Here is a 71,394-nt window from a genome sequence, read left to right as displayed (position 1 = left end):
CGGGGTGAATTGAATAAAGGGTGGCATGGGCTTCTTGCAGAATGATTTGTTTCAAGTCAGAGTCCGATGGTACGCAGAGACGTTCTTTGTACCAAAGAACTCCGGCTTCGTCTATGGTGAATCCTGGTGCTTTTCCTGCAGCTATCTGACTCTTTATTCCCTCAATGCTGGCATTTCCCTTCTGGGCTTCCTTTATCTGGCTTATCAAAGTGGGTTGGAGCTCAATGCTGGAGAGGAATCCTTCGCTCACTAGCTCTAGTCTGAACTGTTCAAACTCTTGGTACAGGCTTGGTTGCTCTATTGAGATCATGGAGTTCAACTGACACGGCAGTCTGCTCAAGGCATCCGCTACCACATTGGCCTTGCCGGGGTGGTAGTGAATTTCCATGTCGTAATCCTTGATTAATTCTATCCATCTGCGTTGTCTCATGTTCAGCTCCTTCTGGGTGAAAATGTACTTCAGGCTCTTGTGATCTGAATATATCTCGCATCGATGACCCATGAGGTAATGACGCCAGACTTCCAGGGCTAACACTACGGCTGCTAACTCCAGGTCATGAGTTGGATAGTTCTGTTCATGTTGCTTCAGTTGCCTTGATAGGTAAGATATCACTTTCCCTTCTTGCATCAACACACATCCAAGACCAGTTTTGGATGCATCACAATAGACATCAAATGGCTTGGTGACATCGGGCATGATCAGAATTGGGGCTGTTGTTAATCTGAGTTTGAGTAGCTGAAAGCTTTCTTCACATTTGTCATTCCAGTCAAATTTCCGGTCCTTCTTCAGCAGTTGAGTCATTGGTCTTGCGATGCTTGAAAATCCTTCAACGAATCGGCGGTAATATCCCGCCAATCCTAGAAATGCTCGAACTTCAGTCTGGGTGGTTGGGGCTTTCCATTCCTCAACGGTTTTGATTTTTGCGGGATCTACCGCAATTCCTCCTGCAGACAAGATGTGTCCCAGGAATCCTACTTCTTTCAACCAAAACTCACATTTGCTGAACTTGGCGTACAACTGATGATGTCTAAGGGTTTCTAGAACCACTTCCAAATGTTGCTCATGTTCTTCTTCTGATTTGGAGTAGATAAGGATGTCGTCGATGAAGACAACGACAAACTTATCCAGGAATTCCATAAAGATCTTATTCATGAGGTTCATGAAATAAGCGGGGGCATTGGTTAGTCCAAAGGACATGACATTGTACTCATACGAGTCCATATCCGGTGGTAAAGGCAGTCTTTGGAATATCCGTTGCTCGGATCTTCGGTTGATGGTAACTCTGTCCTCGGATCAATCTTTGAGAAAACTTGGGCACCGGTTAGCTGGTCAAACGGATCTTCTATCTTTGGCAAGGGATATTTGTTCTTGATGGTGACATCGTTAAGCTTACGATAATCCGTAACCAAACGAGTGGCACCGTCCTTTTTATCCACAAACAAAACAGGTGATCTCCAAGGCGACGCACTTGGTCGAATCAGACCTTTGTATAGCATATCATCCAGTTGCTTCTTCAGTTCCACCAGTTCCGCGGGGTTCATGCTGTAGGCTCTCTGGGCTATAGGTCCTGTTCCAGGGATTAACTCGATGATGAACTCGATATCCCGATCTGGGGGCATACCGGGTAGATCATCCGGAAACACATCAGGGTATCGACAGACGACCCTGATTTGATCCAGAGTTGGCTTGGCTACACTTTGGTTGCAGGTAAATTTTCTGGGTAGTTTTTCAGATAAGTGTTCTATTATTATTCCGGTGCTACTTGTCATGGTGATGGCCTTCTTGGCGCAGTCTATCAATCCATGATGTTTCGCCATCCAGTCCATACCCAGGACTACTTCCAATCCTTTGGTTCCCAGAACAATCAAGTTTGCATAAAAGTCTATTTCATGGATTCTCGATGGGTACATCTTTGCAGAATTTTCTAGCTTTAGTGGTTGATCCAGGTATTTGAACTACCATGACATGTTTCAAGCTGATTGGTTGAATCTTACTAGTGCACACAAAATCTTCTTGTAACGAACGAATGCGATGCTCCAGAATCAAACAGTACTCTTGCTGGTATTGAGTTAACAGAGAACATACCCAGCACCACGTCAGGTGCTTCCTGGGCTTCCTCAGCATTCATGTGGTAGAGGCGACCTCCGCGGTTGTGCGGGTTGTTGGGGGCGAACTTCTTGCCGGTGGAGACACGGCGTTGCTGCTGAGATGGTGGTGCGGGGTTGCCTGCGAGCTTGGCGAGCCTCTTGGGACACTCATTGGAGTAATGCCCCACTACACCACACTCATAGCAAGTGATGGTGGTCTTGTCCTGCTTGTTCGCGACGGGGATTGCATTGCTCCCGGTCCTTGGTGCGGTGTTGGTGTTGTTGTTGCTGTTGTTGTTGTTGGGGGCTCTCGGCGGAGCGCGGTTGAAGTTGTTGTTGGTGTTGTTGTTGTAGTGGCCTCCTGGCCTGGGGTTTCCTCCACTCCGGTTCTGATATACCGGACGTGACATCTGTGCATTGGGCTTGTTGGTCCCGAAGCCTCCGCCCGAGTTGGGGCGATACCTTGGGGCATTGCTAGGCCCATTCCGATTCATCATGCGGCGCTTGCGGTTCTCGCCGGCTTGGTGCAGCTTGCCCTCCATTTGGATGGCGGAGTCAACAAGGGCTTCGAGGTCGGCAAAGGGAATGTTGATCAACACGATCTGCATCTCATCATGCAGTCCGTTCAGGAACCTTTCCTTCCTCTTCTCAGTAGTATCAGTCTCATCCGGGGCGTACCTTGACAGTGTGAGAAACTTGTCGCGGTATTCCACCACGGACATCCGGCCTTGCTTCAGTTCACGGAACTCATCTCTCATCTTCTTTATCAGACCCGGGGGCACATGGTACTTGCTGAATTTGAGTTTGAAATCTGCCCAAGTCATGAACTGTCCCGCGTTCATGGCACGGGTGCTTGTCCACCAAGCTCTTGCTGGTCCTGCTAAGTAGTGTGTGGCAAATAACACTTTCTCATTTTCTTCAACTCCAGCTACTTCTAGATTGTTCTCCATAGTTTGGAGCCAATCATCTGCATCAAGTGGTTCTTCAGTCTTGCTAAAAACTGGCGGGTTGGTATTCTGGAAGTTCTTGAGCTTAGATCCTGGATGATCATGGTGGCCTTGATTGTTGTTGACAAGTTGTTGAAGTGCTGCAATGTTGGCTTGTCTTTCAGCTCTTTCTGCCTCCCTACCTTCCAGCATAACTTGCAACATCTGCATCATCGCGTCTTGATTCATGTTGCGGTTTGGAGGGGCCATCTGAGTATTGAGATAGATCATGAGATAAGAGGGAAATTTTCTATGGTTTGTTTGTGTTTAAGTTTAAAAGCTTAAAACTCGAAGTCTTTTCATGATGACACAAACAAACATTCATTCATAACAAACAACACACATTACAAGCTAACACACTAAGGGTTTTAAGAACCCTTCTTCTCCAAGCTACGATACATTGGGGCGAGATACAACTTACACCTACGATAGTGCACAAGTGAACTACTCCTAATCCTCATCAACATCGATGGGGGTGTGGACATCATCTCCGTCGTCCAGGAAGTCGTAGTCTTCCCCCTCGGTGTTCTCATCATCCTCGAAATCGTTGTCGTCACTCAGGTAGTCGCTTCCTCCCTGAATGTCTTCTCCATCTTCCTCCATCTTCTTCATCTGTTCCTCCTGGGCCTTGACAGTGGCCTCGAGTGCGGCTATCTTCGCGCGGAGGCGAGTGATGGTAGCATCCTTCTTCGCCCGCTGCTGACGGAGGGTCCTGCGGTCGTTGGCGAGCATCTTGATGCAGCCGCCCTGCTCGATGATGCGGGCGTGAGTCTGGTTGGCGTACTCATGGGAGTGGTCGAGATCCTGCTGAGTGTGGTACAGCATGAAATCGAGATGCTCCACATGGTGCTTCAGCTCCGGGTGGGATGGCATGTCCATGGGCTCTCCAGCAGAGTTACGCCTCGCGAGGTGGGAAAAGCGAGGGACCCTGAGTGCCTCCCCGCTCATCCCGCACAGGCGTGCGAGTCCCTCCTGAAGGGCGCGAGCAAGTCCGTCCAGCCAGTTGCTCTCCATGAAGGAGAAGAGGATCCTCTCAGATGTGGGAGGCTCCATCTTGCCCCTCAAGTCAGCGGTGATGATCCACTGCAGCTCGCCTCCTGGCTGGTCCGAGATCTGCGATCCATGGAACTCTGGGTGCGGGCGACCAAGGTGGTCGGACAGGGCGTTGAGGTCGTTCTCGAAGATCAAGCTTCCCCCATTCCCAAGCTGGTAAAACTTCGTGTTCACGGGCTCCATCTGAAAGTGCGATGAAGGATTAAGTTAGAGACGTGAACAAGTGTGGCAAAATTTTAGTTATATTTCTAAGGAAGAGCATGACTTCTTGTTTTTCCAAAGAACTCAAGGAGAAGACAACGACTTAAATTTTCAGAAATACTTCATTCTTCTTTGAAACTAAATTTTTCAGAACGTCCATTTCTAACTAGGGTCTCCTAAGGTCAAACAATGGCTCTGATACCAACTTGTCAACACCCGGATTTTTAAGTCCTGATGCCTATTATGTCATACATCGCAATCCCAGGAAATTGTTGTTGCGAGGCATAATAGTTAAGTATCACAATCATCATTCATTACAAACCATAATGTCTTACAACTTGGAATCACATGATCCATATTACACAAATAGTTGATCTAATGATCAACGAACAAACACAAGTTCATAGCGGAAGCGTAAGATACAAGGACTCTCTAGTCCACAGGCCAACGCTTGACGTTAGAAGCTCCTAGTTGTGGTAGACGTCCTGCTGGTCGTCATCCTCGTACTGCTGCTCGGCTTCATAGTCTGGCCATTTGAATAGCCAGGGACAAAGCCGTGAGTACTTTAAGTACTCGCAATCTAATACTAATGTAAGTACTAAACTTGCGAAAGAAGTGTTCTAAGCTCTAAGGTTATTTGCATAAGCCAATTTTATTTGAATAGACATTTTCGTAAACAACTCCTCCTGTGCTAACTAACTCAAGTGGGAACATTAGTGTCATTCCCACAACTCTGTTGTGATTCAAAAACAAAGTCACCGTTCAAGTTCAAAAACCACCAGTCACATGGATATAAATTCTGATGACGGAAACAGAATGGCCTTTCCAATTGTCCATATCCGCGGACGCGGCTATTCGAATAGTTCTACACTCGCGAGAGGTCGCACACTTGTGCCACAACATTTGATTACATCCGTCAGGGATAAAACCCCGAATAATCGTAACTCAGTACGCGGATCATCAACCATAACCTTTCGTTTACACACCCTAGTATAGGCACCTCTCCCCATGAGCTTGGCCTCCCGGTGAAAACCAACTGTTAACCCGGGAACTGCACAGGGCTTGGGCCGGACATTCACCTCATTCCACGTCATTTCTCATCATTTCTTTTGTTGTAGAGGCAGCCTTCAGCCTAACCCCGATGACGCTTGTTTAGAGGGAACCCATACTAAGATACATAAATTTCCAGCTAAGCCTTACCCATAATCAGGTATGGTGGGGGTACTCAAAAATTGGAATGGTATCGCATCCAACTCAATCATCAGTTTTTAGCCCACATTACCAAGTCAAATTCAGGTCATATTCACCTTCAAAATCTTTCAATGGAAATGACTCATCATTCCAAGGTTTTCACCATCATCATTTCATAAACACATGTTCCCATCTAGAGTAGTCATCTTTAATTTAGCACTAGCATCTAAGGATGAGGGGTGCTAAGTACTTGGCTTTGCTTCTAGGCTAAACTTGATACTCTTGTACTAATCCAATACTAACCAAGTGAATCATAAATCAAAAAGTACTTTGATAAAACAAAAGTAAATAAAGCTTGTAAAGTAAAACTGGGAAATAGGATCATAAGCATAAAGTAAAATGGGGTAATGCTTTGCTCATGGTGAGCTTTGCACTTTGCAAGAGTATTATCTTGCCTTGGTTGGGAAACTGGTCAAAGTGGTCTTCTTCTCCTTGGAAGTAGACCTCCTCCTCCTCCTGGTACTCCTCGGTACTAGCGTCTAAAATACGAATACGGAGTACACAATCATCACACCAAACTAAGTTACTAAACTAGGCACAAACATGGTTCACACACTTAAACTAGCATCACATATTACTATTAAGTTGGTGGATGTGTTTTTTTTTCTTATTATTTAAGAAAAATAATTTCCTCTCATACTAAACTTAAATGTTACTTTGAATTATTCAGGGAAATAATTTCCTCTCATTATCTTATTAAGATTTAATTTCTCTTATACATAATATGTGACCTAGGTTGACCCAAGTCAACCTCTTCACACTTATGATTTGGAGAAAATGATTTAAATGAGGTGAGCACCTCATACCATTTAATTCTAGCATATCAAAGATTTAATATCACCAACAAATCCTATGGGACCTAGCTAACCAGAGTCTCCACTTCATTTGGACTTGGTGGTGACAAGATTTAAATGAGAGAAACTCTCTCATGATATTTCTTAATAGTTTTGGACAATATCTTTTACTAGAAAATAGCCATAAAGTCATTTAAATCAACTAAGCCATGATCATTCAAAGTAAGCAGGTCATATTTTTGTATAAACCATTAGTATAAGTGAAAAGTGAATTATTGGAGGTGGAATTAACTGAAAAGCATTTATGGTTGATTTTTAAGAATTATTATAAGACAGAAAAGTCCCTGCTTTGTTTATTTTGTCACTTTAATTCTACAACAGATCTAGGGTTCTATCCAGTGGCATTGGGTAGACAAAATCCTAAGGATTCCAAAAATATAAAGTTTGTAAAATTTGGCCCGAGTAGATTTGTCCCTATTGAATTTCAAAGTTTGCATCAGATTGGGTTATTTCTCTATTTTCCAAATTTGAATTCAAATGGTGGGCTGGCGGGAGAAGTAACGGGCTGTGCAGGGCGGGAAGGAAATGGGCCGGCCCAGTTTGGCAGCGGGCCAGCTGACAGTGGGTCCCACGCGTCAGTGTGTTTTAAAACACCGAAACGGTATGAGTGAGGTGGACCGTAGGATTAGAACAGATCGGACGAACGAGAGGGGCCTTCGTCTCCGGCGAGAGAGGACTCACTGCGACGGCGGCAGGGGGTCGGCGAGCTCGTCGGAGCTCCGGCGGTCGAGGGCGATGTGCGCAGCGACGTTGGAGTGGATGAGGAAGCGTCTGGAAGTGGTGGCGTCTCCAATGGTGGCCTCCTGCTCCGGCGACTCCGTGTATCGGCGGCGGCGGCGATCTTGCGATTGAGACGGTGTGGTAGCTAATAGATGAAATTGAGAGGTCGAGGGAGCTGTGAGGACGAGTGGAAGCGAGTGGTGTGCTCGGATTGAGAGGAGGAGTCCTCCTTTTATAGCGACGAGAGGTGGCCGTGGGGCGGAGCTAGGGTCGCCGTTGTCGTCGTCGGTCCAGGGCTGCGAAAGGGCAAGGCGTGGGCGCGTACGGTGGCTGGCGTTCTGGCGAGGGTGACGAGCGTGATCGTGGCTCCGCAGAGGCTCTGTGGCGCTGGCGCGCTTGATGGGAGGGCTCAGCACCGTGGCGGGTGGTCGTGGATGCGGTCGTCGTCTGCGGCGTTCCCGCGGGCTCGTGCGCGTGTCCAGGCGATGCAGGGAGCCGTTGTGCGTCTACTGGCGTTGAGAGTGAGTGTGGAGGGGACGCAGGGCCGTGGGCGTCGTCACGCCCTGGCGCGTCCAGGACGCTCGCCATGCGCGCACTGGCGCGTGCGTGTGCACGCCTGGGCGTGTCTGGCCACGTCGATGCTGGCGTGTGTACACACTGTCTCGGTCAAGGGAGGGCACGGGCGTGTCCAGGGAGGTGAGAGGAAGAGAAGGGACATGGCGGTGCAGGCCAGAGGTGACCAGAGAGAGGAGTGGCATGGTGAGCTCATGCCATGCCACGGCATGACATGTTTTAGTTGTTTTAAGCAAACCCTGGCCAGTGCAAGTGGTGGTGATGGTGTGGTGAGGTGAGAGGAAGGCTCCAGGGTGCAGAGAGGGCAAAGTTGGACCAAGTCCAAAGTAGAAAATGAGGTATGGGCTCAGATTTTTACCCTGCCAGCAAGGTGTTCGACAGAATGCCCGCAAGAAAAAGATTTTTGAATTTTGAATTTCTTTTTGGTGGGTTGTAAATAAATAATAAATGGAGTATTTTGGTGGTGGTGGTGGTCAAAATGGAATTGAGATGCAAAATCACATTTTGCATATGATCTTACATATGTGACAAAGTTCCAACTTTGCTTGCTTCCCATTTGAGATTGGTGATGAATTTGAGGGGGTGGCTTTGGGCAAAGTTGAAGTACTTGATGTTGTCTTGGATGAGGTGAAAAGATTTCACCAAGTGTAGAAGTGAAAAGTGAAAATACAGGGGCTCAAAGTGAGTACCAGATTATAAATGTCACATATGACCATATCACATGTGAGCTCATATTTATCTCAATTTTGATTTGAAAGTTGTTTGATGGTTTCCAAAATTGTTAATAAAGGTTTAGTATCTATTTACACCCAATGGTGCAAACCAAAATGGTCTCTAACCAAGATTTGTAGAAATGGCCTAAGCCTTATGTGTGTGTGAAGTTGATTTTAAAATTTCATTCTTAATTTCTATTTACTTGACTTTGGGTGATCAAGTGATCATTGCTAGGGTTTTGGAAAGAGAGTAACACAACAAACAAGCATCATGGCAATTGCACAATCAAAATAATTAAATAGGTGATCTATATGCATAGCCTATATGAGGAGAAAAAGTTTTTGTTAACTCTGATTTTTGGATTGTTGAAATCTCTCTCTTGTTTATTTTATGGAAACTTGGGATGTTACAGGCCTATCTTCTACTTTATTGTTGAGTCAGTTTACCCATTCTTTCTATCTTAGAAGCAAACACTTGTATCAACTGTGTGCATTGATTCTTACATGTTCACCTGTTGCACTTGTTATATCACTTTGTGTTGACAATTATCCATGAGATATACATGTTGAAGTTGAAAGCAACCGCTGAAACTTTTATCTCCTTTGTGTTGCTTCAATGCTTTTACTTTGAATTTATTGCTTTATGAGTTAACTCTTATGCAAGTCTTATTGATGCTTGTCTTGAAAGTACTATTCATGAAAAGTCTTTGCTATATGGTTCAATTGTTTACTCATTGCATTAACATTGCTTTGAATCGCTGCATTCATCTCATATGCTTTACAATAGTATGATTAAGATTATGTTGGTAGCATGTCACTTCAGAAATTATCTTTTATCGTTTTACCTACTCGAGGACGAGTAGGAACTAAGCTTGGGGATGCTGATACGTCTCCAACGTATCTATAATTTCTGATGTTCCATGCTTGTTTTATGACAATACCTACATGTTTTGTTCACACTTTATATCGTTTTTATGCGTTTTCCGGAACTAACCTATTGACGAGATGCCACAAGTGCGGTCTCGTTTTCTGCTATTTTTGGTTCCGCAAAGGCTGTTCGGGCAATATTCTCGGAATTGGACGAAAGCAACGCCAAACTTCCTATTTTTCCCGAAGCATCCGTAACACCGAAGGAGAGTCGGAGGAGAGCCGAGGGCCACCACACATGTGGGCCGCGCGGCCCGCACCCCGGCCGCGCCGGCCCGGTGTGGGGCCACCCTGTCGCCCCTCCCGCGCCGCCTCTTCGCCTATTTAAGCCCTTTCGACCTAAAAACGCGATACCACCGGACGAAACCCGAAAAGACTCCGGGGCGCCGCCACATCGCGAAACTCCAATTCGGGGGACAGAAGTCTCTGTTCCGGCACCCTGCCGGGACGGGGAATTGCCCCCGGAGCCATCTCCACCGCCGTCTCCACCGCCATCTTCACCGTCATCGCTGCCTCCACGATGAGGAGGGAGTAATCCACCCCCGAGGCTGAGGGCTCCGTTGTAGCTTTGTGGTTAATCTCTCTCCCATGTACCTCAATACAATAATCTCATGAGCTGCTTTACATGATTGAGATTCATATGAGCTTTGTATCGCTACTAGTTGTGTGCTACTCATGTGATGTTATTAAAGTAGTCTATTCCTCCTGCATGGTGTAAAGGTGACTAGTGTGTGCACCGTGTGGTTCTTGTCGTAGGCTATGATCATGATCTCTTGTAGATTGTGGATTTAATTATCATTATGATAGTATTGATGTGATCTATTCCTCCTTCATAGTGTAATGTGGACAGTGTGTGCGCTATGTTAGTTCTTGGTTTATTTTGCAATGATCTATTATGCTCTAAGGTTATTTAAATATGAACATCGAATGTTGTGGAGCTTGTTAACTCCGGCATTGAGGTGCTCTTGTAGCCCTACACAACGACTGGTGTTTGTCATCCAACAAAAGAGTGTATGTAGCACATATGAGAAAGAGTTATTTATTATGCGATCAATGTTGAGAGTGTCCACTAGTGAAAGTGTAATCCCTAGGCCTTGTTCCTAAATACTGCTATCGCTGTTTGTTTACTGTTTTGTTACATGTTTGATCGCTGCCATATTTTATTCAGATTGCTATTACCACTCATACTCATCCATATTACTTGCATCTCACTATCTCTTCGCCGAACTAGTGCACCTATACATCTGACAAGTGTATTAGGTGTGTTGGGGACACAAGAGACTTCTTGCTTTGTGGTTGCAGGGTTGCTTGAGAGGGATATCTTTGACCTCTTCCTCCCTGAGATCGATAAACCTTGGGTGATCCACTTAAGGGAAACTTGCTTCTGTTCTACAAACCTCTGCTCTTGGAGGCCCAACACTGTCTACAAGAATAGAAGCTCCCGTAGACATCAGTGGGAAAGAGAAGAAAATGAAAAACTAGCTAAAGAGAATAATGTAGCTAAAGTTTGGACTATTACCACCACTAGTAATGTTAATGATTCACATGTTGCTGCACCTCCTACTATCAATGGTAAAATAATTGGTGTTGGCAATGTTTCTACTCCTAATGCAAAGCCTCGCAAAACCGCAAAAACCGTTATAACCGCCGAAACCGCTCGTGATAAAACCGCTGAAATTTTTTCCAACATTGGGGATGATGATCCCATTGCTTTAGATTATAATGGTTTGGATTTTGATGATTGCCACATCTCTGAAGTTATAAAGTTCTTGCAAAAACTTGCTAAGAGTCCTAATGCTAGTGCTATAAACTTGGCTTTCACAAAACATATTACAAATGCTCTCATAAAAGCTAGAGAAGAGAAACTAGAACGTGAAGCTTCTATTCCTAGAAAGTTAGAAGATGGTTGGGATCCCATCATTAAGATGAAGGTCAATGACTTTGTTTGTAATGCTTTATGTGATCTTGGTGCAAGTATTTCCGTTATGCCTAAGAAAATTTATGATATGCTTGACTTGCCACCATTGAAAAATTGTTATTTGGATGTTAATCTTGTTGATAATGCTATAAAGAAACCTTTGGGGAGAGTTGATAATGTTCGCATTACCGTTAACAATAACCTTGTCCCCGTTGATTTTGTTGTCTTGGATATTGAATGCAATGCATCTTGTCCCATTATATTGGGAAGACCTTTTTTTCGAACTGTTGGAGCTATCATTGATATGAAGGAAGGTAATATCAAATATCAATTTACTCTCAAGAAAGGTATGGAACACTTCCCTAGAAAGAGAATGAAGTTACCTTTTGATTCTTTTATTAGAACAAGTTATGATGTTGATGCTTCATCTCTTGATAATACTTGATACACACTTTCTGCGCCTAGCTGAAAGGCGTTAAAGAAAAGCGCTTATGGGAGACAACCCATGTTTTTACTACAGTACTTTTATTTTATATTTGAGTCTTGAAGTTGTTTACTACTGTAGCAACCTCTCCATATCTTAGTTTTATGCATTGTTGTGCCAAGTAAAGTCTTTGATAGTAAGGTTCATACTAGATTTGGATTACTGCGCAGAAACAGATTTGTTTTCTGTCACGAATTTCGACCTGCCTCTCTGTAGGTAGCTCAGAAAAATATGCCAATTTACGTGCGTGATCCTAAGATATGTACGCAACTTTCATTAAATTTGGGCATTTTCATTTGAGCAAGTCTGGTGCCATTTTAAAATTCATCTTTACGAACTGTTCTGTTTTGACAGATTCTGCCTTTTATTTCGCATTGCCTCTTTTGCTATGATAGATGAATTTCTTTGATCCATTAATGTCCAGTAGCTTTATGCAATGTCCAGAAGTGTTAAGAATGATTATGTCACCTCTGAACATATAAATTTTTATTGTGCACTAACCCTCTAATGAGTTGTTTCGAGTTTGGTGTGGAGGAAGTTTTCAAGGATCAAGAGAGGGAAATGATGCAATATGATCAAGGAGAGTTAAAGCTCTAAGCTTGGGGATGCCCCGGTGGTTCACCCCTGCATATTTTAAGAAGACTCAAGCTGTCTAAGCTTGGGGATGCCCAAGGCATCCCCTTCTTCATCGACAACATTATCGGGTTCCTCCCCGAAACTATATTTTTATTCCATCACATCTTATGTGCTTTACTTGGAGCGTCGGTTTGTTTTTGTTTTTGTTTTTGTTTGAATAAAATGGATCCTAGCATTCATTGTGTGGGAGAGAGACACGCTCCGCTGTTTCATATGGACAAATATGTCCTTAGGCTTTACTCATAGTATTCATGGCGAAGGTTGAATCTTCTTCGTTAAATTGTTATATGGTTGGAATTGGGAAATGCTACATGTAGTAATTCTAAAATGTCTTGAATAATTTGATACTTGGCAATTGTTGTGCTCATGTTTAAGCTCTTGCATCATATAATTTGCACTCATTAATGAAGAAATACATAGAGCTTGCTAAAATTTGGTTTGCATATTTGGTCTCTCTAAAGTCTAGATAATTTCTAGTATTGAGTTTTGAACAAAAAGGAAGACGGTGTAGAGTCTTATAATGTTTACAATATGTCTTTTATGTGAGTTTTGCTGCACCGGTTCATCCTTGTGTTTGTTTCAAATAACCTTGCTAGCCTAAACCTTGTATCGAGAGGGAATACTTCTCATGCATCCAAAATCCTTGAGCCAACCACTATGCCATTTGTGTCCACCATACCTACCTACTACATGGTATTTCTCCGCCATTCCAAATAAATTGCTTGAGTGCTATCTTTAAAATTTCCATCATTCGCCTTTGCAATATATAGCTCATGGGACAAAATAGCCTTAAAACTATTGTGGTATTGAATATGTACTTATGCACTTTATCTCTTATTAAGTTGTTTGTTGTGCGATAACCATGTTTCTGGGGACGCCATCAACTACTGTTGAATATCATGTGAGTTGCTATGCATGTCCGTCTTGTCTGAAGTAAGGGAGATTTACCACTCATTTAATGGTTAGAGCATGCATATTGTTAGATAAGAACATTGGGCCGCTAACTTAAGCCATGAATCATGGTGGAAGTTTCAGTTTTGGACATATATCCTCAATCTCATATGAGAACATTAATTGTTGCTACATGCTTATGCATAAAAGAGGAGTTCATTATCTGTTGTCTATGTTGTCCCGGTATGGATGTCTAAGTTGAGAATAATCAAAAGCGAGAAATCCAAATGCGAGCTTTCTCCTTAGACCTTTGTACAAAGCGGCATAGAGGTACCCCTTTGTGACACTTGGTAAAAACATGTGTATTGCAATGATAATCCTGGTGATCCAAGCTAATTAGGACAAGGTGCGGGCACTATTAGTATGCTATGCATGAGGCTTGCAACTTGTAAGATATAATTTACATGATACATATGCTTTATTACTACCGTTGAAAAAACTGTTTCATGTTTTCAAAACCAAAGCTCTCGCACAAATATAACAATCGATGCTTTCCTCTTTGAAGGACCATTCTTTTACTTTTATGTTGAGTCAGTTCACCTATCTCTCTCCACCTCAAGAAGCAAACACTTGTGTGAACTGTGCATTGATTCTTACATACTTGCATATTGCATTTGTTATATTACTCTATGTTGACAATTATCCATGAGATATACATGTTATAAGTTGAAAGCAACCGCTGAAACTTAATCTTCCTTTGTGTTGCTTCAATACCTTTACTTTGATTTATTGCTTTATGAGTTAACTCTTATGAAAGACTTATTGATGCTTGTCTTGAAGTACTATTCATGAAAAGTCTTTGCTTTATGATTCATTTGTTTACTCATGTCATTACCATTGTTTTGATCGCTGCATTCATTACATATGCTTACAATAGTATGATCAAGGTTATGATGGCATGTCACTCCGTAAATTATCTTTGTTATCGTTTACTCGCTCGGGACGAGCAGGAACTAAGCTTGGGGATGCTGATACGTCTCCGATGTATCGATAATTTCTTATGTTCCATGCCACATTATTGATGATATCTACATGTTTTATACACATTATATGTCGTATTTATGCATTTTCCGGCACTAACCTATTAATGAGATGCCGAAGAGCCAGTTGTTGTTTTCTGTTGTTTTTGGTTTCAGACATCCTAGTAAGGAAATATTCTTGGAATTGGACGAAATCAACGCCCAGGGTCCTATTTTTGCACGAAGCTTCCAGAAGACCGAGGGATAGACGAAGTGGGGCCACGAGGTGGCCAGACGCCAAGGCGGCACGGCCCAGGCCCTGGCCGCGCCGGCCTGTGGTGTGGGCCCCTCGTGACGCCCCTTTACCTACCCTTCCGCCTACAAATAGTCTTCGTCGCGAAACCCCCGCATCGAGAGCCACGATACGGAAAACCCATCGAGACGCCGCCGCCGCCAATCCCATCTCGGGGATTCAGAGATCGCCTCGGCACCCCGCCGGAGAGGGGAATCATCTCCCTGAGGACTCCTCACCGCCATGGTCGCCTCCGGAGTGATGAGTGAGTAGTTCACCCCTGGACTATGGGTCCATAGCAGTAGCTAGATGGTTGTCTTCTCCTCATTGTGCTTCATTGTCTGGATCTTGTGAGCTGCCTAACATGATCAAGATCATCTATCCGTAATGCTATATGTTGTGTTTGTCTGAGATCCGATGGATAGAGAATACTATGTTATGTTGATTATCAATCTATTACCTATGTGTTGTTTATGATCTTGCATGCTCTCCGTTATTAGTAGAGGCTCGGCCAAGTTTTTGCTCTTAACTCCAAGAGGGAGTATTTATGCTCGATAGTGGGTTCATGCCTCCATTAAATCTGGGACAGTGACAGAAAGTTCTAAGGTTGTGGATGTGATGTTGCCACTAGGGATAAAACATTGATGATATGTCTAAGGATGTAGTTATTGATTACATTACGCACCATACTTAATGCAATTATCTGTTGTTTACAACTTAATACTGGAAGGGGTTCGGATGATAACCTGAAGGTGGACTTTTTAGGCATAGATGCTTGCTGGATAGCGGTCTATGTAGTTTGTCGTAATGCCCAATTAAATCTCACAATACTCATCATATCATGTATGTGCATGGTCATGCCCTCTCTATTTGTCAATTGCCCGACCGTAATTTGTTCACCCAACATGCTATTTATCTTATGGGAGAGACACCTCTAGTGAACTCGTGGACCCCGGTCCATTCTTTTACATTGAATACAATCTATCGCAATACTTGTTTTAATCGTTTTCTCGCAAACAATCATCATCCACACTATACATCTAATCCTTTGTTACGAGAAGCCGGTGAGATTGACAACCTCGCTGTTTCGTTGGGGCAAAGTACTTTGGTTGTGTTGTGCAGGTTCCACGTTGGCGCCGGAATCTCTGGTGTTGCGCCGCACTACATCCCGCCGCCATCAACCTTCAACGTGCTTCTTGACTCCTACTGGTTCGATTAAACCTTGGTTTCTTATTGAGGGAAACTTGCTACTGTGCGCATCACACCTTCCTCTTGGGGTTCCCAACGGACGTGTCAACTACACGCATCAGGGGGGCGTGCTCGAAGACTAACTGAGCGAATTTTGCAGTTCCGGTATCTTCTCCCTGGATTTGGATCACTCCAAGAAATCCATTGCGGTATCTTCTTGCCACAGTCACAGACGTCGGCGGGCTCATAATCGAATGGCCGCTGCCGATACGGGATGGGCGTGCCCGGCCGCCGGCGGCGACTCGACGACGCTCCTGACCTAGAAGAACTGCCCGAGCAGGTTGGGAACCGTAGATGCGCCGCCATGCGAGCTGTCAGAGGATGAACCCTAGATGCACCTGGTCGGAGGGATTTTGGTCGAGGAGGAGCGGTTCGACCGCACCTGTTTTGAAGAAAACTGATTAGTCTATCATGTGTATATACATGGACAACCCTACTTGTGTCAACAACACTATTGTAGCAAAGCGGTAGGGAGTGGTAGTGAGGCAGTGCCAGGTCGAGGGTTCGAGTCCCCGCAAGCTCAATTTTTTGCCAGTTATTTCCAACCCCGGATGGGCCGTCGGGCCAGCAATTCAACCACCGGATGGGCCGTCGTGCCAGCAATTCAACCACCATATATAATATGGTAGGCCAGCAGCCTAGTAGAGGACAGCCCAAAAGAGGATGATATCACCAGCAGCCCATTAAAATGGTGGACGCAACAGAGAAAAAAAATTACAAGATGCCTTGGTCCCACAAGTATCAGTTGGTCCTACATGTCAGTTAGTTCAAGCCAGTTGCTTCTAGTGACACGTGTGAGGCGCGTGGGACCCGAAAAGGGACACATAGGCAAAATGGATGACATGGCAGCCAAACACATACCATTGTATTGAGCCAAATGCCAATGACGTTATTGATTTGTCGCAATCGGCAAAGTGGAAAAACGTCGTAGGCCACTTAATTTTGCTAATGACGTTTTGACCTAAATTGCCAATGACGTTTTTCCCCAATAACGTCACGATTTTCTAGGGTTTCGCCCCCCGGAGTGGCCAAGGACGGTCAAAGCTAGGAACGTCATAAAGTTATGACATTTTGATTTCCAGTCATAAAAAAACGTCATATTATGGCAGATTCCTTGTAGTGATATCAAAAACACACAAAAAATAGTTACTAGTTTTACTTTATTTACCGTCTTGTTCTCCATATTAAAAACACAAAAAAATTAGTTACTTGCATTTACTTTATTTACTTTTTTTATTTCATCATGTTTCCTCCTAAGTTCACTCTGAAAGACATACCAGTAGGACGAGGGTCTATCATTGGAAGAGATAATATAGAAGAATTTTTCACCCTTGTTAGTATGGATGAAGATTTTGAAGATACACCCTTGGTAAATGTTGCTCCTACTTATGAGAGTGCTACTGCTTGTTTAATACACATGTTGGAAACTAGATTTGTTAATCTCAATCCTATAATTCAACATATGTTTCTTACACTCTCTGATATGGAAAGGGGAGAAAAGAGAAATTTTGTTTTAAAAGTCCTTCTTAGAGAATTTGAAGATATAGCTAAAGAAGCTAGAAAAGTTTTTATTAAGCATAAGAGGCTAGGTTTGTTCACCGATTTTGTAAAAACACTTGAAAAGATGGACATGGATAGAATAAAGTACACTAATAATGTCAATGATGGAGGGGAGATTAAAGTACCGATACCTAGTAAGCTCCTAGGAATGCATGAAGCTCTAGAAAGTAACTACTGTTGGCTTGTTCCTGAAAATTTGTTTGATGAGAATAGCAAGCCTAAGAGTAGTGAAAAAGGGGCCTCTGAAACTTACATAGATAAGATACAATGCATAGTTGAGAAAACTCCAAACCCCTCTGTTAATGCTTCATCTATAGATAATACTTGATTCACACTTTCTGCGCCTAGTCGAAAGGCGTTAAAGAAAAGCGCTTATGGGAGACAACCCATTATTTTACTTCTGCACTTTTGTTTTATATATGAGTCTTGGAAGTTGTTAATAGTGTAGCAACCTCTCCTTATCTTTATTTTATTGCATTGTTGTGCCAAGTAAAGTCTTTGATAGTAAAGTCAATACTAGATTTGGATTACTGCGCAGAAACAGATTTCTTACTGTCACGAAATTGAGCAGCCCCTTCTGTAGAAAATTTAGAAAAATCTACCAATTTACGTGCGTGATCCTCAGATATTCAGATATGTACGCAACTTTCATTCAATTTGATCATTTTCATCTGAGCAAGTTAAGTGCCCCAGAAAAATTTGTCTTTACGGACTGTTCTGTTTTGACAGATTCTGCATTTTATTTCGCATTGCTTGTTTTGCTATGTTTGATGGATTTCTTTGTTCCATTAACTTTCAGTAGCTTTGTGCAATGTCCGAAGTGTTAAGAATGATTATGTCACCTCTGAATATATGAATTTTCAATTATGCACTAACCCTCTAATGAGTTTGTTTTGAGTTTGGTGTGGAGGAAGTTTTCAAGGGTCAAGAGAGGAGGATGATACAATATGATCAAGAAGAGTGAAAAGTCTAAGCTTGGGGATGCATCCGTGGTTCATCCCTGCATATTTTAAGAAGACTCAAGCATCTAAGCTTGGGGATGCCCAAGGCATCCCTTCTTCATCGACAACTTATCAGGTCCCCTCTAGTGAAACTATATTTTTATTATGTCACATCTTATGTGCTTTACTTGGAGCATCTGTTTGACGCTCCGCTGTTTCGTATGAACACATATGTTCTTAGCTATACTTTTAATGTTCATGGCGAAGGTCGAAACTGCTTCGTTCATTGTTATATGGTTGGAAACAGAAAATGCTGCATGTGGTCATTGGTATAATGTCTTGAATAATTTGATACTTGGCAATTGTTGTGCTCAAATAGATCATTTTTAAGCTCTTGCATCATGTACTTTGCACCTATTAATGAAGAACTACATAGAGCTTGTTAAAATTTGGTTTGCATGATTGGTCTCTAGAGTCTCGATATTTTCTAGTTAAGGTGTTTGAACAACAAGGGAGACGATGTAAAGTCTTATAATGCTTGCAATATGTTCATATGTAAGTTTTGCTGTACCGTTTTATACTTGAGTTTGCTTCAAACAACCTTGCTAGCCTAGCCTTGTATTGAGAGGAATTCTTCTCGTGCATCCAAATCCTTGAGCCAAAAACTATGCCATTTGTGTCCACCATACCTACCTACTACATGGTATTTCTCTGCCATTCCAAAGTAAATTACTTGAGTGCTACCTTTAAAATTCTATTCTTTGTCTTTGCAATATATAGCTCTTGGGCAAAATAGCCTTAAAAACTATTGTGGTGAAGAATATGTAGCTATGTATCTTATTTCTTATAAGTTGCCTGTTGAGCAGTAACCATGTTTCTGGGGACGCCATGAACTATTACACCTTTGTTGAATATCATGTGAGTTGCTATGCATGTTCGTCTTGTCTGAAGCAAGGGCGATTTTCATGATCAAATGGTTTGAGTATGCATATTGTTAGAGAAGAACATTGGGCCGCTAACTAAAGCCATGAATCATGGTGGAAGTTTCAGCTTGGACAATTAATCCTCAATCTCTTATGAGAATATTATCTCGTTGTTGAATGCTTATGCATTAAAGAGGAGTCCATTATCTCGTTGTCTATGTTGTCCCGGTATGGATGTCTAAGTTGAGAATAATCAAAACGAGAAATCAAATGCGATCTTTCTCCTTAGACCTTTGTACAAAGCGGCATAGAGGTACCCATTTGTGACACTTGGTTGAAACATATGTTATGCAATGATAATCCGTGTTAATCCAAGCTAATTAGGACAAGGTGCGGGCACTATTGGTAATCTATGCATGAGGCTTGCAACTTATAAGATATCTTATGCATAACACATATGATTTATTACTACCATTGACAAAATTGTTTCTATGTTATCAAAATGAAAAGCTCTAGCACAAAAATAGTAATCCATGCTTCCTCTCGCGAAGGGCCATTCTTTTACTTTATTGTTGAGTCAGTTTACCTACTTCTTTCTATCTTAGAAGCAAACACTTGTGTGAACTCTGTGCATTTATTCTTACATGTTTACCTATTGCACTTGTTATATTACTTTGTGTTAACAATTATTCATGAGATATACATGTTGAAGTTGAAAGCAACTGCTGAAACTTATATCTTCCTTTGTGTTGCTTCAAAGCTTTCTACTAAGAATTTATTGCTTTATGAGTTAACTCTTATGCAAGTCTTATTGATGCTTGTCTTGAAAGTACTATTCATGAAAAGTCTTTGCTATATGATTCAGTTGTTTATTCATTGTCTTCACCATTGCTTCGAATCGCTGCATTCATCTCATATGCTTTACAATAGTATTGATCAGAATTATGATAGCATGTCACTTCAGAAACTAAGCTTGGGGATGCTTGATACGTCTCAAACGTATATATAATTTCCTATGTTCTATGCTACTTTTATGATGATACTCACATGTTTTATACACACTTTATGTCATTATTATGCATTTTCCGGGACTAACCTATTGACGAGATGCCGAAGAGCCAGTTGTTGTTTTCTGCTGTTTTTGGTTTCAGAAATCCTACAAAGGAAATATTCTCGGAATTGGACGAAATCAACGCCCGTGGTCTTATTTTTCCACGAAGCTTCCGGAAGACCGAAAGGGAAACGAAGTGGGGCGACGAGGCGCCGCCACCATAGGGCCGCGCGGCCCGGGTGGGGCCCGTGCCGCCCTATGGGGTGGGCCCCTCGTCAGCCCTCCGACTCCGCCCTTCCGCCTACTTAAAGCCTTCGTCGCGAAAACCCCAGTACCGAGAGCCACGATACGGAAAACCTTCCAGAGACGCCGCCGCCGCCAATCCCATCTCGGGGTATTCAGGAGATCGCCTCCGGCACCCTGCCGGAGAGGGGAATCATCTCTCGGAGGACTCTTCATCACCATGATCGCCTCCGGATTGATGTGTGAGTAGTTCACCCCTGGACTATGGGTCCATAGCAGTAGTTAGATGGTTGTCTTCTCCTCATTGTGCTATCATGTTAGATCTTGTGAGCTGCCTATCATGATCAAGATCATCTATTTATAATGCTACATGTTGTGTTTGTTGGGATCCGATCAATATGGAATACTATGTCAAGTTGATTATCAATCTATCATATGTGTTGTTTATGTTCTTGCATGCTCTCCGTTGCTAGTAGAGGCTCTGGCCAAGTTGATACTTGTGACTCCAAGAGGGAGTATTTATGCTCGATAGTGGGTTCATGCCCCCATTGAATCTGGGACAATGACAGAAAGTTCTAAGGTTGTGGATGTGCTGTTGCCACTAGGGATAAAACATCAATGCTTTGTCTAAGGATATTTGTGTTGATTACATTACGCACCATACTTAATGCAATTGTCTCGTTGTTTGCAACTTAATACCTGGAAGGGGTTCGGATGATAACCTGAAGGTGGACTTTTTAGGCATAGATGCATGCTCGGATAGCGGTCTATGTACTTTGTCGTAATGCCCCGATTAAATCTCATAGTAGTCATTGTGATATATGTATGTGCATTGTTATGCCTTCTTTATTTGTCAATTGCCCAACTGTAATTTGTTCACCCAACATGCCATTTATCTTATGGGAGAGACACCACTAGTGAACTGTGGACCCCGGTCCATTCTTTACATCTGAAATACAATCTACTGCAATACTTGTTCTTTACTGTTCTTTGCAAACAAACATTTAATCCTTTGTTTAGAGCAAGCCGGTGAGATTGACAACCTCACTGTTACGTTGGGGCAAAGTACTTTGATTGTGTTGTGCAGGTTCCACGTTGGCGCCGGAATCCCTGGTGTTGCGCCGCACTACACTCCGCCACAAACGACCTTCACGTGTTCCTTGACTCCTACTGGTTCGATAACCTTGGTTTCTTACTGAGGGAAAACTTGCTGTTGTACGCATCACACCTTCCTCTTGGGGTTCCCAACGGACGTGTGTCTTGCACGCCATCAAGGGACTATCCCCAAACTAAGTCTAGTGTGCCAGTAATATGGCACACATGACTAAGTTTGACGGCAGCACCATGCCTGTCGTTGTGCCATAATTGAATCATTGGCCAATGCAGAACTGAAGAAGCAGGAACATGCAAAGCAGGGTATCAGAGGCCTCATACAATGAGGACATATGTAGGAGATGTTTTAACAAAACCAATGGCTTGGTCATGTTAAGTCATGCCATAGGTTCTGATCAATCATCTCCTCATACTATGATCCCAGGTTATAATCATTGTCCTAGTTCAATCAAGAAACAACACAATTGGCACTTCAAATTGAGTACATTACGAGTGGTACTTAGGGTACATTACAAATTGTACTTAGGCCACATTACAAATTCTCATACAATACATCTACATCACATTCATCACTCGTCACAAGTAGCCCTGATCTTCTTGAGCTTATCCTTGATTGCAAAGTTCACTTGAAGCAGATCGTATCATACTCTAACTTTCTCTTCTTAGCCTCCAAAGCCTGTTTTTCTGCCTCTCATTTCTGTTTCTTAGCCCTCATAACTTGTGCTTGTGTTAGCTGCATATTCTTGAGCATTGCAACTTCCTTCTTCAAGTCCTCCCACTCCTCTTACGTCTGAACAAACTAGCGCGATTCAGCTCAACTTTTCGCAGAACAATAACAACATGGTAAAGTCGAACACAAAAAAACCTTCACCTCTATGCATGCCATTCTCGTTACACCTTGCAAAACGTCAATCCGACCGCTATCATAACGGAAACCCTAGCATATTGTGGTGACCCGGCATACCACTTCATGGTGTAGTATGCAAGTCTGATATAACACCAATGAAACACCGTTCCACTATTATTATATCGCTCAGAGTGGTACAACAGAAACATATGCGGGTCCAAGGCATGTCTATAGAATTACACACGACTACGTTACATAAAATCATCATAGCCTCCTACTTTACAATGAGGTAAAACTGCAAATAAACTCCAGAAGATCGACTCGTAGTCTAATCCTAACACAAACTCTATTTGTAGAGTATTTAACTAGCTACAAAGGCTATGAATAGATTCTAGCTAAATAGGAGCTAAGTTTAGGAAGCTAGTTCCCTTCTCCTGCTAATCTAGGTTTTCTCCTTGTCGGATGTGGTATCTGACTCTTCTGACATGGTCCTGTCTCTTGAAGTAGTTGTTGACTCCTCGGCCATTGAGTGGCACGGTAGATCCTCCTTCGATGCCTCCATATCTAAGCAGGGGATTTAAGAGTTGGATGAGTAAGAGCGTACTCAACAAGTTCATTATAGGGAAGAGGTGTTTAATGCACTAGCTACGGCATTAGACCAAAAAGTCTAATACCAATGCAGGTTTTCATAACCATTTCTTCAAAAGGTTACTTTTATTCAGAAGAACTATGTCCGTCAGCCTTCACCGGTTTACTAGAACTTCGTGGAGTTCCTTTCCGGCAGCGTTCGCAGTTCCATATCCCGGAACAGGGAGTGACAGGTCACGATTCATTACACTCTGAGAGGTGTGTTGCTTTACCCATAAGAGATCTTAACCTTGGTGCCAACCGAGTCTAGTTCTCGTCCACACTTCCTTTGGTGTGAGGCCCGGTATACGGTCTAGCCAATCATGTTCCTCCGCTACCTCGAACACCCACCCTTTGTTGCAATTCCAACCTTGGGTCCTCGCCGGCCAGCGTATCCAAAGGATACCATCCGACCTCGACTAATATCAGGCATCACGGCCTGATAACTTCGCCGGTCGTTGCAACCCATCATAGACCGCATTACCGTGGGGACTTTAATGGGACCCCCACCCTACCGCTTGTCCCTCGGGATTCAAGTGTCTACGGTAAGCGCATCCGTTGATGAACGAGAGGTGGAAACACTTTTGACTACTTTGTCCCACTCCAGATCTTATGGTTAACACGGGTATTGCGGCACAAGAATCACTGGACGACATTTGTTGTTTAATCCTAGATGGATATAAGCCCATTGGAATGGAACCTCCACCATATCAACACATTCCATGGTTCCATTGCCAACCACATAGTTATATTCATAGTTATGAAAATAGTGGTTTTGCTTTTTATGCAAGAGTGATAAATATAGTACTTTGTAAGTAATTTGGTAAAAATACTCAAATGACATGAGCAAGCGATGAACTTGCCTTTCTTGACTGCAAGATTATGCAGACAACGTCTTCGATACGCAATAACTTCAAATTCTGAAATAGCATCATCGTCCGGTAAGGACAATGTTTAAAAGATTGGCAAATATGCTATAATGCATAAGTATGAGATGCAATCTCTCTAAGCGTGACCTAACCCCGATGATTTAGGATTAGTTAGTTGTAATGATTAGTTTCAGGTGTGTTGCACTTTTAGAGTGATTCACGAACAAGGTTCTTATTCAGGGTTGTGTTGTTTTAGAATCATAAGCAAGTGGTAAAATGCATTGTAACAATCATACACACCAAGGAATAGTAGTTGTATAATAAGTAAAGAGCAGTTGTCAATTTTAATACTATATGGCGTGGTTAATGAATACTTGTAATATTCTTCAAAAGAATAACTTTTGAAGAACATGTTCTTTAATAAATGTTATCACCAGAATTTGACCAAGTCAAAGGTGGGCCGCGATCAAGATGGGTTTGAAGAATATACATAGAAGAAATACGTGAATCGGCCTTACATGCAAAGTTTGGGCTAGTTTGCCCTTGTATCATGTAACATATTAGATTACGTGTCGTTTAGAAATTAGAGTTTTACCCGTGCACGGTTTAGTGCACGCCCACATTAGAAAGTCCCCTGGACTATAAATATGTATCTAGGGTTTATGGAATAAACAACAACCAACGTTCACCACAAACAAATCTCGGCGCATCGCCAACTCCTTCGTCTCGAGGGTTTCTACCGGTAAGCACCATGCTGCCTAGATCGCATCTTGCGATCTAGGCAGCGCAATGCCTATCACGTTGTTCATGCGTTGCTCGTACTGAAGCCTTTTTGATGGCGAGCAACGTAGTTATCTTAGATATGTTAGGGTTAGCATTGTTCTTCGTATAATATGCTATCGTAGTGCGACCCTTGCATGTCTAGCCGCCCTTACACCTATCTTGGGTGTAGGGGCGGCACCCCTCTTGATCATGGTTTAGTAGATTCGATCCGTTACGGTTGCTCCTTGATTCTTCAAGGATTAGTTTAATATCTGCAATAGTTAGGCCTTACAAAGGGTTGGAGGATCCAGCGGCGTGTAGGGTGTAGTTCGCTAGCCCTAGACAGGACGTTCCGAGGATCAACCTCGTGTTGGTTTTTAGGCCCTGTCTAGGATCGGCTTACGATCACCGTACGCGAGCGCGAGGCTCAATCGTGAGTAGGATGATCCGATTATGCGGTGAAAACCCTAAATCGTCGTAGATCAGATTAGCTTCATCTTGATCAAGCAGGACCACCATATATTCGGACACCTTGTACGAATCATGGGTGGATCGGCTCTTTGAGCCGATTCACAGGATAACTCGAGAGCCGATCGAGGCTCGTATTTAACGTTTACGTGTGTGCCCTACAGAAACTAAGCGAGCCATCATCCACACCTTCCCGACCAGTGCATAGGTCAGGTGGCACGCCCTTGCGACAGCATCGGGCGCGTGACTAGAAGGCTTTACGGGCCGTCGCTCAGAGGGACTGGGGCCAGCCGCAGCCCTAGTTGTTCCCGGCTCTCCTGTGTTGCCAGTCGTTGCCCGACGGTGGGTTTCTGACGCCAACAATAAAGAACAAGTATGACAATTGGGTTTGTGGTTTTCTATAGTTTATTATGGTTCCAAGTAGTTCCTGGAGTAAGTATTAGATGGATCACAACAATGTTGGATTCATCGATAGCTAGAGATCATATGGTTTTAGTGAAGCTCATCTAAGCAAATCATTATACATAGGTGCTATCAAGGTTGGTTTTACCTTACTGGTGATAGATGGCTATTGTCTATAGGTCCTATTAGGCAGGATTGATGATGATTCTTAATTTACTTCCAAAGAATAACTTTTGAAGAACATACTTATTAAGTAGTAAGAAGTATTTCAATTAAGGTTGAGGTTGTCTAGGTTTTACTATTGGATCCACTAAAATAGGGCATAGTTGGTTCCTGGATATTATGGTACATAAGTATCTAATACTTAGTAGGGTTTAGTGGAATATAGTTAGGTAATGCACTATATTTGGCATAGTTGTTATTGAAGTTCATCAAAATGGTGTGATGCTAAGCATGGATAGGTAAGGTTGATGTCTCTGAGGATTGGAACTAGGGTTTACATTTGGTTAACCCCATTTGATCATCTAGGTCTGATGAAAATGAACACATGGGATACCCATCTTGTTAGTGATAGGTCTTCTACATTTTATGTGGACATGGCAATTGTTTAGTTGCTACTATGGAGCTATGAATGAGTTCAAAGTATTATGATCACATGTTCTATCCTAGGATTTAGGTTTAGAAACAAATTAAGGTTCACATGAAATAGTGGACCTATGGTTTCTAAATGAATTAGGGTTTTTAGGGTTCCACATAAAATGATGAAACTACTACTTTATGTATAATGGAACTAGGGTTTCCTAATCTACCATAAAGTTCTTAAGGTAATAACTTCATTTTAAAGTTGAAGTTATTAGTAACTTTGAAATAAAAATAATATTAGATTGGGGCTTTTTATTATTTTTAATGAATTAATAACTAAGGTAATTATTAATTAGGGTTTAAATCCTTCTAATAAGGATTTATCGAATTAACAAATAAAGAAAATTATTTTTAAAGTTTTCTTTATTTATTTACTAGTTTTTATTTAATTTAGAAAGTTTTCCTAATTATTGAATTTTAATTGCATTTAGAATTAATAATAAAGGCTTAAATTAATAGGGTTAAATAATTAAATTTTTATTTAAAATAAGAATTACATATTATATTTTTATTGGATAGAGTTTACTTTTCTAAGAATTTTGACATCTTATTTATATTTTTCTGAGTTAAGATGATTTTTGTATATCCATTTAAAGTTTCAGTAATTATTGAAATTGAAATAAAACGAGAATTACTAAACACACACTCACAGACACAGACAAGTGGGCCAGTGCCACCCTGGCTGCCACGGTGGCATCGAGGTGGCAACCATGGCCACCACCGGCGGCCAGCCGTGGATGGCGCCGGTGTTCCCGGGGTCCCGCAGGGGCGTGCGCGTGCTCGTTAGATTCAGGGGAATGAGACGAACCAAATGGTGGCGGTGCCGCTGGCTAATCGTCACCGGAGCTTCGCCGGCGACGAGGCCGAGCGGAAAAGCTTGCAGGTGTACGGCGCTACGGCGATGCAGGGGCTAGGGAGAGGGCTATGATGCTCTGGAGGTTCAGTGGCTCACTAGGAGCACGATGATCTTGGTGGCGAGGCGAGAGGAGGTTGGCATCGCCGGAATTGCTAGCTCCGGCCGTCGGAGGGATGAGCTCGATGGAGACGCTCCGGGGCACCCTGGCTCAATTCCTTGTGCAGGAGGAGCAAGGAGAGGATGGCGATGACGATGGCGTCCTCAGTGAAGCTCGGGAAGGCCTCCATCGGCGGCGATGGTCGGAGACCGGGCATGCTAGGGTTTCCAACTGGGGAGAGATTGGGTGGAGGAGGAGAAATGGAGGACTCCTGCGCATTTTTATACCACCACCGGTGTGTGCTGGCGGTCAACATCTGCGGCGGCGACCGCGGGACATGGCGACGATCGGCTCGGTGGCGAGCTCCCGTGCGTGTGAAGGAGACGAAGACGAAGACGTTCGTCTCGTCTTTATCCGAGCGAAGAGGTACGGGCTGTTGTTGGGCTGCGGTTTGGAGCTGGGCCTTGGGCTGCTGCTGGGCTGCGTTGCTGGGCTTCTGCGGCCAGGTAAGCTCCAGGTGGGTTTCCTCCACTTTTCTTTTTCTTATTTATTTTCTGTTTTGTACTCTCATTTGTTGAATTCAAATTTGAACTCAATTCTGTTTGTAGATATGGTAATTATTTTAGTATGACAATTATCTCCTAGATAATAGTTACAACTTGGAACATGTTCTTTTGATTTTTAATATAGTGGTAAGTTCATCATACATAATATTTTTGAATAGGTATGCCAGCATATATAACTTCCATTCTCTTTCTTTTGAGATTCAACATATTTAATAATACTTTTGAATAATAATATATGATATATTTACGTTATTTTATCTTGCAAGAATTGATTAATGTATGGTGATCTCATTGCTTGGTTTCTTATTTTAGAACATGATTTCAAGTGTTATTTCATGTGTCCTGAGTTTTGTAAGGATCTTAGAATTGGTTTTATATTCTACCAATAGGCTTCTATTATTATCCTTAATTTATCTTTAAGGTAACTAAAGTGGTTATGGTTCTTTTTATAGTTAACTTTGGTTATATGGATAAGTGGTTGATCTAAGTGGTTAATCACCACTTATGGGTTTAATTATAGGATTTAACACTACGTTTATCTTATGCTTCATAATTAAGCATAGGATTTAATTAGGGTGCAATATTAGGGTTCTATTTATATTTACTTATTGACACATGAGTTGAATCTCAATTGTTGCCTAGGTTTTAATTGTGATTACCTAAGTGATACACAAACTAAGATTGAGATGCAGCTTAGGGCTTTACTTGTGATCATCAAGTAATTCACAATTTAGTTGGAAATATAAGTCTAGGTTTGCTTACTAGGGATCTCCCTATGATTTTATGTGATGGTATGTGCTTATCATATTAAGGTTTAAGCTTGTCCTTACATATCTTCAAAGCATGATCATGTATTAGATATGATCCAATTATTCTTAATGTATTCTACTTCAAGTTCTTACGGTTTATGATCATTACTCAATTTATGATGATCAAAGGTTTAGCTTCCTATGGTATTACTAGAAATATTTAGATATGGTTGTACCAATTACCCCTCTCACTCCACAAGGACTTGGATTATAATCTAAGGTTCTACTCAAGGAATGATGATATGATTTTCTAAATATGTGGTCTTCCTAAGAATTCTACCTTGCTATCTTCTGTAGCTTGTTCTTCAGGAATTCTGATAAGCCAGCATCTTGTGGCATGCCTCCACCTCCTAGCTGCTTCATCTTGTTCCTAACTATTTTATGGAGTGGCTCAATGTGTTGGTTTTCTTGCATCATGGTTCAAGGTGATGAAATGGATGAAGTGTGAGGCTTCCTTTTATAGGCTTGAGCAAGCTCTAATATCATGACACATAGATGGGTGACTCTTGTTTTACTTTGATGAGTAAGGTGCTTGGTTGTCATGCTCTCATCCATAGCAATCCTTTAAGCATGAGGTGGTATTGCTTAGGATGCAAGTTATGTAGATATTTTCATCCTATGTGGCATGGGTATTATCCTCTCATGTGATTTTTTTTTGGAGAGCCAAGTGGCTTTTGTTACTAAATGTCTTATGAATGATCTTATGCTTATGGGTGAGTCACTATATCATATGTGATTGTATTTATATTATAATTGGGATTGAACTGTCAAGAATAAGAATACACCCCAATTTTGAATGATGATGTTTGATTTCAACAAGGCATGACCATATGAGTTTTAAAGTACTCATATTTTATTTTATTCAAATAGTTTGAACTATTTGAATAAAATAAAATAAGTTATAATTCGTAATGTAAACGAATTTAGTTTTGTAATATTCCACATATTTAATAAGTTATGATTGTAATAAGAATGTGTGGCCTTTATGCACTTAGGTCCTTGTGTTTTGCTATAATTGGTATTTAGTTTTAAAGTGAATTCAATTGTACCTCAAGGTAGTTGCTTAACTTTTAAGTGTTAATAGCTTTAATTTGATTCTTATCTATTTGATGGTTATGGGCCTCTCCCATCTCTAGGGTTTAATGATAAGCTTGTGTTGGTGTTGAGTTCAAAAGTTTAGTTCAAGAAAGTCCATGAGGTTCATGGTAGGAATATTTATTTGTTAAAGACATGGAAAAGATAAGTCAAGAATAGTTTTCTCCATTTTATTACTATTTGATTTCCAATTGAATAGATGTTCTTATGTTATGGCAAGGAATACCATGTTATGATCTTATATAAGATCAAGCAATTGATCCTTGATTAATATGTTATTGTGTTGGTTTTAATTCCATTTGATCTCACCCCTTAGATCAAATCATCTCTACCCAAAACAAGGTTTTAACAAAGTCACATTGAGGTTTATAACACTTGACTTGATGAGCTACATCAATTCCATCAAAGTCAAGTGAAACTTCAGTTACTATGACTGTTTTACTTTAAAGCGCGAAAATTCCCCGGATTTTCTATGCATGAATGCAATGCACATATATGTTTCCTCTATTTTTGTAACCCCAAATACTGGGATATTACACATATCTAATGTGCATGTCGTCGGAAATGTCCGAGAATGGCATGTTCTGCCAGAACGAGTATGAAGGTGAGAAGGAGAGGTCGTTACCGCCATTGTTCCGGCCGAGGACGAGCTCGAGGTCGCGGGCGAAGATGAGATGCCGATGAAGACTGCGGAGCAGATTGCGGCCGATGTCGAGGTCCTCGTCGCCGACGTCTCCTCATCCGGTAGCGATGCTCCTCCCTGCGCCGGTGCGGCGGATTGGTCGGCGGGAGGGGAACCGCCGGGTGATGTGACAGTTTGGGGGAGGTGAGAGTGCGGTCGCGAGTGAGAGGAAGGAGAGGGGAGCGGTGAGGCTAATTATGGCGCGTGTTCCCGAAGGGACGCGGCGTCTCCGCCTCCCTTCCCCACGTGTGTAGTTTTCTGGCCGCAACGGGCCTCTCTTGGGAGAAACTGCCATTCCGGGTGTTCCTCCAGGGCCTGTCCCATGGGTGCTTTGAGAACCGGTTAATGCAAGAACACGGCTCGGCCCAGGCATCCAAATTGGCCGAAAATTGCTCGCCCCATACGAGCCAAGGGGGATGCAGGCTACCAAACGCGCCCTAAGCAAACATGTGTTATGCACCACATCACACACAATTTGTATAGGATTGATGCATGTATTAGCTAAGTTTTCCAAAAGACCGATCTGATTGAAAGAGGCTAGAGATTATATTTATATTCAATACTCTCCCTCACATCTAGGATATTTTAGTTTTTAGCATGGGTTCAGTGTAGAGGCCACTTTTAAAAAAAAATTGCATGAACAGGATCTTAAACTTGAGACCTCTTAACTTGATACCTTGTAGGATTGATGCACTAGCCAAGTTTTCTAAAAAAAATGATCTGATAAACAGAGACTATATTTATATACATCATACATGAATTAATACTTCAGCAATCGTGTGCGAAGTGTATTGCCCATTACTAGGCTGCTAGGCACTCCTGAACCTAGCTACTAGGCACTTGATTAGCAGGCAGATCACCCCGACGTACGATGATGGTGTAGTCTGAAGCTCGCACGTCCCTGTGGCTCCGACCTACCCCATTGCAATGCAAGTCACGATCGAGTATCTATACTTCCTCCCTCTTTATTTACTTCGCCTCTTACGTGTAGTCAAAGTTGAACTTTGCAAAGTTTTGTGTGCTAAGAAAACTTTGCAAAGTTTAACCAAAAATATAAGGAAACATAGTAGTATCCATAATAACAAATACTACCTCCATCCCAAGGCATAAGGCCTATTTTTTTTTAGAAAGTCAAACTATGTCAAGTTTGATCAATTTTTTATCAAAAATCATAAAAAGTACAAAATCAATATCATTAGATAGATAATGAAAAATATTTTCATATGGTATCTACAAAATATCATATTTATTCATAGATTCTTCTAAAAGTTTGGTCAAACTTTGCTTCGTTTGACTTTTCAAAAAATATTAGCCTTAATACTTGGAATGGAGGTAGTACATATAATATGAAAATATATTTCTGAAAAAAAGATATACTATTTTGATACTATTGTACTACCATTTTCTGTCACAAATTTATATTTTTTATATTTCCTAAAATGCAACATATTTTTAAACGGGATTTTTTTGTATGCACCCATACTGTACATATCTATCTATATATTTAACACCATAATTTTTAGAGACATAGAAATGTAAGATTTTAAAATTATAAAAAAACTAAAATTGAATGGAGCACTGGTGCCCACGTGTCAAAGACACTTTCTGGTTGCAAGGGAAATTTTGCTGTAGGCCCTGGCAACTTCCACGTGAAGTTTTCTTTTTCAGAAAAAGTCACTGTTCGTTTGCAGAATCGAGCGGATGAGAGGTTATCGCGTACGACTGATATCTTTTGGGATATAAAAATACCCAAAAGGAGGAACATCAGACAAACCATCGCCATCAAACCAACATCTAACAGTTAAGTACCGCTCATTGTTATGGCTCCCACAAATCACGCAAATCACGTCATCCTTCGCCCCATGATTATCTCATCAAACAACCATACCCTATGTTCACGTTTCCGTCGCCTCTGATAGCCCCACGTACATCTCACCCAAACCTCTGATCATCCACGCCTCCGTCGTCGATGTCTGTCATCATCCTCGGCCGTCATCTTCCATAGCCCATGTGGCCCCGCACTCCTCTCCCAACCTTCATCTGCTCCTCGAGATTGACACCGCCATCACGCCGTCCTTCTTGGCCTGTCAGTCGCCGCGTCCAACGGGGCATCCATCGTGGTCTCGTTGTCGTGGCCATAGGACACATTGGACACACCGCCATCGTGGCTAGTAGGCCCTTTTTTCTAAAAAAATGGTACAAACTTGAAGATCATTTTTTCACCTAAGTAAGAATCCGTTTGCCCTATCAAGGAGAGGAGAGGGGGGCGAGCGCCATGGCCAGCTAGGCAAAGGCATCCAGATCCTCACTGTTGAGTGTTGACTCGATCTCCCACCAATCGCAGCGAGCGAAAGGCCGAGTGGACTAACTTCAGTGGCTTCAAATGTTAGATGTTCTGTTGCCCTTCTGATGTTGGCTGCGCTTCCGGTACCTCGTAGCCGAGCCAGTGGTAAGTCGTTACTTTTAATTCTTTTGCTGGCCCCAGATTTGAGCTCCGAGAACTTCCAGTTAATCTAGTCGTTTTTAAAACTGAGTAAGGATCGTATTTGAGTCATAATCAATTCGTCAACAAGAATGCAGAAACATATTTTGCTTGTGGTAATGTCGTCAGTGACATGAAAAACCTCATTTCGAATTGATTTCCATTGCTAATTTATTAAGCATATTATCTATTAAGTGATCCAACATGGTGATGAATAATACCGGAAAAGGAGTCAAACTGAAACCATATTTTGCACGACCAGAGTTGAACACCAAAGAATTACTTAAAAATCGAGAATCTGCAAGCATACCGATGTGCCAACTGAGCCTAAAATGCATAAGCACCTCCTAATTAAATGGACTATCATAAACTGAAACTCAATGCAGATTTTCGTGAGATGAAAATTAGTCATCATCCACACAATATCAAGAGCTACTCCTACTCCTCCTTGGAGGGGTCGAGGACGTGCCCCGCGAAGACAACCGCGCCGGTCGCCTCTTCCACTATGTAGAACGCAAATGGATGATCGGCGACGAAATCTAGTTGCGGGGTATGTTGCCACCTTGAGTGTCCTAGTTTGGTGATAACCATGGTGACGGCTGCGGCTTCGGTACCTTCCTCATTTACCTCGATCACCGCCTTGTGGATGATATTGCCCACCATAATCGGCAGTCTAGAGCCATCGTCCTCCACCATGTCAGACAAATTGGCCTGAGCGGAGAAGGGCAGCTTGAGACCTAGCTTCTCGAGGACGGGGACGACACTCTTGTGGAAGGAGAGCTTGAACTTGGGCACCCGAATTTCGCGGACGTCTACTCGGCACTGGGGAAGGTGGTGTTGCAGGAACCCGGGCTTGGACGCTATCGTGTGGAGCAGCCCCTGCAGGCCGTCGAGGGCGTCCGGTAGGAAGATGCACATGGAGAACTGCGTTGTGTCATGAGGATGACCATATGGATCATCTCGATCTTTCTCAACCATCTTGTACTGGAGTTTAAGCACCTTGAATCCGTCATGCACGGCGACGAACTGCCTCCTCCGGCTCTGCATTAAGGGCACGTCGACGTGGCTGCCATCCAGCTTGTGGAAGGTCTTTTGCATAGTGCCCCTCTTGTCGAACGGCTCGTCCTCCCATGCGCCATTGAAGTACAAGGCGTTTCCTAGCACGACGGGGGTCGTCGGTTTTATCGACCCCGGAGGGAGGACGGAGTCGATCAGGTTCCTCGTCTTCTGCGCCGCCCACGCGTTGATCTGCTCCCGCGCTTCCTCTGGCGCGTGGCGGAAGTCGACGGCGCTGGCCTCGGCCTTGTATGTGCCCACGACGGCCTGACGGAAGGTCGGTTTCAGCGTCAGCGTCAGGTCGCTCCACACGCCGCACGCGAAGGCCACGCTCGGGCCGCCGGATTCAGACCGGTCCTTGAGCGCGTCTCCCGCCGTGCGCGAGACCAACTCCTCGAGCTCGCCCCTTGACTGAGCACCGAGGACACGGAGGATCTCGTCCAATGTAGCACCCCGGGCGCCGGCGGCAACGAGCGCGAGCGCGGTGTAGATGGACAACGGCGAGAAGATCAGGTTCTTGTCTGCGCTTCTCTCAGCGAGGCACCCGGCGAGCCGGGCAGCGAGCGTTGCCAGGCCAGTGGAGCTGGTAGGCCTCTTGGGCAGCCCTACGTAATGAATCTGCGGCCCTACTTTATAGAAGTGCCTCGGGGGGTTTCTTATCTTCGGCAGCAACTCGTGTCCTCTAGCCATGGCTGCATGCTTTCCTGTCCGCGGCGGGGCTTTGCCATCGGTAGGGTCCACGACATGCCCCGCAAAGAGGATCGCGCCGGAAGCCTCCTCGACGATGAAATACGCAAAAGGATGGTCAGCCACAAAATCCACCGTCGGCTCCCGCTTCCTCATCGGTGCACATCCAGCAGGCGCCGGCATCATGGTGACTGCCGCAGCTACGGTGCCTTCCTCGTTGACCTCGATGACAGCCTTGTGGAAGACGTCATGAACAAGCAAAGGCAAGCGGCTGCCGTCGGCCTCCATCATGTCCGACAGGTCAGCCCCCATGCCGAAGGGCAGCACAAGCCCCAGGTGTTTGAGGACTTGTTTGACGTTGCTCGTGAACTCAAGCTTGAACTTTGGAACACCGAAATCGCCGACCTTGACCGTGCTCGACGGCAGGTGGTCGCGCACGAAGCCCGGCCGGGAGGTTATCTCGTCGAGCAGTGTGTGCAGGCCGTCGTGCGCGTCCGGTAGGAAGATGCACATGGAGTACTGCGTGTCCTTCTTGGAGTTGGGCGTCCGAGAAGTGTTTGATCTGTAATAATCTTGTTGTTGTTGCATCTTGTACCGCAGCTTGAGCACCTTGAACCCGTCGTGCACGGCGATGAAGTGGCGGCTCGAGTTGTACATGAAGGGCGCGTCGATGGCGGCGCCGTCGAGCAGGTGGAACGGCCTGTCCTTGGTGTTCCGCTCGTAGAAGGGCATGTCCCACTTGCCCTTGAAGTAAATGGCGTTGGCGAGCACGACGTCCGTCTCGGTGGTGAAGGATCTGGCGGAGACGACGTCGGTGATGAGGTTCGTCGTGACGTCCGCGACCCAGGCGTTGATCTGCCCCGCCGCGTCCTCCGCGTTCCCGTGGAAGTCCAGGGCGCGCGCCTCCGCCCTGTACGTGCCGACGACGGCCTGGCGGTACGCCGGCTTGAGCGGACGCGTCGTGTCGTTCCACACGCCGTACCCGAACGCCACGGTCGGCCCGCCGGAACCGGATCGGTCCTTGAGCGCGTCGGCCACCGTGGTGGCGATGGATTCCTCGAGGTCGTGGCGGGACCGGGCGCCGAGGAGGCGGAGGATCTCGTCCAGGGTGTCTCCCCGTGCGCCGGGCGCCAGGAGCGAGACGGCGGTGTAGATGGAGAGCGGGGAGAAGACGAGGTTGGTGCGGGGGTTCTCGTCGGCGAGGCGCTTGGTGAGGCGCGCGGCGAGCCCCGCCAGGCCGGCGCCGGACTGACGCGACTTCTTCTTGCTGGGTCCGGCCATCGTTATCGTGGTATCAAAGCCCTAGAATACTCGGTACAGATCGTTTTGTCCAGTCCAGCTGCTTGGCCTCGTGTAAGTATATATGGAGACACGCACGGCCTATGATATGATTTGGATTTGGATTAGACAGTCCCAATAACTTTTTTTTTGAGGAACACAGTACAAACGCAGACGCTCACATACACGCGCATACACTCACCCCTATGAACGCACACACGCACAACCTACCCCTATGAGCACCTCCGAAGACTGAGCCGGTGGATTGGATCTTGAAATTGACGAAGTCACCACAGACGCCTCGCTGTCGACGGGAACGTCGCCTCCCACTTAATGAATATTCCGCCTTTATGAGACACACAGATGTCAAACCTGAGGTTTGAACTCTAGTGGGCTGGGGATACAACCATCCTCCTAACCACCCAACCTCAGGTTGGTTCTCGACAGTCCCAATAACTAAACCAAACTACATTAGTGAACCAAACTACACTTTTCCTAATTTTCAGCTAGCTTATTCAAAGTACTCATTTAGTATGATTTATTTATTTAATTATATGTCACACACACAACTACTAACCCTAGCTTATATTATTCTCAAAAAAAAAAACCTAGCTTATATATTCTCTCTACGGGTCTACCGCATTCTCTCGTATCAACCAGTTTCTAAACAATTAATGCTTCCGTTGCGAATACAGATGCAGAACACACAGACAACACAAGCAATCACTTACAAAATTTATTCCAGTGCTCAAAATTTCAGCAGTAGCTGCATGAATCCAAAATGTTGAACACAACTATAATCGTGCTGGTTTAATGTTCAATCTCTAGCCACACTTCGCAATTTTCAACCAATTAACCTAGTCAAATCCTAAGCATCTAACGAAGATCATAGCAGATTCTTCTGAGCAAGTAAAACCCCTGCTGTTGTGCATACAACGATAGAGAGAAAGCCATCCCTTGACATCAAGCGCTCCTTCCATGTCAATGGACCTGAAACTTGCTTCAGCACTTCCTGGAACTGTTGTTTCGTGTCATCCAGTGAGCCGGAATTGTTGATCACTATGTCGGCTTTGGACTTCTTCCAGTCCAGCGCAAGCTGCGCGTTGATCCGGTTCTGAGCTTGTTCTTCGCTGCACCCGTCTCTTGACATGAGCCTCTCCATCTGTGTTTTGGGATCCACCCATACAACAACGACAGGGTTCATCCATCGGTCCATCTTTGTCTCGAACAAGAGTGGGATGTCGACAACGATAACCGTGCATCCGTTTGCCCACAGTTTTAGTATCTCCCAAAATATACCAAATGAAATATTTGGTGCCAGAAGACTGAAAATAGCCACAATTAAGAAACCAAAATGTAGTCAGGATACAAGCATAATTTTGACAAAGTACCCTTGATATCTCAAGGAAAAATTATAAGAATACAACAGAATGTAAATCGATATCATATTATATAATCTTACTGCAGAGTTATGAATAAAATAAAATAAATAGTATTGTTAATCCATCGGCTTCATCAAAGTTCATCATCAGTATATGAAACATAACTTAAAAAACTATGAGCACAGTTAATGTGAACTGAATGGGCAGCAAACTTATGACATTTTTTTTCTAGAAATCAGAACAAGATGAGATATGCGAGAATAAATAGGTGTTTTCAAAAGTAGTAATCATGTAGTGGTTGTCACTCAAATAAATAGATTTTTTTAAAAAAAAAGATGAAATATGTATGTTAACAGAAACTATACCTGTTTAGAAGTTTTCGTTTCACTGGGTCAGAGAAAACAATCTGACCTAAGCGAGCTCTGTCAATTTCTCCATTTTCCAACAAAATGTCATTCCCAAAAGCTTTCACAACCTTCTTCCAGCCTCCAGTACCTTTCTGCACAACATTCTGTAAATACATGTATCCATAATCAGCATAAATGTCATACCAAAATCAAGTCACTCATCACAGCGTCTAGGGAGATCTCATAACACATAATAAGTCTATACAGTGATAAGCCTGCGTTGCAGTCTGTAGTCAAGAAACTAATTCTTAAATCATGAAAAGTAAGTGCTGTACTCCCTCCGTCCTAGTTCATAGGGTTTGCGCGTATCTCTAGATTATCAATTTTGCCAACATAATATCATTTATATAGTATAAAAATTATATCATGAAAAAGTAGAACATCTAAGCTTTCTAATGATATATATTTTGTAATACATATGTTACATTATCATTGTCAAATTTACGATCTAGGGACACGCGTAAGCCCTATGAACTGGGACGGAGGGAGTATATGCTCAGCTGGTCAAAGCACCAACTCTAACATAATTAACCTCACATCTTACTAGCCTTACCAGGAATTATGGTAATGTGGTGTTGTTGAATTTTTTTTCATCCCATAGACATTAATGATAAGTGATGACAATAATGCAAACATAATTACCTCGGAACATGTTCGCTCAATTGAGGGTGGTTTCCGATGCCGGTAATACCTTAAAACACTGTCACGCATGACAAGCAATACATCAGACCTAAACCTTCCTATCTTAGGATTTGTTAGTTTCCTTAATTTGCAAATATTAGAATTCGTTTAGAATAATACAGCAGATCTAAACCTTCCTATCTTAAGATTTGATAGGTTTCTTAATTTGGAAGTATTAGAATACGTTTAGAATCAGGAGTCCTAGTTGACTCGGTTTCTATCTCTTATAGGCTGGCTGTTATATAAGCGAGGGAGTACTTGTGTAATGGTTATCAAAGAAATAAACAGAGAGAAAAAGGGAGGTTTCACCTCCAGTACGATCTATCCCTGGCTCCCAAGCCTAAACACCCTCACCCCCGTCCTCCCACCTCCCACCTCCCGCGGCTATCCATGGCTTCCCCATCACCAACATCCATGGCTTCCCTCGCTGAACTCAACTCCATCTTTGAAATACAACGTAAACTAGAAAGTAACTGTAGCAGCTCCGGCATCTGTTAATTTTGCTCCTTCTAACATATCGAGTAAATAATGAACTTTGTTTCGCACTTTTTCTTCCCATTCTATCTTCTTGTATTTTTTGGTTCTTCATGTATCGCCTTGCTTAAAGAGGTTTTGTAAAAACCGCCCGTGTCTTGTTTTGAGGAAGCAATGATCTCCAAGCTGCTTGATGAGAAGCTCGAGACCAAACTTGCTGCTGCAAAGAAGGAGATCATAGAGGGCCTGCAGCGTACCTTCCTCCACAAGATTGAGGCGGACATTGCAGATCTCAAGGAGCAGCAACAGCCAACCAGGTTGCCATTGCCAACCTCAAGGAGCAGGCCGCAGCCAACCAGGTTGCCATTGCACGCCTGGAGAAAGGCAGCTCTAGTCAGACCTGCAACAAGGAGGATCCCGCTCAGGACTTGAAGAACCATCGCAGAAGTCTCTCCTATGATCCAGAGGGTATCAGCGAGTGGAAACCGAAATTTCATAAGCTGGAATTCCCCATTTTTGATGGATCAGCAGATGTGCTTGCATAGCTCACTCATGTTGAGCAATTCTTTGATGGGCAGGGCACACCGGAAAGTGGCAAGGTGTGACTCGCATCCTATCATCTGGCTGGGCGAGCATCGCTATGGTTCCGCCGTTTCAAGCTTGCGCACGGCGCGCCGCCCTGGGATGAGTTCAGTTCATTGCTGAACCGGTGTTTCGGGCCTAAAATCCAGAACACCCAGCTGGCGGCGATCAAGAACTTGCGTCAAATCAGGTTTGTCGACAACTACGAGGAGAACTTCTTAAACCGCCGTCTACTCCAGAACTCACAGCTCCTCCCAAGTCCCAAGGAGACAGTGGCGTGCCAAATAGGTGGCCAATAATGCGGCTATCGCCAGTTGAGATGCCGAAGAGGAGGCGCCTGATCTGCTGGAAACAAGCACCGCTTCCTGAGTCTTCTTGGGAAGACTAGTCCTCTTTCCAACTAGTTGCTTGTCGAAGGGGGGAGTGATGTCACGCATGGCAAGCAATACATCAGATCCAAACCTTCCGAACTTAGGATTTGTTAGTTTCCTTAATTTGCAAGTTTTAGAATAAATTTAGAATAATACAGCAGATCTAAACCTTCCTATCTTAGGATTTGATAGTTTGCTTAATTTGGAAGTATTAGAATACGTTTAGAATCAGGAGTCCTAGTTGACTCGGTTTCGATCTCTGATTTTTGTTAGTGCGAGTCCATGGGTATATATTGCTATGGATAAACAAAACTCCCACGTGAGACATTGTATCTGCCCTTTGCCCTCCATATAAAGATAAGCGGAGTTGTTTGTTCTGTGTTGTAAAACTCTGCTACAAAGTTAAATGAGTAGCACGTGTTTCCTTCAATCAATTATCAGGGCGAGGAGAAGATCTAATATCAACGCAATAAAACGTGTATTGACATGGAATTATCTACACTTTTCCTAGTTAACAGCTAGCTGTTTTTTAATTGGTGCACAGTCACTTTTCTGTCCGTTGATTCCCTTTTCATTTTCACGAATCTCGGCGCTCGCTGTGATGTTTTGGGCTAGCCAGGGCTCCGTACCGACCGACACACTGTCTCAGTTTCTTTCGCCTCAGTTTCTTTTGTCTTCCTCTTGCTCGAGGTGGGAGTGGGAAGCTGAGATAGGGCGAGGTCATGGCGGAAAGGTCTGCGGGGATTCCTGATCGGGGGCGATCCGCGAGAGCGGTGGCTCGTGGGAGCGTAAGGCCTGGGCGCCGCCGTGGAGATAGGTTCGTCTCCGATTTCGTTTCCTCTGCCCCCCTCTCATTTATTTGCCAGATAGAGAAAGATGTGTTGTTCGTGGTAGTCGTGGCCGGCGCAGGAGTAGCGGGATGTTTCTTTTTCGGTGGCGGCACAGACGCTCGAGGGCAGCAGATTCGCCGTGACCACGGGGTCGTCGGTGGTTCGGTCCTCTTCAGGTGTGGATTCAGTCGCTGGGCGGCAGCGGAGGTGTGACCACGGGTACTGATTTCCTATTTTGTTTGATTTTGTGCCCGGGAGCTCCATATGGTCGGGGAAGTATCTGCTTCTCCATATGTGGTTTCTCAGTTTCAGATCGTCGGGAGAGAAATTAGATCGGCAGTTGCCTGCTCGTGTGCGTGGGGCAAGAGTACTAACCAAGAAGTTAGTATGATACTTTGATTTGTGCACATTCCCCTCCTTGAGTCTCGTTTCCCCAATCCCCTTTCCTGTGTTTGCATGTGTAAATAAATTGTGTCCCTCTGTATGTTCCTCTACTGTTCTCACAATATAATATACTAGCTAGATTGAATTTGTGTGCCTGTGTTTTATGAATTTGTGAACCTGTGTTATACTGTGTGATTGAATTTGTTCTTATACGGTAATTTTTTGTTGGTGAAGACTTCTTATATGAATTTGTGAACCTGTGTTTCACTGTCATATTGTTGATAGCATTTCAGTTCTGAATTTAACCGAACCTGCATTTAAGATGGGTCTGTGACTTTTCAGCTCAATTTTTTTTTTTTTGCAGATAACCTTTGTTTTTTTAAATAAAAGGGGTATCCTTCGTTTTTTTTCTTATGATTTTTGTGTGTTAGAGCATGTACGTAGTTGATGCAGGTAGTCGGTGCACCTGATTTATCACGATGAGTTGCCCATGATGTGTTGTCGAACAGGTCGAATAGATAATGGTTTAGCATCTTCACACGAGAAGTAGCATCAATTTCTTCTATTTCGAACAATTTTCCATCACATCCAAACATAGGACAAAAGAGCATGGAATAATAGACACAGGGAACAAGAGGATTGTTGCTTAGTGGGCTATGCATCGGGCTCTACTATTGTTGTTAACAGCAGGGCCGCCTCTTCTGTCAGCTCTCATTTTTTTTCTATCATCTCTAGTGTATGCACAAGAGTAAATGATGTAATGTGGATTAAGAAGTCTTACTGTCTTAGAATTCCCGTTCATGCACACATGATCGTGAGTTGATTGAGCATGTTTTTCTGTTGTGCGTGTTAGTGGTGGAGGTTTGGTTCTACACTCTCCGCTAAATGTTTGGTCGTAGGATGTACAACTAGCACTAGGAGATTTATATCTAAAATATTAATGCTAATTGCCTGGGATGCAGAACAATTCTTGACACTGTACAACAATGTCAGCGCTGATCTAGAGATCTGCACACACACTATTTGATATGTTAATTGTGTGTATATTATTTAGTCGGTATGTCTTTTTCAGTCTTGGGTTATTTATTTTTTCATTCTCGATTTAGTCAATATCTCCGTTTCAGTTGCTCAGTTCCTCCTTATTTTTTCTTCCACATTTAGTGTGGTGAGTTCCTCCATTTCTATTTTTAGTCCCTAGTTTCTAGGCTCCTCAGCCCCTTAGTTTTCCAGTGACTTAGTTTCTCGATTAGCCTCTGTTTTTCAGTTATCAGTCCCTCTTTGTTTAGTCTCTTTATTAAGTTTCTTATTTCATTTTCATAAGTCTCTCATTATTTCAGTCACTCATTTTTTCACATCTACTCAGTATCTTAGTGTTCAGTTTTTTTGTTGATCTTTGTGGCTCGGTTTGTTTCGTACGTCTCTCAGTTCTTCATCACTCATTTCTTGGTGTTCTAAAACTCCGTTTAATATTTCAGTTTTGTAGTCACTCATTTCTCGGCATTTTAAAGTTAAGTCCTCATTCTTTAGTGCTCAACTCCTTCAGTTTTGTAGTCACTCTTTTCATTTTTCAAAGTATTTGATCTTTTTCTCTCTTTTTTAGTATTTCAGTCATTCGTCTTTCAGTCCAACGTTTAGCTTCCAACATTTCTATTTTTATTGTCCCAATTTATGAAATATTTCTTCAGTGTTACTTTTTCGGTTTATCTCATATTTTTAGTAATATTTCCTCAGTATACTCAAATAATTCTTGTTGAATGCTTTTTTATTCCTTTTCTCTTTGTTTTCAGCCTTTCACTTATAATTTTTTAAATTATTTCTTTGATGGTATGTAGTCTTTCAGTCATCTTCGCTTTTTCATTTAGTCCTCAGCTTCATGTCTTTTAGTCTTCTTCGCTATTTTTCGTATTTTCTCAGCTACTCAATGTGTCTCCGCTTAGCATTGAGGCATTGTCTCTTTTTATTGCCTCAAACTCTCCATTTGCATTCCTGACCGGATCCACTTTGACCTACAACCGGAGTTGCTCATTTCCATCCGTGCGCCACTTGCACGATCAGCGTCAACAGCAGCCGCTGCACTCCTCCTCGATGTGCTCTCTCCGATGCTTGTCTCTGTTTATGTCTTTCTCTATATATCTTAAGTACCTCTTTGTTTCTTCTTCTCAGTATTATTTGCTCAGTCCTCTCCATCTCTCAGTTTTAGCCTTTCATTTCTAGTTTATTCAGTCATTTAATTCCTTATTTGTCTTAGTCACTACTTCATCTTGCAACTTACTCCCGATTTCTGCCCGCAGATTCTATTGTTATTGCATAGCCAGATTGTTCTCTCAGCCTTAGTAATCTTCAGTTATTTAGTCTGGCGTGGCTTCATTTTCATTGTGTTGCTTAAGTTTTCAGTTACGTCAAGTGTCAAGTGGCTTTAGTTCTATATAGTGTTGATTACATTCAATTCTGTATACTCAATTATTCAACTTACCAACCTTACTTAATGTATAGTCGTAAGGGATTTACACTTACCCAAAACCCAGATGGTATTGCTCCACAATGATGGTCGTTATAATGAAAACTCCTAGCACTATAGGTCCCATGAGAGGGGATTTGGTGACTAGGTGTATACGTGAGCACCCTCTAGATGCCACATGATCTGCGTTGAGATCCGGTTCTCGTCAATTGGATATGTTGCCTTGACGTTGTCTTATCCATCGCTAAGCATACTTGGCGTGGGTCCTACGTGATTTGAAAGTGCATCTGGCCCACTATTTGAATTCAAAAAGGTGGGTCCTACGTGATTTGGAAGTGTTGTTAGTGCTGATGTGGTTTGCTAACCCAACAATGATTGTAACAGTGGATTGCTAGATGTGACACGTGTCAACCAATGGATGCGTGCTCACGTATACACCCGGTCACCAGGCTTCATCCGTAGGTCCCATAAGTAGCTAGTCCTTCATCTGGATAGTGCTCAATTAGAAGCTCTTTCAACAAATCTTTCAGATTTATTTCAGTCTTTTCTTCTAGTCAGTTAGGAAACCTGTAAGGGAGCACCGATAAATAAATCTTCAGGAGCAACTTGACCTGCAACGGAAATTGTAGCAGCTCCCAAACACACATCCACTACCAAATCTGGTAAGTGTTACTTGGTTCATCAATTTTTAGTTTACTTATTCTGGAAGGAGTTTGTCATGTAGGTTTTATTTTACACAAGCACATTGTGTTCTTAGATTTCTCTCTCTTAAATTTCTATCTTGTTCTGAACTCATTATTATTAGTAGTGGCATTGATCACCGTATGTTTGATGCCCATGTACTGCAAAAATTTGTCACCAGTGTGTACATAGATATTTACCATTACTCCCACTTATAGTCCACATATATTCTATTTCTCTCCATGTATATGCTATTTGTTGTTTAAGGCTGAATGTTGTATTTGGTAGGTCACTTCTTCCACCGAGAACAGGACACAATTTGCAAAATTATACAGGACAACGCACATTATCCAGTGACCTCCAGAACAACAGTTTGTCTCAATCCTGAACTTCATGATTCATATGGTAGTATGGTACAACACAAAACAACTTAATGCACCTATGTATGTAAGTGCTAGTTAGATTCACTTCTTCATATTTTTTTGAACTTCACTATCAGCATTAGTATCAAAGAGTGGGGTTGGTTCTTATTTTAGTTCAGTATTTGCACTTATTTTTTATTGATTGCTGGGAGTAATTTGCATGTATTGTGTTCCAAGAAAGTGCAACTAAATAAGAGTGTAGAAAATGAGGTCTTAATACAGGTGTCTAACTCCAGCCCTACTTTCAGTTTTGCATTTGTTTGTAGTTTTGAATTTGACAGAACATAATTCATGTTTTCGCATCAGGGAGTTCAGGAGGGACTGCAGAGAATTTGCAAATTGAAGTAGGTCTTCTGTCAAAACCTGCTTGTCCTTCTTTGGTGCTTGCACTTCTAGATATGATTCTTCACGTCTTTTCCCTCCATTTTTCCTGTGGGAGTTCTTGATCTTGACCTTCCAGAGAAGGAAAAACCTCATAGCAGTTCTTCCGTGGAAGGGATGGTAGAGCTCCTGTTCTATTTGCTTGCTGGGCAGAAGGTCGATCAGGTGTTATGGGCTTAAAGGTGTTCCATGTTACAGATTTGTGTGCTTTGCATGTTTTGGGCATCAGAACACATGACTTAGGCGTACACCGCTGCAACGTGGGCTGAGACAGTGAGCCATTGTAACTCAACGTGGACTCAAAAGTGAGAATTGCAAACTGAAATCTGCACTTAAGAAAATCTGTCTGTTTCCCATCAATGAAAACAGACACTTTTTGGTTAATTGCATCATTTTTCATGGATTTTTTTAGTAGTACAGCTGTCACATTCTAATTGGTTTTGAAAAAGTGTCTGTTCTTGAATTGAAAAACAGACGGCTGTTGTATAGTCATTCCCATTATCTACTACTATGTAAAGCTGTATTACAGGAATAAAGTTGCTACATGTGTACTACTATTGTATAATACTACTACCATAGTTGTGACTTGCAGAGGCACGACATAGAATCAAGATCCCCGTGTATAGATCAATAGAGCTTACCCAAGCCACGATGTCGGCGTCGACGAGAGGGACGCCGGCGGATTTGAAGAGGCTGGACACGGTGCTCTTCCCCGACGCGATCCCGCCCGTCAAGCCGACCAACCTCATCTGAAATTTCGTTTGCACGAGAAAGTTTAGGGGGAGCCCTCGGAGATGAGCCCAGCACATGTGTTGGGTCGAGGGGGTGAGAAATCACGCAGGATTCAGAGCGTAAGGGGCTGGGACGAATCGTAAAGGGGGGGAGGGTGGTGGGTGATACATACCTTGCCGATGGCTTTCGACGGAAGCGGCGTCGTCGCCGAGGTCCGCAAGACTCCTCCCCGCCGCGCCGCCGCTGCGCAAAAGCAAAAGAGTCGCGCGCGAGAGAGTCAAAAAGAGATAAGGGCCCGTCTACCCTTTTCGTCGTTAAGAAAAAAACCGACCCTACTCGCTCGGGTTCCTTCCCATGGAACCCATCTCCCCAGCGCCGCCTCGAGCAGGCCCCGACTCCCGCCGCTCGCCTGCTCCCTTTCGCTCGTGCCCTCGGTAATCGAGGCACTGCTCCTCCCCTAGTCGCCGCACCTGCTGCCTTGACGACGGCGAAGTACTTCTCCGTGCACCGCCTCGGGTCGCTATACTCCGAGCTCGCCGACGCCTCCAGGTTCGAGCTCTGCACCGCCTGGTCGCCGGCTATTTCGGGGGTTGGGAACTTGGATGGCGAAAGGGGAGATGGATCCGTGGAGGGGAACCAGAGAAGAGAGTGGGGGGAGGAGGGGCTGCCGCTGTTAGGGCCACTTCTTTTGGGCTTATACTTCTAGAGAAGCCGGCATATAGATTTCCGTGGGAAGAAACTCCGGTGGGAAGAAGCTCTCAAAGGACACTTCTTTTCAGCTTATGAAATTGAGCTTATCCTTTGTATTGTGCTGTGCAAAGACTGTAAAGCCCCCTAAAATTCATCTATTCGATTGTACAGCAAGATGTAGAGGTGGTCTGGATTGGTGGCGGGTAAGATGTCGATCGGCGACGGGCGGGCGAGATGTAGACTGGCGGCGGGCGAGCGGGCGGGCGAGATGTCGACCGGCGGCGGCCCGTGTTGCAGGTGACCGGCGGGGGGCTGTGAGCGGCGACGGGGTAGCCTGCGAGCGGCGGCGGCGGCGGGGTAGGCTGCAAGCTGCAAGCGTTGTTGACGGCTGAAGCTCCTGGCGGCGACCACTATCTTCGGCAGGCCGCTCAAATCGGACGGGTGGGCGGAGAGTGGGGCGGGCCGGTGGCGGCGGCGGCGCCACCAATCGATCCCTAAGCGAGGTCGCGCTGCGCACGCGTGGGAGGCTTCTCACTCGGGGCCGGCCAGTGGCGGCGGAGATCGGGGAGAGACAAGCCAGGTACTCGGGTCAATGCGATGGGACGTGGGGATGGAATCGTTTCAGTGCGTTGTGCTCCTTTTTTTTTTGGAAGATGGCCCAACCGTTTTCTCTAGGGAGTGGCATTCTCTTGTAATTCCAACTGAAAACAGAGGGCAAGTTCCTATACCGATTCGGGTGTTCTAACCAGAAGCTCGGGTAACTGCCTCCAACGAGTTTCTAGAATTGTACACGAAAGAGGCTTCTCGATGGAAATAAGCCATGCACCAGCCAGACACTTTTTTTAGGCTTGAGCTGTCTACAACCTAGAAGCCAGCCCAGAAGCTAAAAAGAAGTGCCCCTTAGTTGGTCGCCGCAGAGGTAGCGAGCGTGGCTGCGGACTATGGCTAGGCCCAGCCATCCAGGGAGAGGTGATGCATCGGGTGAGGAGGAGATTGCGGGAGATGTGCCTTTGTTGGGTTAGGGCATCTCCACGGCCCGACGCAAACGATCGTCCTTGTGGTCTAAATAAGTGTCTGCATCCATGCCTAGCGACCCAACGTATAGGACCGGTTTGGTAGCCTGGAGACCCATTGCTTCGTATCAGGCCAACAATTTTTAGCACGTTTGGTTGTCTGGGCTCCTCCATGTTATTGGACCGCCACGACGGGCACGTCGTGCACGCCATTTGGTCGTCGTGCGGCAGGATGTAGTGGCTCTTCTCATTTCGGGCCATGGCTTGATCCGCCGGCGGCAGCTCGTGTGCGGTCCTGGTGGTGTGCGGACCTGAGCCGGCTGAGCTAGGAGAGGCACACGTCATGGACGCTGGCTGAGCTATCACCCGAAACTCTAGATTGTCGACTTAGATCTGCCCTTCTCCTGCTGGATGCAGAAGCTGCCTACTTTCTCCTATTCAATTCAGTTGTCTGTTTTTCTATTTCTCTGGCAGCTCGTGCGAGCCTATATTGATATGCTTGTAATTCCTCTGGTGTGGCTGTGGTTGCCATTGGTTACTGCATCGTTCATAGCTCTCGCAGCTCTGTCCCACGCTCGCTTGTGAAAGTTGAACTTCGTCTCGTGGCTCTGGCCCGACGTATTTGTTGCCTAGCCCCTGTCGCAGATTAGAGGGATCGACGTATGGATTTCCCAGATCGTCGAAAGCCTCAGATGTTTCTTCTTGATCCTCAATGGCATAAATCTGATGATATTTTGTACTCAGATCTATGTTGGGTTTGGTGACATCATCGTCGAGATTGATGAAGACCTTGCCCATTGTGATAGATTTGTCGATGAAGTCGTAATCTGTCGACATCGCTTGAGCCATCGCTTATATATGAGTCCGCGGATGACTCAAACGACATGTCGGCCGAAGATCTTGGCGAGTTTATCTCTTGCTCGGTGCCGACGTAGCGTGGTGCCGAAGTTTCTTCTTCTCCTGACTCGGTTGACGATGTATAGCTTGAAAAATCGGAATCGACCGCTGACGATCCCGACGAAATCGGAATTTCGACACGATACGATCCTTCCTTCTCGATGCGAAAGTGGAACCTTCCGAACGTCATCTCCATGGGCTCCGCCAGATACGCATATGCATCCAAACGGGAGGGTGGGTGAGGAACAAAATCGACAGGACCAGCAGCCGATCCGTTTACCTCGATCCATTGCGTTGCTTGCGGTTGACGATGTCGAAGATCTTGAACGTGCCATCGAGATCGGATCCTTACGCCTCTAATTCCCACAGACGGCGCCAATTGACAAGGGATTAACTTATCAATGCCTATGGATTGTAGGCTAGGGTTTAGTTAGAAGTAGAGGGCAAGTAGATCTCGAAGGTTTCAGCTGAAAAGTACTCAACGATTATGAAAACTAGGGTTTGCCGACAATGATTCGATGATCTCCTCGTCCCTCGACTCCCCCTTTATATAGGAGGTGGAGCCGAGGGTTTCGTTTCATACAAGTTACAGAGTCCGGGACGGTTTCTAACTCATCCCGCCAAATTACAAATAATACTTCTTATTACAACTCTAACTTTCCTTAACATATCTTGGGCTCCCGAATCTTCTTATTCTTCGGATAATGGGCCTTCAGTAAACCCCGGGTACTATCTTCGGCAGGCCCATTTGGGATGCCTATGTCACCGGGGTAAGCCTTCCAGGCGGGCGAAGCTCCCTCATTTCCCACTTGCCGGTCAGGATGTAAATGGCTCGTCCGCTGGACACAAATGGAGTGCCGCTTCGGCCATATAAGTGATTATCGTTTTTTGTGGCAGCCATTTACCATTTCCGGCGGCTTTGTGCGGCTTTGCGGCGCCGCGAGAGTCACTCCACTCTCCTGGCCTCCCGCGCTCCACGCTCTGTTGCTGCGCTCTCAGCCCCGAGCACCGCGCCGCCAGGCTCCGAACACCGCGCCCCCAGGCCCCGAAGACAGTGCCGCCACCAGGGACGACTCACGCCGCCACCATGGACGAGTCGCGCCGTCGCTAGGGACGAGTCGCGCCGCCGCGGGCCGTCTCCCGCCGCCGCCAGGTCGTCCCTCCATCGCGGCTAGAGCACCCCCGCTACGCTCCGACCACCGCGCCGCCGCCAGGCCATCTCCCGCCGCCAGGTCGCCCTCCCGTCGCGGCCAGAGCACCCTGGCCAGGCCCCGACCAACGCGCCGCCAGGCCACGAATGCTCGCGCCGCCGCCAGGCCATTCCCGCCGCCGGCAGGGCATCCACCCGTCGCTGCCAGAACGCCGGCAAGGTCTCCACTGGCAGGGTCTCCTCATAAACGGACCCGATTGCTTTTTTCATTCTTTTGAAGGTCCTTTCTGTAAAAAACTGGCCCTGTTTGTAAAACTTGCCCTAATTAAATTATTGTGTATTTTGTAAAGTGTGTATTTTATATTTGATATAGTGTCAACTTTTTTTTGAGGACTCCTTTTTCATTGGACAGACATAAATAGCAGAAAAAAATTAAATAACATAAATTTACAAATTAGAATTGAGACCTGCATACTGATACAAAAATTCATGACCAACACATTCAACTCACGAAATACACATCAGTGTCTTCCGAAACCACTACTCCACCGTCGACATTGTGGTCTCAAGGATAAAAAACGAGATGTCTATGTGGCTGAAGGTTGCACCTCCACCGCAAGAGCCCGACGGCGGTCAGCGTCCTCAGGGAGGCTCTCGAACGACGCAAGCAGCGCCCGCTGCTCCCCACCTCGAGGTTGGCCCTGGCCACCGCGCTAGCTGTCGCGAGCTCCACCCTGGCTGTGGTGACCCGGCATACCACTGCATGGTGTAGTATGCAAGTCTGATATAACACCAATGAAACACCGTTCCACTAGTATTATATCGCTCAGAGTGGTACAACAGAAACATATGCGGGTCCAAGGCATGTCTATAGAATTACATACAGACTCTTTACAATAGATCATCACAGCCTCCTACTTTACAATGAGGTAAAACTGCAAATAAACTCCAGAAGAACGACTCGTGGTCTAATCCTAACACGAACTCTACTTGTAGAGTATTTAACTAGCTACAGAGGCTATGAGTAGATTCTAGCTAAATAGGGGCTAAGTTTAGGAAGCTAGTTCTTTCTATTGCTAATCTAGGTTGTCTTCTTGTTGGATGTGGTGTTTGACTCCTCTGACAGGTTCATGTCCCTTGAAGTAGTTGTTGATTTCCTCGGTCTTCGAGTTGCACTGTAGATCCTCCTTTGATGCCTCCATATCTAAGCGGGGATTTAAGAGTGGGATGAGTACGAGCGTACTCAACAAGTTCATTATAGGAAAGAGGTGTTTAATGCACTAGCTACGACATTAGACCAAAAAGTCTAATACCAATGCAAGTTTTCATAACCATTTCTTCAAAAGGTTGCTTTTATTCAGAAGAACTATGTCCGTCAGCCTTCACCGGTTTACTAGAACTTCATGGAGCTCCTTTCCGGCAGCGTTCGCAGCTCCATATCCCGGAACAGGGAGTGACAGGTCACGGTTCTTTACACTCTGCGAGAGGTGTGTTGCTTTACCCATAAGAGATCTTAACCTTGGTGCCAACCGGCGTACTCCCCGTCCACACTTCCTTTGGTGTGAGGCCCGGTATAAGGTCATAGCCAATCATATTCCTCCGCTACCTCGCACACCCACCCTTTGTTGCATACCCCGACCACGGGTCCTCGTCGGTCCTCTTACACCAATTAAGGATGGACCCCGACCACGACGACGGTCCGGGACTCGTTAACCAAACTCCTTCGCCGGTAGGCCGCAACCCATCATAGACCACTTACCGTGGGGAATTAGAATGGGATCCCCACCCCACCGCTTGCCCAACCTGGGTCAAGTGTCTATGGTAAGCGCATCCGTTGATGTACAAGAGGTGGAAATACAATTGACTATTCCGTCCCACTCCAGATCTTATGGTTAACACGGGTATTACAGCACAAGAATCACTGGACGACATTTGTTGTTTAATCCTAGATGGATATAAACCCTTGCAATGGAACCTCCACCATATCAACACAATCCATGGTTCCATTGCCAACCACATAGTCATATTCATAGTTATGAAAATAATGGTTTTGGTTTTTATGCAATAGTGTTAATCATAGTACTTTGCAAGTAATTTGATAAAGATACTCAAATGACATGAGAAAGTGATGAACTTGCCTTTCTTGACTGCAAGATTATGCAGGCAAGGTCTTCGATGCGCAATAACTCCAAATTCTGAAATAGCATCATCGTCCGGTAAGGACGATGTTTAAAAGATTTGGCAATAATGCATAAGTATGAGATGCAATCGCTCTAAGCGTGACCTAACCCCGATGATTTTGGATTAGTGAGTTGTAATGATTAGTTTGGGGTGTGTTGCACTTTTAGAGTGATTCACATACAAGGTTCTTATTAAGAATTGGTTGCTTGTTATCATAAACAGGTACTGTAATAAATCATAATAACAACAATAATAGCACACAACAATAAGGTTTGGTGTAATCCCAACATGTAATGAATAGTGGTTGGTTTTAGTACTATATGGCATGGTTAATGATTAATTATCATATACTTCAAAAGAATAACTTTTGAAGAATATGTTCTTTGATAAAGAACAAGTATGATAATTAGAGTTATGGAGTTCTATGGTTTACTATGGTTTCAACTAGTTCTTGAGTAGTTATTAGATGGATCCTGACAATGTTGGATTTATTAGCAACAAGGCTTGAATAGTTTTACTTAGGCATAAACAACTTAAGCAATTAGTTATTCATGGTTGCTATCATGGTGGGTTCATCTTGCTGGTGATAGCTATCTAGGGTTTATAGGTCCTTATAAGCATGGTTGGTGATGATTCTTTATTTACTTCAAAAGAATAACTTTGGAAGAACATACTTCTTAAATAATAAGAAGTATAATTAAGGTTGAGGTTGTCTTGTATTAGCTATTGGATCTCTAAGTAGAGAATGGTTGGTTCCTAAATAGGATGGTTCACAAGTATCTCACACTAGTAGGGTTTAGTGGAACAGGGTTATGTAATGTCAAATAGTAGGTATGGTTGCTATTAGGGTTCATCACAATGGTGTGATGCTAAATAGGGATAAATAATGACGATGGCTTTGGTAATAGGATCTAGGGTTTTCACTTGGTTAGCCCTACTTGATTATTTAGGTCTGATGAACACATGGGATACCCATATGTTAGTGTTAGGTCTTCTACATTTTTAGGTGGCAAGGCAAGTATTTAGTTGCTACTATGTATCTCTGGATATAAAGTAAGTATTATGATCATAAGTTTCAACCTAGGGTTTAGGTTAGAAGCAAATTTAGGTTCACAAGAATTAGTGGAGTTAAGGTTTCTAGTGAATTAGGGTTTTGGGTTTACACAAGAAATGATGAGTTCCTAGTTTTCTTCCTTATGGAACTAGGGTTGCATAATTACGATTTAGTTCATAACTTAATAACTTCATTAATAAATTTGAAGTTATTAATAACTTTGAAATAATAATATTGGATTTGGTATTTTATTAATTTTCAATAATTAATAATTAAGGTAATTATTATTTAGGGATTAAATCCTTCTAATAAGGATTTAATGAGTTATTAATAAAGGAAAATTAGTTTTATTGTTTCCTTTATTTACTTACTGGTTTTTATTTATTTTAGAACTTTTTCTTAATTTCTGAATTTTAGTTGCATTTGGAATTAAAAGAAAAGACTTAATTAATATGTATTTAAATAACTAAATTTTTATTTCAAATAAAAATTTCATTTTATATTTTTATTGGATATATTTCATTTTTAGGAACATTTTAATATCTCATTTGTATTTTTCTGAATTAAAATGGATTTTGTAAGTTAATGTGAAGTTTCAGCAATTTTCATAATTTGAAATAAGATGAAAAACTACTAAACGTACCCGGCCTAGAGCTACCTACATGCACAGACAGGTGGGGTCTGGCTGAGTCATCTGCCACGCAGTGCCGACGTGGCAAGGAGCACGGTGACCGGCGGGCAGTGGTGATGGTCGCCGGCGATTCCGGTCCCCCGCAAGGCTGTGTGTGGGCGCGTTGGAACGAGGACAACTAGGCGATGCTGGTGGTGGTGGCGCCGCTCCGGTTTGGTCACCGGAGCGTGCCCGGCGACGAGGTACGGCGACAGTGATCACGGGCTAATCGACGCGGTGGAGCTACGGCGTGTAATTGAACTCGACGAGCATGCTAGGGAGATGAGAAGCTCACCAGGAGCATGACGCGCTTGACGGCAAGGTCAATGGTGGTCTGGTTCGCCGGATTTAATGGCGCCGGCCGTCGGAGAGGCGAGGTTGACGAGGGCGCTACGGATCACCATAGCTCGATTCCTTTTGCAAGCAGAGCAAGTCGAGCATGGCGGTGCCGATGGTGGTTACGGCCTGGCCTGGGGAGGTTTCTACCGGCGGCGATGGAAATGGCCGGAGCGAGCTAGGGTTTCGGTAATTGGGGAATTTGAGCAGAGGGAGAGGGAAACGAGAGATAGGTCGTCGTCCGGGGTACTTATAGGGTTCAAGAGTGTGCCTCATCACGTCGTCGAGGAAGGAGAGGGCTGCCGCCGCGAGGGAGAAGGCGATCACGGCGTCGTGCTCGCTCTCCAGCTCACGGAGAGGATGAGGACGACTTCGTCCCGAGATATTTAGACGAAGGGTTACGTGGGTTGGCTTTGGGCCATGGCTTGGGCCGTGTTGGTGGGCTTCCGCGGCCAGGTAAGTCCAGGTAAGCCTCTTCTTCTTTTTCTCTTTTATTTATTTTCTGTTTTGTATTTCCATTTTGAATTCTGTTTTTAATTCAAATCATTCTATTTTGCAGGTATTTGACAATTGGAATCTCATGAGGACCAACAAGAAGATAATTTAATACTTAATTGTTTTTAAATGAGCATTTAATATATATGAACCTTTATTGCAATTTTGATTAAGCATGATTTTAGGCACTCACTTTAATTCCCTTTTTCTTGTATAATTAATTCTAACTTGCTTTCTTTTTCATGGTAGAATTATGAGTGGATCTGAATTATGTGTTTAACCATATTGTTTGTACACTTGCATTTGAATATGGTTAACTTTTTAAGTAAGGTTCTTAATGATGATAATTCAATTTATCCCTCTCTTGGCTTTAAGAGTATTTTGTTAGGGTTGCTAAAATGTTTTATTAAAATTTAAGGTCTTGTAAGTTCTATGGTAACTCCCTTCTCAGGTTTAGCAATAACACCTTGAAATACCTAGGGTAGATACTACTCTCATTATGGTTTGGTTCTAATTATAAGGATAAGTGGTTGATATCCACACATGGTTTTAATTATAGGGTTTAACATTGGGTGTCTCTTATGTTTAATAATTGAAGCATAGGATTCAATTAATGAACAATTAGGGTTCTAATCATATTCTCCTAATTGCACATGGTTTGAATCTCAAATATGTCCTAGGTTTTAATCTCCCCTAACCAAGGTAATATGGTTACTTGCTTAGTTGTTTATGTTCTCCTTTAATTACTAAGTACTTGAGAATTGATTTTATCTTATACCAATTGATTTCTGTTATATTCTTAATCTATTGTTAAAGTAACTAAAGTAGCTATAATTCTCTTTATAGTTAACTTTGGTTATAATGATGAATGGTTTCTCACCATATATATTATAGGCTTTTACTCTAAGCTTTACTTATGAGCTTATATCTTCTACTTCAAGTTCTTAGGATTTATGATCACTACACAATTTATAATGATCAAGGTTTGGCTTCCTAAGTTATTACTAGAAATATTTAGATATGGTTATACCAATTACCCCTCTCACTCCACAAGGACTTGGATTATAATCTAAGGTTCTACTCAAGGAATGATGATGTGATTATCTAAATATGTGGTCTTCCTTAGAATTTCTACCTTGCTATCTTCTCGTAGCTTGTTCTTCAGGAATTCCGATAAACCCGCATCTTGTGGCATGCCTCCACCTCCTAGCTGCTTCATCTTGATCCTAACTATTTTATGGAGTGGCTCAATGTGTTGGTCTTCTTGCATCATGGTGCAAGATGATGAGATGAATGAGGTAGAGGGTTCCTTTTATAGGCTTGGACATGCTCTAATATCATGACACATAGGTGGATGACTCTTGTTTTAATTTGATGAGTAAGGTGCTTGGTTGTCATGCTCTCATCCATAGTAATCCTTTAGCATGAGGTGGCATTGCTTAGGATGCAAGCTATGTAGATATTTTCATCCTATGTGGCATGGGTAATATCCTCTCTTGTGATTTGTTTTTGGATAGCCAAGTGGCTTTTGTTACTAATTGTCTTATGAATGATATTATGCTTATAGGTGAGTCACTATATCATATGTGATTGTATTTATATTATAGTTGGGATCAAAATGTCAAGAATAATAATTATACCCCAATTTTGAATGATGATGTTTGATTTCACCAAGGCATGATCATATGAGTTTCAAAGTACTCATAGTTTATTTTATTCAAATAGTTTGAACTATAATCGTAATGTAAATGAATTTAGTTTTGTGATATTCCACATATTTAAATAGTTATGCTTAAAATAAGAATGTGGGGCTTTTATGCACTTAGGTCCTTGTGTTTTACCATATTTGGTAATTAGTTTTAAAGTGAATTCAATTATACCCCAAGTGTAGTTTCTTAACTTTTAACTGTTAATAACTTAGAGTTTGATTATTATCTATTTGATGGTTATAGGCTTTTCCCATCTCTAGGGTTTAATGATAAGCTTGTTATGGTGTTGAGTTCAAGAATTTAGTTCAAGAATTACCATGAGGTTCATGGTAAGAACATGGGTTAGTTTTAAGACATGGGGAAGATAAGTGAAGAATGGGTTCTCCATTTATTGTTACTTGATTTCCAATTTAATAGATGTTCTTATGTTATGGCAAGGAATACCATGTTATGATCTTTTATAAGATCAAGCAATTGATCATTGTTTAGAGTGTTGTTGTGTTAGTTCCATTTGATCTAATCCCCTTAGATCAAATCATCTCTACCCAAAACAGGTTTTAACAAAGATCACACTGAGGTTTATAACACTTGACTTGATGAGCTACTTCAATTCCACCAAGGTCAAGTGAAACTTCAGTTAAAGCGCGAAAATTCCCCCAGATTTTCTATGCATGAATGCAATGCACACACCTGTTTCCTCTCTCTTTGTAACCCCAAATGCTGGGATATTACACTGGCCTCCGCGAGCTGCGCCTGGCGGTCGGCCATGGTCGTCGCCTGCACCGCCGCCTCCTCCACTCCGCCCTCCGTAGCCACCGCTTCCATTAGAGCCTCCTTCGCCCAGGTCTCCGCCACCTCCGTCGCCGTCTCGACCTCCAATTCTTTCCTGCGTCCGCCACTGTACGTGAGAGCGACAGGCTTGGCGTCGATCTCACGCGCGACGACGACGAAGCTAGACCCAACGGCGTCCTGCTAACGAGTCTGGAGACCCTCGCGGCAAGCACGGCCCAACCGCCGTAGGTGCCGTTATTCTTTTTATGTTTAAATTTTAGTCGTTTTATTCAAATCCTTATAATATATAATAAATTTGAATGAATTAAACTGTTTTGGGTTAAATTTAATTTTTTCCGGATTCTGTTTGGGATCAAGTGGAGATTCTCTTAAACGCACAAAGCAATGTCGTATTGTTGAATATGCTCTTGTAGCTACCCGGAAAGAAAAAAAAAATATCTTGTAGCTTGAACTCTTTAAGTGATGTCACAATGATAAAAGCTACGTACTGCTGTTAATTAGCCTCCGACCGGCCGGCCGTCTCGCTCACTTAGTTGTTTACAGTGGAAGCGCTGCTACACAAACTGCGCACCTGCATTAATTAGCCCACGGCGAGGCCAGTTCCGCGGCTGTAGCAGTGCGACGCGTTTGAGCCGCCGGCGCCGCTGGACTTTGCGGATTTATCCGCTTTAGCCATTTAAACTAAGCGGCTCATCGTGGTAGCCATATGCACGATTTTTCGTGGGCGGTTTAAACGGGATCGCCAAATGCTGCTGCCACTGACATCCTGACTTTGCCGGTGACGAAAAGTCTCCACGAGACCACGGCACAGGAGTAGTACGACCATGGTGAAGGCGGTCTTGCAGGTGGACACATGATGTATTGACGGATCCTTCTAGGGGGAAATGGCACAGGTGGTATTGGGATGCTACTTAGAGATGCCATGGGGCAGATCATATTTTCTGCCTGCGGTTTCTTGCCGTCGTGTTCAGACTTCGGAGTCCTTGGAAGCAGAATTGCTTGCGTGCCTGGAAGGTGTTGGCCTAGCTCTTCATCATAGTGAGCTCTTATTCACGGTCGAGACCGATTGCCTGGCTGCAGCAGTCAATGCTGCCTCGCAAGATCGATCAGCTTTTATGTATGTCGTCTCGGAGATCATGGATTTAACTAAGAATTCTAGAGTGCGTTTCTTTGTAAAAGTACATCGCAGGCAGATTAAGGCGAGTCTTGCAAATTTTGCAACAACAGCGCAGGTTTGAGTTGGATCAGTGTCACGACCCAGCCCAAGGCCCATGACAAGACCAAGGCCCAACCCAAGATGGCGAGAGAAGAGACGATGGCGTCGGCTACTTACCTCCACGAAGGGCGCCGCCTCCAGACGAACTGATTAGATGAATGTTCCCTGAGGGTTCGTCCCTCTGATCCACTAGGATCTGTAACCCAGGATTTGCATCGAACCATAGGATATTTGTATGAACCCTAAGTGAGATCATAACACCTAGTATCAGAGCCACCAGCCACCACCCCCAAAAATTTTCTCCGATCCTAATTCCGAAGCGAATCCGGTGGTATCAGATCTCGATCTGCTGCTACCGGGCCGGCGACGGTTGATCAAGGAGAGTTGGGTACACCCTGGCGCCGAAGAGACCCACGGCGGCGGAGCGAAGGATGTCGGAGAGCCTCGCCGCCGCGGCGGAAGCCACCAACGCCAAGCTGGACTCCCTCGCCGAGCGAGTTCGCGGGCTTGGCGTCGTGGATGAAATCCATGGACGCCTCGGTCGCCGATCTCTCGGCGGCGACCACCACGCTCAAGCTTCACGCGGAGGATGCCGCTGCGAGGCTCGGGCGTCATCGAGTCGCGGCCGCCACCACAACCTCCAACGCCCGTGCAGCTGCCTACTACACCGCTGCGGGGCACGGCGGCACGCGACGGCCCGATGGGCACGGCAACGACATCTCTACACGGGGGTACAATCACGAGGCCTCCGGGTCTCGCCGATTTCCCCCGGACAATGGTACGATCATCGTCACTGATCCATATCCTGCATACCATGAAGAGGATTCATATGATCGACCTAGGAATCATACTCGCTATACTTCCACTCCTAAGATGGATTTCCCCAAATTCGATGGCACCGATCCCACTATTTGGAAGGATAACTGTGAGATGTATTTTGAGATCTACGGCATCTCTAACATGATGAAAGTAAAATTTGCCATGCTAAATTTTGTGGGGAACGCAGCGCTGTGGCTTAAAACAGTGCAATCTAAACAATACTAGAAAGCATTGGCGCGGCGGCACGCCGCGCCCGTGGACGCTGGCTGTCGAGCCTAAGGTTTTGTGCTAGTAGATAGCTTCAGCTTTTGATTGCCCGTTGAGAGATAGAGGATGAGCAAATATTCGTAACAGACTGGGGTGGTGAAATCTCTATGGTAGCTAAGTTCATGAGTTATGGATGCATAATTCTTTGAGATCAGGCTTATTGGAGCTTCTGTACTTACACAACAATGCATACTGACTATTTATCTGACAAATATCCTTCGAGCTTGTGTAGGTGCAATGGAACACCATCATTTCTTTTAGAGGTGGCTTGGATGCAGAGAAGGCAAATGAGCAGGAAAACAATTCCGGGCTGCCTGGCTGCTTCATACATCCGGCTCTTGAAATTGTTGACTCTGTCATCGTTGAAACAAAAGAAAGCATTGTCTGTCGAACGATGCACAAGATTATGTTTATTTGTTTTTGCAAGAGACATCTGAAAGAGTTCGCTGGACTATTGCAATCTCAAACGACGGTAAAAAAAAAACTGAACTAAACTACTGAATGTCAATCTTCCTTTCCAACAGATGAAGTGGAAATAGCAAGTTCTGAAGTAACAAACATGATCTCAAGGCAATTTTGAAACAGAGGCGCTCCGCCGCCACACAATTGATGGCGTTGAGAAACCAGTGGCGCCGACACCACAAAAATGTAGGACAGCCATATCTGGAGCACTGTCGCGAGAAGTAAAAAACCAACTGCGTTGTTTAACTGGAAACCATGAGTGGCAACACCAGAACTGAGCTCCTCACTAATATTTAAAACCTACTTGTTAGTTATGATCAGATAAGCCTTTATGTCAAGAGGAGCAGGTGGTGACTGAGATTGGATCTGCACTGTAATTACTGTTGACTGATAATGTAAAAAAAAAAGAGGCATGTAAGAAGTAGATTGCATGGAACCTAGTTCGACATTGCCAAAAGTGGTCACTGCAGTAGAAAGCCTCTCAGGAAGTCATTGTCTGCAAATGAAATCAAACAGGTTAAGAGAAAACTCAATATGCATTGTTCAAGTTTTTAACTGTTGATATACATTGTCCAATTTATTTAAAATCGTTCCCTTAATATTTGGTACCATCTGCAGCTGAAAATAACATCAGTTTAAACAAAAAATTGGTATCTTTATACTTTATATAATTGAAGTTTTGAAGAATACATCATGGTTCATATCTAGTCAAGGAGACATCCCAGATTTCCCTATGATTTACTCAGATGCTACATATGACAGTAAACAAAGTACTATACATCTCAAACTGAAGGTCCATGTGAGGCATGGGCTGATGGTCGCAAAAATCTGCAACAAACATCAGAACATGAACAGAATAGTCAGAGGAAAAAAGACAAAGCAGAAGAAGAAACGGAAGAACCAGCACGCGTACACCTCTAGGAGGCGGACACTGCTGTACAACGACGAAAATAAGAAAGACACAAAAGCATAGCAGACTACACCGGCGCCAGGCAGGAAACGGCCGGCCGGCCGGCAAGGAGTCCAGCAAAACGGCTGCGCGCCACAAATCTGCAAGAACCAAAGCATCAGAGAATAAATCAAAATAATCAAAAGACAAAAGGAAAATATAGGAAGAATAAACCAGAAGCGCACCTCGAGGAATCCGATGCAGCGGCTGCAACACGAAGGCTCCAAGGCGGACTTATAAAAGAGAGGAAAAGGGCTCGTTGGAGCCACAGTCATCTCACCAATCGTTGACATCCAAGGTTGGCCCTGCCAGCTTCCTCGTGCCCCTCATCGCCCTTGTCAACGAAACACCAGGGAACGATGCTTCTGTTTTCCGGGGGAGCGGGAAGATCTGGAAAACTGCAAGGAGCAATGGTGAGGCTGACGGAAGGCGCAGGGATGACCATAAGGGGCTTCGGCGACCAGCTGCTGCACACCCTGTAGGAAGCCGGCGCTGGACTACTCCGCCTCTGCGGAGAGACGCCCAAAATTTCAGTCAAGCCTTTCTGCTCTCCTTATTCCCCATCTACACCCAAGCAAAATCAAACGGAGAATCCGTGGTAGGAACCAAAGGAGGCGCAGGTCGATCTCGTCCTAGACGTTGCAGTTGTCGCCACATCCAGAGAGAGAGAGAGAGAGCGGACTCACCACAGTCACCGATCGCGTCAGCTTCTCCCATAGAAAGAAGTGGAGGTTGCGGACCTCCTCCACGCCACCAGCCACCGAAGGAAGGCGATAAGGGCATGACTCCACCACGCCTGTTCGCTGCCATAGGAAGTAGAGGAGGGTTCTGAACCCCACCACGCCGCCACCCGTCTCTAGTGGGAGAGAAGCAGTATGCTGCCGCCGCTTGCAAAGAAGAAGAGGGCCCGAGATGGCTGCCTTTGGTACAGGCCATGATGGCTAGGGGAGAGGACGGCGCCGACCCCGCGATAGGGATACGTGCGGGCAGTGGAGAGGTTTGGAGCTCATCGATTGTTCCATCGTGGGAATTAGACCGAGCAAACCGCTTTGACCAAATCGTGGGAACAAAGAGCACATACCGTAAAGACACGTACCTAAGAAAAATAATGACGTGCCAAATTATGGAATGTCCTGCGGTGACCGGGAGAGCCCCTTGTTGATACCAACGAAGGAAACGATCTTGCCGGTAGCCGGTAGCCTATTTTCCATCCAAAAAAAGAGAGAAAAAACTGGAATTACCAAGAGCATCAAATGAAGGACACGCGTCAGGTAAAGGGAAGAGTAAAACACAAGAAATTAGCACATCAACAGTACCCAAATCAATATGAGATGTACTAAATTGATTGTCTTTTATATAGTGTATATAGTGTATAATGTATAATATCATTCATTGGGAGGACTTGTACAAAGCTGTAGAGTCTTATTGGGGCAAAAACAAATTTAATTTGTTCATGCGCCAGATCCTTACCATTAGACAGTTGGGAAATGTAGAGGCATACACAGAAAAATTCAATCAGTTGAAACACCAAATCCTCCTGCATGATCCTAGCACTATTGAGGTCTTCTTTGTGGAGCGTTTCATCGCAGGCTTAGCTGATGAATTGCGCGCTGCTGTTCTGTTGCATTTACCTGAAGACGTGGATACTGCTAGTCTCTTGGCCCAATTGCAGGAAACGGAGCAGGAAAATGTTCGGCAACAACAACACCACTCGTCGTCATCCTCGCGCACCAATCACCGTACCTTCCATAATACGGACAAGGCCAAGTATTCAAGCCGTGGGGATGAACAGAAGAAGCCAGAAGCACCGCGCTGGGATGCCAAGCTGGAGGCACTCCGCGCCTTCCGCAAGTCGAGAGGAGAATGTTTCACTTGCGGTGAGAAGTGGAACCGCACCCACAAGTGCCCCACTCAAGTGCCTCTGCATATTCTGGAGGAATTGCTGGATGCTCTACCACCAGACCCGGACCCAGGGTCTGATGGCGAAGCCAGTTCGGGCGACGAACTCATGTGCGTCGACATCGCCGCGATCGCGGGCTCTACCCCGACACGGCGCCGCACCATTCGTCTCCACGGGCACGTGGACGAACATGAAGTTCTTATCCTCGTCGACTCGGGCGGTGGTGCCTCCTTCATCGACACTCGTCCGGTCGACAAGCTCCACGCCTCGCCTCAACCTTGTGAGCCGTCCCGGTTCATCATCGCCAATGGCGACACCATGGTCGGCGACAAGATGCTGCCTAATCGACATGGCGCACCCAGGGGCATACTTTCCAGCAGGACATGAAGATCTTACCATTGGGCTGCTACGATATCATTCTGGGAGCAGATTGACTCGAGGAATTCAGTCCGATGTGGGTACACTGGCGCAATCGCCGCATGCGCTTCCAGCATCGCGGGCAGCGCATTACCTTGCAAGGCATTCAGGAGGAGCACACGCCAGGCCGTCAAATCACCGCCCGTCGGCTCCGGGGCCTGTTGCGTCGGGGTGCAATTGCTGAATGTGTTGAAGTGCAACCGGTACACCAACAGGGCAGTTTGCATACTTTGGAGACTGCCACGGACGAAGGGAGCACCCGGTGATAGCTCCTGTGTTGACAGCTTTTGCGGACCTCTTTGTGCCCGCTGCCGGGCTTCCTCCTCGTCGTCGGCACGATCACCGCATTCCGCTTGTGCCGGGAGCTCAACCGGTTAATGTGCGACCATACCGGTATGCGCCTCACCGGAAGAATGAAATTGAGCGACAAATCCACCTCATGCTGCAGACAAGGTATTATACGGCATAGCTCCGGCCCCTTTGCTTCTCCGGTTCTATTGGTCCGTAAAAAGATGGAACATGGAGATTTTGCATTGACTATCGGCAACTCAATTCCATCACCATCAAGCATAAGCACCCTATACCCGTGGTGGACGAGGCTGCTCGACGAGGCTAGCGGGAGCTCGTTGGTTCACCAAGCTCGACTTATCATCGGGGTACCATCGGCTACGTGTGGCGAGAGGGTGACGAGTACAAGACGGCTTTCCGCACTCATCGGGGCTTGTACGAGTTCTTGGTCATGCCTTTCGGCCTCACCAACGCTCCGGCAACATTCCGAGTGTGATGAACTCGGTCTTCGAGAAGGTGCTACGCAAAGGAGTCTTGGTGTTCATGGACGATATCCTTGTCTACACCACAAGCCGTGGAGCGAGCATGCCAAGCAGTTAACAAAAGTGTTCCAAGTTCTTCGCGACCAGCAACTCACATTGAAACGCTCTAAGTGTTCTTTCGCCAAGCAAAACCTGGAGTATCTTGGACACGTCATTGGCATTAACGGCGTGGCCACGGATAGCTCCAAAATCACAGCCGTCAAGGATTGGCCTAGACCCAAAAACCTGAAGGAGCTCCGGGGATTCTTAGGGTTGACAGGCTATTACCGTAAGTTCATCAAGCACTATGGTCTTATCAGTTAACCTCTCACTCAAGTGTTACGCAAAGGAGAAGTGTACCAATGGACACCAGTCACGGAAGAGGCCTTCCAGGCACTGAAACGAGCGCTTGTGCAGGCTCCTGTCCTCGCTCTCCCTGATTTTACCCAACAGTTTGTAGTCGAAACTGATGCCTGTCAATCTGGCGTGGGAGCAGTGCTCATGCAGCAAGGGCACCCCGTGGCCTACCTCAGTAAGGCACTGAGTCCACGCAATCAAGCTCTCTCAACATATGAAAAGGAGTGCCTCGCTATCCTTATGGCGGTCGATAAGTGGAGGTCCTATTTGCAACACAAAGAATTTGTTATTCGCACAGACCAGAAAAGTCTCCTCCATCTGACTGAACAGCGCCTCGGTACGGGAATGCAGCACAAGGCCTTCGTCAAGTTGATGGGACTGCAATATACCATCCAGTATAAGAAAGGCATCACGAATGCGGCACGGATGCTCTCTCTCGTTGCCAACACTCCTCCGAATTGCTAGCTATATCGGCAGCTGTGCCTTCCTGGCTGGATAAATTGGTCAGTGGGTATACTGATGATGCACCAACAAAAAAGCTATGGACTGAGCTGAGTCTCTCCGGCACAAATGTTGAAGGGTTTGAACTGCGCGATGGCGTTATTCGTAAGAAAGGCAGAGTGTGGGTGGGAGGAAATTCCAGCAGCACGGCGAGCACTACTTGCAAGCCCTACACGACAGTGGTATTGGTGGACATTCTGGAACCTTGGCCACCTACCAGCGTATCAAGAAATTGTTTGATTGGCCAAACTTGAAACAATCAGTTCATGATTTCATCCAGTCGCTGTGACACTTGTCAGGCGAGCCAAGGCGGAGCATACGAAACTACCGGGGCTGCCGCAACCTCTCCCAGTTCCTCCATCGGCTCGGCACACCATCAGCCTCGACTTTATCGAAGGATTGCCCAAGTCAAATGGCCATGATGTGATTCTGGTCGTCGTCGACAAGCTAACCAAGTACGGCCACTTCATTCCCCTGAAGCATCCATATACAGCTTTACGAGTTGCTCGGGCGTTCGTGGACAACATCTATAAGCTCCACGGTCTTCCCCAGTGCATTGTGTCAGACAGGGATAAGATCTTCACCAGCACACTCTGGCAAGCCTTGTTTCGCCTCACAGACACGCAACTGATGATGAGTTCAGCATACCACCCACAGACGGACGGTCAGACGGAACGGCTGAATCAATGCCTGGAGTCATTCCTTCGTTGCACAGTTCACGCTTGCCCCACCAAGTGGTTTCGTTGGTTACCCCTGGCGGAGTTCCGGTACAATACGGCGTTTCATTCAGCCATTGGACGCGCCCCATTTGAAGCGCTTTACGGGCATTCACCTCGACACTTTGGCATCTCTGCGGCGGCGGCATGCAACGTCCCTGACCTCGATTACTGGCTGCAAGAAAGGGAGACTATGACTGCCCTCCTAAAGTAACACCTATTGCGTGCCCAGCAAAGGATGAAGAAGCAAGCGGACAAACACCGGACAGAACGCTCCTTCAACGTTGGCGACATGGTCTTCCTCAAGCTACAGCCATATGTGCAGACATCCCTGGCACCAAGGAGTAGCCAGAAGCTGGCGTTCAAGTTCTTCGGGCCATACAAAATCTTGGCGCGCGTTGGTGAAGTGGCGTATCGCCTGGAGCTACCCGCCAGCAGCAAGATCCACAATGTCGTCCATGTCTCGCAACTGAAGCGTCGGCTACCATCGGCCTCACCAACGACAGACGACCTCGCCTTACTGGACCTGGACTCCATGGTACTCCTGCAACCTGAAATGATCTTGGCACGGCGTTCCATCCAACGTGGAGGCGTCGAGGTGTCCCGCGTCCTCGTCCATTGGCTGGGGCTTCCGAGTTCTGCAGTCTCCTGGGAGGATGAAGCACCACTTCGCGCCCGCTTTCCTGGACTACTGGCTTGGGGGCAAGCCAGCTCTCAAGGAGGAGGGGATGTCACGACCCAGCCCAAGGCCCATGACAAGACCAAGGCCCAACCCAAGATGGCGAGAGAAGAGACGATGGCGTCGGCTACTTACCTCCACGAAGGGCGCCGCCTCCAGACGAACTGATTAGATGAATGTTCCCTGAGGGTTCGTCCCTCTGATCCACCAGGATCTGTAACCCAGGATTTGCATCGAACCATAGGATATTTGTATGAACCCTAAGTGAGATCATAACAATCAGGTCCGGATTGTCTTATCTAGGAGCTGAATCTTAATAAGTCTTTTGTAGCCCCAACTTCTAACGAAGATCTAGTTTTACCCGAAAAAAAGATGTCTAGTGTCCGTAAAAGGCCCAACTCCTTATAATAACAGCCAGTATACGGATTTCGACCTCTAAACCGTGCAGACCAGTACACGTATAACGTCCGGGCCATAAAAAGAATTTCCACTTCCGGCCCATTTCGGCTCGGGAACCCCTACTACCGAGGGTTGAGAGGGTGAATACCCGCACTACTCCCCTCCATTGCACGCGAGGGACATTTCACCCGCCCATCTCCCGCCTCGCGCGTCGCCCCCGATCTCCACGCCCCCACCTCTCTGGCCACCACGCGGCCGGAAGTCGCCGCCATGGACCTCGCGAAGACCCCGCCGACCGCTCAAGGCGTACCGCCGGCATCGACGGTGGTCTACGTCCCCGTGACCGTCGCTTCCACCGCGTCGGGAGGTCCGCCGACCTCAGTCGAGGTAGCGGACATGATTTCCGCCACCATGCCGGCGAAGAGGAAGCAGACGGGCACCCACCCCGTGTATCAAGCCTCGGCGGCCCCCGCTGCTGCGACGCCAGTGACCCCGCCGCCGTGCCGAAGCCGAGTCGCACAAAGACCAAGTCCGCGGGGCCGAAGGGAGCCCCGACGCCCAAGTTGAAGAAGCCGGTGAGCCGTGTCGGACTCGCCGCCCCGGCGCCCAAGGCCGTGACCCCTCCTCTTATCGTTCTGACGCCTCCAGTTCCCAACGTCACCGACACCGACAAGTTGTTCGGTGATGCGTCCACATCAGAGTTATGGATGTCCTCAATAAATCTGCAATGAACGTTGATGATTCCATTGGTCCGTTCGGTGATGAGGTTCATGTCGAGGAGGTTGCCGACGAAGAGGTTGACGATGATGATGCCGATGAAGAGGTTGACGATGATGTGACCGAGAGATCGACCAGGGAGTTGGGTTTCTATGCCATTAGTTTTCACCCCTTATAAACCGTTTACCGCGCCCTGTACTCTGGCTTTTAAGGGCCTGACTTTTACGAACACTGCTAGACATGCTTTAAGCAGTGGAAGTTGATAGATTGGGTGTTTTTGGCAAATCAATTGCGGACAAATGAGAGACCTAGGAAAGTGGAGACCAAAAATCTGACTTATGGCCAAATGAAAAATCTGCTAGGTGACGGTTAGATACTTCCAAAACTTTAAGCTTTGAGATAGAGGTAGTATGTTGCTATTTTTATTTAAAAAACTTTGGTCAAACTTGAAAATATTTGACTTCCATAACAAGGAAAAGTATAAATGTAAGATACTATCGACAACCACTGCAATTGCATAAAATTCAGCGACGGCAGGTAGTGAAAATGTGCCGCAAATGTCTCTGACAAACTGTTGCCCCGAACCACTTCGGCGACTAGACGCCAGCCTGCCGCAGAATCGACGAATTGCACCGCACTATCTGGAGGGTACTGCGACGTCCATCCATGGATCGCTCCAGAACATCTCAGAAAAAGGAAAGACATTTGAGTCACTGCCACCAAAAAGAGGTGAAATGCAAAACAAAATTGTAGTTTGTGTGATGTTGCAACATGGATCTGCAACCTGACGAAAAATCATCACTACGTCAATATAAATTGCAGATCACACAAACTCTGTTTCAATATCCGAAGGAAAACTGATACTGTACTAGAATTCTCTGCTCATATTTCACAATCAAACGAACAAAACTAGCTAATCTTGGAGCTTAATTAGCCAATACCTCAAAAGGTTGTTCCTATCTCCTTTTTTCCCCAATTCATCAATCGCTTCTCTTGTCTTCTGCTGCTCCTCGCGCCGAGTCATCGCGCCGACGGCGAGACGAGCCGCCGGATATCTCCTCGTCGTCGCCCTTCCACCCAGCTCCGGGCGCGAACAGTGAGGCCAGCCTCGCCATGGCGTTCCGCACCGAATTCCCGCCAGCCGCCATGTCGTGGGCGCTGCCCTCCCTGACGCGCACGGACGCCACCGCGCTCGTCACGTGCCTCAGCCTGTGCGACATCAGGATCTCGAGGCGAACGTGCTCCGGCAGCCGCAGAGCGAACCGCTCCATCCCGCCGGCGCGATCGTGCCCCGTCGAGTTCGATCGCGGCAGCGCCTGACGCCCGGCCGCCTCGCGCCGCATCCCCACAGCGACGACCCTGATCCGCTCGCGGTCCTCGTCGTGGCGGCCGGGGCCATCGATCAGCACCACCGTGTCGTGGACCGGCGGCGATTGAGGCGGCGACGGGGGCTGCAGCTCCTCCAGCTGCACCGCCGCCGGCGGGTCGAGGACGCTGGCGCGGCAGAGCGGGCACGTGACGTGCTTCTCGAGCCAGAGGCCGATGCACACCGGGTGGAACGCGTGCGGGCACGTCGGGAGGAGGCGCAGGCTGTCGTCGTCCTCGAACTCCTGGAGGCACACCGCGCACTCCAGCGGGTCGTTGAGGCCGTCGCTGATCCGGTGCTGCTTGACGTCCCGGTAGGAGACCAGCGGGAGCTCCGCGATCTCCGCCGCGTCAAGGCCCTCCTTGTGGCGCGACCACTCCGACGAGGTGGACTCCGCGCCCGCTGGCTCATCTGGCGGCCGGAACAGGCGGAGGCAGGCGAACGCGAGGAGGACGACGAACACGGGGAAGAAAATGGCCATGAAGAAGGAGATGGTCATCACGTCGGATAAACTCATGTGGTTGTCCGATCCCGGGCCCGCCGGCGGCTGTGCTGCGGCGCAGGATGCGATAGCTGCAAAAACGACGGTGGCGGCAGAACGGCGGCCGGGGGCGGCCATGCGCCGCGGCGGCTAGGGTTCTGGCGGAGCTGGGCCTGGTCGTGTTGGGTGACTTGGGTCTCGGGTCTCCAGGATTTTGAAGACCAGGCTGTTGCGTGACGTATACTAACTAAAATATACCGTTGAGATTCGTGCGCTTTGCTTTTGCGTGGCCCTGAGGTATCGATGCGAAATGGTATAAACCGTAAACTTTTGTACACCATCCATCTCATAAAGCATTTTTTTTAGGTAAACATAATATATTAAACAAGCAAGCCGCCTCATTAAAACCTTCCAGTCCTATTAGCTACCCTGGTAAGAAAAAAAGTACGTATAAAATTTGCTGCTACAACATCAAAGTTCGGTTACATCGTTTACCAGATTATCTAAAAAGAAACCAGGAGGATCATCGTCCCAAGCAAGAACTAGTATTAGTAAAACTAAATCTAGTTCCATCAAAAAAAAAAACTAAATCTAGCTAGCTCGTGAGCCACTTTGTTTGCTTCTCTCTTGGACAATGTTTAAACGAAATGCTTCCAATATCTGCGATCAAGTCCACACAATCTGCAAAAATTGCTGACGCTTCGCTCCACCATATGTCTCCACACAAGCAAGCATCAATAGTCTCTGAGAATCGTATTCAGCTTGAATTCTTGACAACCCATTCTATTTGCAAGCGCTAGTCCATCCTTCATTGCCAACACTTTAGCTAGTCCTGTCGTGGCAACATGTGGTATGAACATGTTTGATACCGCCACAAAACGTCTTTGATAATCTCGTAGGACTGCGTCGGTAGCCCCTGCGCATAAATTTGAATGGAATGATGCATCTACATTAAGTTTAATATTTCGTGGTTCAGGTCTTGACCATCTTGCCTCCATCGGTATTCCCTGAGGCTTGGAAGCTTTCATTGCATTTGCAATAATTGAGAGGATTGACATCTTGCAATTATACATAGATGGCACTGTTTCATTGTGTTTCCGTCGTCTTCTTATCCACTATAGATACCAGTAGGTGATAGAAATTGTTTCCTTCAGACCAATATCTTGAAAGCCCTGTAAAATATTATCTTGTCGTGTTAAAAGCGATTTCAAGACAGCCGATCCATCGCGATCTTCAAGCAGTGCATCTTCAATAATATTAGTAATGCAGATAGCTTTTTTTTTGAAAGATAGTAATGCAGATAGCTGTCCATAGCACCTTTGCCGCTGGACAGAGGAAAAGTAAATGACGAATATCCTCAGGTCCCTGGAAGCATATTCCCGCCGATGTGGCGATTTGCGAGTATGCACTTGAGAGGGATAATTCTATGGAGCCACCGCCAAAGAAAAAATTTGATCTTACTTGGGATTTTTATTTGCCAAATAATTTTCCAAACTGGGTTTATCGCTGATGATCCTGGTAGTGCAAGTTGTCCCTCTGATGGTCCAAACTGGTGCCTCCATTGCAGGTAATACCTAGACCGGACAGTGTACCTTCCATGCTTAGTTGCACCCCGGGCAATAAAATCATCAAAACCATGACTATGTAAAAGGATCCGGAGGATGCGACCCACATCCATAGAATTAAAAAGATTGTTGAGAATATCCTCATCCCAAGTGCCAGTGAATGGATTTATAAGCTCGCAGACCTTAGTGTAAACTGAATTCTGTCGAGGTGAGGTCATCATCCTAGACGGGCTGCTACTTATCCATGGATCGTTCAGATGTTAGTTTTTTCTTCAGTACCAATCCTCCACAAATAACCTCTTTTGAAGGTAGTCACTCCGGCTAAGATGCTTTGCCACGTGAAAGAGGAACCTGCTTTTGGTCAATGTCTTTGCACGCAACACTCATGCACATAGAGATTCTGGGTCGTTAATTAGTCTCCACACCTGGTTTGCTAACATAGCAAGGTTAAAAGAATGAAAATCTCTAAAACCCATGCCTCCCTCTTTCTTAGGGTAGCATAACTTCCACCAAGCAAACCAATGCATCTTGTTACTATTGTCATCATCACCCCACCAGAATTTCGAGATTGCATCCATCATGTTCTTACAAACACCTTTTGGGATAAAAAAGACCGACATGGCATAGACTGGGATGGCTTGCGCCATGCTTTCAGAAGAATCTCCTTTCCACCAATAGATAATAACTTTTCCTTCCATCCATTGATTTTTAGAATAATTCTCTCAATAAAGTATAAAGTGTTCGAAGCAATCACTTCTCTCAGCTCCCACTAGCGCGGGAAGGCCTAAATACTTATCCGATAAAGCCTCTGTATCAATATGTAAAGCACATCTGATACTCCCTCCGGATCAATTAAATTGACGCATCGGCTGTGACAGGAAAAAGGCAGGCCAAGTTACATGTCTTCTCCACGGATGAAGACAGCCGCTCCTCGGAAACCTAGCCGTCTCCACTTCAGCCTATTCTATAGATCGGTTCCCCCTCTTTCAATTGGCTTCGCCGATGTCGGAATAGAGGACTGATCTATGCGTGAAGTTTTTAATAAAATCAGTGTTTTCAGTAGATTATGTTAGAGTTTTGGTAGCCTTCTTC

At 45.0% G+C, this 71,394-nt stretch overlaps 4 protein-coding genes across 10 annotated transcripts; 1 reads left to right on the top strand and 3 right to left on the bottom strand.

Moving 5' to 3' along the window:
* Positions 1 to 33,327: 33,327 nt before the first annotated feature.
* Positions 33,328 to 35,913, bottom strand: LOC124690459 (putative serpin-Z8). The gene is made up of 2 exons (XM_047223846.1): positions 34,457 to 35,913; positions 33,328 to 34,192 (listed from the first exon to the last, which is right to left on the bottom strand). Exons 1-2 carry the CDS (start codon positions 35,911 to 35,913, stop codon positions 33,328 to 33,330), a joined length of 2,322 nt encoding a protein of 773 aa, XP_047079802.1.
* Positions 35,914 to 36,623: 710 nt separating this feature from the next.
* On the bottom strand, positions 36,624 to 46,385 carry LOC124692811 (dephospho-CoA kinase-like). The gene is made up of 5 exons (XM_047226246.1): positions 46,027 to 46,385; positions 45,868 to 45,938; positions 45,605 to 45,712; positions 37,658 to 37,803; positions 36,624 to 37,235 (listed from the first exon to the last, which is right to left on the bottom strand). The coding sequence occupies exons 3-5, from the start codon at positions 45,710 to 45,712 to the stop codon at positions 36,797 to 36,799; spliced, it is 693 nt and encodes a 230-aa protein (XP_047082202.1). The 5' UTR covers positions 45,868 to 45,938; positions 46,027 to 46,385; the 3' UTR covers positions 36,624 to 36,796.
* On the top strand, positions 40,461 to 45,347 carry LOC124692812. 7 transcript variants are annotated; one of them, XR_006999687.1, is made up of 3 exons: positions 40,461 to 40,856; positions 40,944 to 43,599; positions 43,942 to 45,347. XR_006999687.1 is itself a non-coding variant. In XM_047226247.1 (3 exons), exons 1-3 carry the CDS (start codon positions 40,530 to 40,532, stop codon positions 45,026 to 45,028), a joined length of 318 nt encoding a protein of 105 aa, XP_047082203.1. In that variant the 5' UTR covers positions 40,461 to 40,529; the 3' UTR covers positions 45,029 to 45,347. The 7 variants fall into 7 exon arrangements, 1 of the variants encoding a protein (XP_047082203.1); XR_006999691.1 differs by having other exon boundaries at positions 40,461 to 41,018; positions 44,449 to 44,531; positions 44,889 to 45,347; XR_006999689.1 differs by having other exon boundaries at positions 40,461 to 43,599; positions 43,942 to 44,141; positions 44,449 to 45,347.
* A 21,393-nt stretch (positions 46,386 to 67,778) lies between the features above and the next one.
* LOC124690458 (E3 ubiquitin-protein ligase ATL6-like) lies at positions 67,779 to 68,875 on the bottom strand. Its single transcript, XM_047223845.1, has one exon. The coding sequence runs from the start codon at positions 68,873 to 68,875 to the stop codon at positions 67,871 to 67,873; it is 1,005 nt and encodes a 334-aa protein (XP_047079801.1). The 3' UTR covers positions 67,779 to 67,870.
* Positions 68,876 to 71,394: the final 2,519 nt, after the last annotated feature.

The sequence above is a fragment of the Lolium rigidum genome, chromosome 2 (genome assembly GCF_022539505.1).
Source record: "Lolium rigidum isolate FL_2022 chromosome 2, APGP_CSIRO_Lrig_0.1, whole genome shotgun sequence".
NCBI classification, from domain to species: domain Eukaryota; kingdom Viridiplantae; phylum Streptophyta; class Magnoliopsida; order Poales; family Poaceae; genus Lolium; species Lolium rigidum.
This window is presented reverse-complemented; position numbering and strand designations above follow the sequence as displayed.

Excerpts from the sequence above, each read along its gene's own strand:
- LOC124690459 (XM_047223846.1), bottom strand. The coding sequence starts at position 35,913 with ATGGCCGGACCCAGCAAGAAGAAGTCGCGTCAGTCCGGCGCCGGCCTG. Across the intron at positions 34,193-34,456 it reads AGAAGCGCAGACAAGAACCT|GGCCGAGGCCAGCGCCGTCG; the intron begins GATCTTCTCGCC and ends GGGCACATACAA.
- LOC124690458 (XM_047223845.1), bottom strand. The coding sequence starts at position 68,875 with ATGGCCGCCCCCGGCCGCCGTTCTGCCGCCACCGTCGTTTTTGCAGCT.
- LOC124692811 (XM_047226246.1), bottom strand. The coding sequence starts at position 45,712 with ATGAGGTTGGTCGGCTTGACGGGCGGGATCGCGTCGGGGAAGAGCACC. Across the intron at positions 37,804-45,604 it reads ACGCCGACATCGTGGCTTGG|AATGTTGTGCAGAAAGGTAC; the intron begins GTAAGCTCTATT and ends ATGTATTTACAG. Across the intron at positions 37,236-37,657 it reads AAACGAAAACTTCTAAACAG|TCTTCTGGCACCAAATATTT; the intron begins GTATAGTTTCTG and ends GGCTATTTTCAG.
- LOC124692812 (XM_047226247.1), top strand. The coding sequence starts at position 40,530 with ATGGCGGAAAGGTCTGCGGGGATTCCTGATCGGGGGCGATCCGCGAGA. Across the intron at positions 40,625-44,448 it reads GGGCGCCGCCGTGGAGATAG|GTCACTTCTTCCACCGAGAA; the intron begins GTTCGTCTCCGA and ends TGTATTTGGTAG. Across the intron at positions 44,532-44,888 it reads CAGTGACCTCCAGAACAACA|GGAGTTCAGGAGGGACTGCA; the intron begins GTTTGTCTCAAT and ends TTTTCGCATCAG.